Here is a 72,089-nt window from a genome sequence, read left to right as displayed (position 1 = left end):
CAATAAGTCGGGGTCACAGGCAAGGTTCAGAATCCGGGGACAGGCAAGGGTCATACACAGGCAATCAATCTAAGGTTCAACACCACACAATAGCACAGGTGCAGGCAGCAGTACTGGGACAGAACGCTATAACCGGCAGTGAGGCTCAGTCCTCACTGCCTTAAATAGTACAAATGGCCAATCAGAACACGGCCCAGAAAGTACTCCCAGCCTTAGTATAATTCATTTGCAGACACTGCAACCAATGGTATTGCAGAGTGCCAGGAGTAACTCTAAACCTAGTCAGCCTTAATTGGCTGATCGTACACAGCCTTGCACGCACGCGACCGGCTGATTGACAGCTGGCCGGGCGCAGTGGCAGGGAGCCTGAACTGGAAACTGGGACGAAGAAACCGGAAGTGACGCCCCGGTCATCATAGCGACGGCCGGGATGCCCGCAGGATGAAGGTAAGAGTCGCGGCGGTGCCCGCGGATGCCGCGGAAAACAGTAACTAATGCAAATTGCGATTCACCATTTTGAAACAGCTAATCAGAGTAAATTACAGACTTGCTGGTATCCAGTCGATTGCCAAAATTTTTCATGACTAAATTCATTTTGAGCCTAAATTTAGGTCAAATCTGCATGAATAGAATTTCTGTTCATGTATCTGTACTAGGCAGAATTCTAAAATGATTGCCAGGGACACTGTGTTGCCGCCCAGTTGTTATAAGTCTGCATTTCATGGGGCTGTTCAGGCAGACCCTGCTTCACTGTAATCCACATGTTTAGTCACAGCTGCCTACGCTCCCGGAATGTTCAGGAGACTTCTGAATTAAGGGGAGACCTACTGGGCACCAAGAGCAGATGTTTCTCCCAGTGAGAGATTATCTGCCACAACGGGAGTGTGGACATGTTGCAAATCGCTTCATCGGGCCCCTCTGGCAGGGAAGTGAGGACATGAATTATGTTATCACACCCCAGGAACTAGAAGTTTATTGAGGTGGGTGGGGCTTCATTATGTGATTGCTCCTCCAATTTGATAGATCCCATCCCCCCTTTATTTTCTACCTCCGCTCTGCATCACCCAAAGCAAGGTAGGGAAATAGGAAGGTATGTTTACATCCAATTATTGCATTTCATATTCACTTCATACATTCCTTTACAATTAGGTAATTAGCAGCTGGTGACTATGGAGGTAATTCTATAAACGTGAAAGTAATAGATGGTGGAGGGAAAGTAGAGCTTCAACTGGAGATACAAATGTTTTTTCCCCTCCATTTTAAGGACAACTTGGCGCCACTTTAGTAGAAACAAGCACAGCAATGTAATACAATGGCAGCACAAAAATAATATTGTACAGTACTGTCCACACTTCCCACTGGGGATATTTCATCATTAAAGATGGTTGTTTCCATTTCTGCCAACAAGATATTCTTAGCTAATTAGCACTTTTCCTCCGTTATATTACTACAATGTCATATGACTTCCCTGGAGATTTTACATTCCATGTACTCAATTGTATAAATACAGGTTTAGGGCACATGAACAGAACACAGACACTGACAAAGCAAGAAGTCAGCGGAAGATGTTCCCGTGAGTAATTGTCCTGACTGTAGATTCTGGTTTACAGAATGACAGAATGATATAATCACTCACTTTCTCTCTCTCCCTCTCCTTTTTACTTTCTCTCTCCCTCTCACTACCTGTCTTCTTTCTCTCTCCACCTCTCTTCTTTCTCTTTCCATCCTTCTCACTGTCTCTCTCTCTCCCTCTTTATCTCCATCTTTTTCTCTCTCATCTTGTCTCTCACTCTCTCCCTCTTCCTCTCTCTCCCTCTCACTCCCTCTTTCTCTCTCTCTATTCCTCTCTCCATCCTTCTATTTTCTTGTCTCCCTCCCTCTCTTCATCTCTCTCTCTCTTTCTCTCCCCCACACTCTCTCTCCCTCTCACTACCTCTCTTTCTCTATCTTCTTTCTCTCTCCGTCCTTCTCTCTCTCTCTCTCTCCCTCTTTATCTCCATATTTTTCTCTCGCATCTTGTCTCTCACTCTCTCCCTCTTCCTCTCTCTCCCTCTCACTCCCTCTCTTCTCTCTCTTCATTTCTCTCTCTCCATCCTTCTCTCTTTGTGTCTCTCTCACTCTCTTTATCTCTTTCTCTCTCCCTCCCTCTTTCTCTTCTTCTCTCTCTCTCTTTCCATCTCTTTCCCTCCACTTTCTCAATCTCATGCCATCTCTTTCTCTCTCTTCTTGTCTCTCTCTATCTCTCCCTTTCTCACTCTCTCTTCTTGTCTCTCTCCCTGTCTCTTTCACTCTCTCTCCCCCCCTCTCATCTCTGTAGTGATACTCACTTTGTATGTACCTTTTTTTACAATTTAATCTAAATCTTCAATATCTGCTTTATGAATAATTGTCTTGTATTATGGTTTATTGTCATAACTACTGTACTTAAAGTGACAGCTTATAATTTGGGTAGATGGAACCTACCTGGGACCCCACAGATGATTAGGCCCATTAGTTGGCTGCTGAATGCTGCTTATAGCTCAGTGGTGGAGACAATTCTTGGATCAGAAAAGTGGAATGAACTTGGCTAGAAATGGTGAATTGGAGAAGCAGGTGTTTTACATTTAGATGCATTTTGCATTTATTCAAGGTGGATCAAGTTAAATTCTGGGGAACATTGCCTTAATTTGCATATTTTGTATTTATACATTTCTCATTTGTATAGATCTTCAGGACATAGCAGTGATCTCTAGAGATCTGCAGAACATTGCTCTCTTCCATCTACCCTCTGGCAGATACATATATATAAATTTTCAGTCTGGGAGGAATTAAATATGCTAAACATAAATGCAGAACATTACATACCTGTCTTCTAACAATCCCCCCGATTTGGTGGATCTCCAACATCCTCAGAGGTGCGGGGAGACTGTCCTTACTGCTGCTAACAACACGTTTCCTGCATGTAAAACATACTGATTATCAGACACCAAAGACATGTGATATTTAGAGAATACTGCAGAGGACAGATCTGGATGCAGTTTGGGTGGATGCTGGGCAGGTGGTGTTGTATCATAATTTTGCTTTTGAAATGTAGAAAATATGTAATAAGCAGACATTCCAGGACTGGATATTTTATATTAATAATTTATACGTGTTTTTGAGAAATAGCTAAAGACATTGTAAACTGTAATTCTATATGTAATAACACATTGGGAGAAATAATTGTTGTTCAGAGTATTGATTTTGGGGTGCACGAAAGCCTAAAACTATAGGCAAAGAAACCCCTTATGATAAATGTACAATGAGTGAAGAATGTAACAAGTAAGGAACAGAATTATTGCTGTATAGGCAGCAGGATTAGCACGAGAAGATAGAAGATCTCTTCTGTACAGAAACATTTAGAGCTTTGGATTCCACTATAAAAATAGGCAGAATCTTCAGAAGAAAAAAAATATTATGAGAAACTTGATAATAGTGTTATATACAGCCAGGAGGAGTCTAAAACACATATGTACATAATGGGATTGCACAAGGTCCAGGAGAGGAGCAGGGTCAGATATAAGTCGAGCTCTAGAACAACTTGACATGGACTTAAATTAATGGTGCGGGAGAGAGCTCAGTAGTGATGCTAGAAAATATGATTTTTCTTAAATAGTATTAGATACTTGGAACAAATTCCCATCAGATATAGCTCAAAAATACAACAGTAAAGAAATGTAAACTTGCCTGGGTTAAGCACATCTGCCCGGAGAATACACCATTACATATAAAGTGGACCAAATATATATATGAACCAATTAGTCTTGTTTTTGTTTTCAAACCTCATACAATGTTTCTATGTCAAACGTTTAATCAAATGTGATCTCTGCCCAGAACTTGAGAATCTGCTGTTCAGACTTTACTTTACGTTGTTCATTTAGAGGGAACAAAACTACTAATAGGTCTTGTCTGGCACCAACAGTGATCAGCTTCCATAGATCTACTGCAAGTTCAGCAATGAAAATAATTATTTAATTGCTTGTGTTATGTCTCTGCACTATTATATCTTTTAATAAGACCTCTTTAAATCTATGGAGAAAAATTACAGATATGACAGCTGCATTTCCATATTGCATTTCAATAATGAATGAATAGAAATTTGTTCCAAATATTATGAACAAAAAATAGAATTACATCCTATTAAACGGATGTAAATTTTAGTGTCCATTTTACAGATCATATTCGTCACTAAACAACGTACTGTATAACGGATTAGGAACTTGCTTTGTCTTCTGTGGTCTCATCCATATTCCCATTCCCCCAGCAGTGCTCCAGAGAGGATCATCCAGACCAATCAATGGCAAATTATTCTCAGGATTTTTACTTTGAACTCATTGGTTTTCCAGGAGTGTCACAGAAATTCCATATTCTGGTTTCATTAGCAATGTTTATTGTCTACAGCCTATCACTTATAGCTAACGGTGCTGTCATCCTTCTGATACTTGTAAGAGACCACCTACACCAACCCATGTATATCATTATTGGTAACCTGGCTTTATCTGACCTCCTCTTTGACACCTTCACCTTGCCAAAGATCATCGCCAAGTACTGGTTTGAAGCAGGAGAAATGTCCTCTGTGGAATGCTTCTTGCAGATGTATTTTATTCATTATTTGGGCACTATGGATTCCTTCATCCTCATGCTGATGGCTGGTGATCGTTATGTTGCTATCTGTAAACCGCTGAGATATCCTTCTATCATCACCCACAAAGTAACCATTGCTACTTGTCTCTTCTCATGGCTCTTAGCAGCGAGCATTGCATTGGTTAATCCCTTTTTGGTAGCATATCTTCCTTTTCAAAGACAGAATAAAATAATCAGCTGCTTCTGCTCCACATCCTCTCTCCTGCGCTTGGCTCGTGTAGACGTCACTTCTACACGACAATCTCTTTTAGTTGTTGCATTGTGTGTCCTCCTCATTCCATTGTTCTTTATCATTTTATCTTACATAATTATCATTAAATCTATCCACTTATCTGGCCACGCTGATAGCTGGCAGAGGGCGTTTTACACATGTACCACACACCTATTTGTTATTAGCTTATACTTCATCCCTCGAGTGTCTGTGTACATTGTCAATTACACCCAATTGATCCTTAACCCTGATGTAAATGTTCTTATACTCTGTCTATACTCATACTTCCCGCATGTAGCGAATCCCATTATATATTGTCTCAGGACTGAGGAGATCAAATGCTCTATTGGAAACATTTTTAAAAGGAGGATTGGTTTTACAGTATAAGAATGATACAGCAGCTTATATAAATTGTCTATAATGTAACTGTCATTTCTTATTATACTAAGGTCTTGTAAAATCCTAGAAGGCTTTTTATGGATCCTATTAAAAGTAAAAAATATATAGACACACACAGATATATAAGCATAAATGGTAAAGCTGAGAGTAGAAAAAGCTACAAAAGACCAAAGTTACACAACATGTCTACAGTATTTGTGAATTTGCGTCAAGCTGTTGATTTAGATAATATTTAAACGCAAATTTTAGATCATAATTTAAAACTTGAGTCCATAACCTCAAAAAATGTCTTCTACATGTGATATTAGGGTTAGATGCAAAGTCTAAGATGAACCTAAGCTCAATTTCAACATGATATCTATTGTAGGTAGACTCTAGAGTAGAGAAGAGCTGTTCGGATTTCTCCAAATCCGACAGCTCTGAGACTTGGGGTTCCGAGTAGATGCAAAACACTATTCTTTGCACCAAAATCAGATCAGAAAACAGGGCAAAACTTAATTTTCAGGAAAATATGGAACCAAAACGCTTGTTATACAGGAAGTGCATTATTGCACCTTCTTGGTACATGTCTTAGGTAATCATGGAGAATACACACCTGCTAGGCAGATGTCCCAGTGACTCACCGAGGAATTGCTGAGTTAAGTTGTTATAATGAAAGCCTGTTTGTGTACTTCTGTTTTTGGCACTTCCGTTGATGCATTCCAGGGTGAAACGGATACTGCTTGGCGTGCCTCACAAAGAATACAAGGGAGCCATTAGCTCACATATTTTGCAATGATATGATGAATCATGAGCTGCAGCTGAAGACAATTTGGGATTTCATAAGAAGTAAGATAACTACATGTGGTTTGTTTTTTTTAAATCATTCTTTATTTAGTGATAAAAAATGCCTGAGTACAATATTAGCAAAATGGATACAAAGCTGCACAGAAAGCATGAAAGGCATATGAAAAACTATATTATCTGGCATGATACCTTAGAGTATATAGCTAGACAATGACCATAACATTTGCATAATATGTGTTTTTAATATCTGTCTTTTCTGTTGTTCTGTGCGATTGTCTTGACAAAGGTCCAAATGTGGGACCGAAACGTCAACTTATAATGTCAGATATGGAATTGAATTAAAAGAAAATGAAAGCAGAAATGGTGATTGTATCTTTTAGGAAACTGCCATGAATTTTGCGCCTATTCTGTCACTAATTTTAGCCAGTTCGCCGCAGACATTGGCCAAAGTCAGTGAAAATGTACATAGTTGTGAAGAGATCATCAGAAAATAGATTATAAATGATGGTAAATTAATGTGAATGCTGTAAATGGTAATATAGGAGCAAAAACAGCTCAAAATCAAAACATTTTACTGATTTTTTTAAATTAAATCCAGATCCAAAACCAAAACAAAAAAACTTTCATGTTTTTGCGGAAAAACCTGTAACAAAACCAGAACACAAAGACGTTTTACAACCAAAATCGCATCCAAAACTAAAACAAGGGGGTCAGTCCACATACCTATGCTAGAGTGATGGATATTACTGTATTAGTACCACTCACACCAATGAGTGCACCAATAGTAAGAAAAAAGATACACAATTGTTGTGTTATCCCCTGGTCTGCAGCATGAATACAGCTTTGTTTCATTAATTTTGCTTTTCTACGCCACCTTTTTTCATTTACTTTGCATGAATATCATATAACACTGCCTGAAGGACCATCCCTAGCCTTTCCCTAACTACTGTGGATCCTGTGGGGTATATAGGAAGGAAAGAAGAATCGCTGGCCTGGTCACATGATACTTTGCCAGAAGGAAACAAGAATCACTTAGTTATTCTCCTTTCTTCCACTCCCCCTAGTGGCTGGCCAGCCTTCTCTGGCTGCTGACCACAGCCCATTTGGCAGCTGGCATTTTTCTCTTTGAATTCCTCCGTTTGGCTCTTCATGTCCCAGCCATCATTGTTGGTATATAACAGTGGTTCCCAAACTTTTGCAGTTCGCGGCACCCTTACAGTCTCCAAATTTTTTCAAGGCACCCCTCCAAAATAATTATTGAGCAGTCCTGTTTTAGAAGTAGTTGGGTCAAAAAATTGTAATAAGTATTTAGGTCAGGACAGAAATACTTATTTAGTTGTATGCAAAAATGCCCCCTCTGCATCCAGACACTCTGCCCTCAGGCACTCTGCCCCCTCTGCATCCAGACACACTGCCCTCTCTCACACTGCCCCCTCTGCCCTCTGTCACGCTGTCCCCCCTCCTCTGCTCTGTCACGCTGTCCCCCCTCCTCTGCCCTCTCTCACACTGTCCCCCTCCTCTGCCCTCTCTCATGATGTCCCCCTCCACTGCACTCTGTCACGCTGTCTCCCTCCTCTGCCCTCTCTCACGCTGTCCCCCTCCTCTGCCCTCTCACACGCTGTCCCCTCCTCTGCCCTCTCACACGCTGTCCCCTCCTCTGCCCTCTCACACGCTGTCCTCCTCCTCTGCCCTCTCTCACGCTGTGCCCCTCCTCTGCCCTCTCAGATGCTGTCCCCTCCTCTGCCCCTCTCACGCTGTGTCCCCCTCCACTGTCCCTCTCACGCTGTGTCCCCCTCCACTGCCCCTGTCACGCTGTGTTCCCCTCCACTGGCCCTCTTACGCTGTGTCCCCTCCACTGCCCCTCTCACGTTGTGTCCCCTCCACTGTCCCCCTCCTCTGCCCCGCTGTGCCCCTCCTCTGCCCTGCTGTCCCCATCCTCTGCTTTCTGTCCCCATCCTCTGCTCTCTGTCCCCATCCTCTGCCCCGCTGTCTCCATCCTCTGCTCTCTGTCCCCTTCCTCTGCCCTCTGTCCCCATCTTCTGCTCTCTGTCCCCCTCCTCTTCCCCGCTGTCACCATCCTCTGCTCTCTGTCCCCCTCCTCTGCCCCGCTGTCACCATCCTCTGCTCTCTGTCCCCCTCTTCTGCCCCGCTGTCACCATCCTCTGCTCTCTGTCCCCCTCCTCTGCCCCGCTGTCACCATCCTCTGCTCTCTGTCCCCCTCCTCTGCCCCGCTGTCACCATTCTCTGCTCTCTGTCCCCCTCCTCTGCCCCGCTGTCGCGATCCCTCTCACTCCTCTGCCCCGCGCCAGCCATAAAAAAAGAAAGAGCACAGAAACTTACCAATCCACGGGGTGCCGGGACCCAGCAGCCTCCTCTCTCCTGCAGCTTGTTACTGACGTTGATATTCAGTGACAGCTACGGGAGAGAGGAGGCTGCTGGGTCCCGGCACCCCGCGGATTGGTAAGTTTCTGTGCTCTTTCTTTTTTTATGGCTGGCCCGCGGCACCCTAATGACAGCACCGCGGCACCCCTGGGAGCCGCGGCGCACACTTTGGGAACCGCCGGTATATAATATTTTACATATATGTTGAGACGATTTTATACTATTATATTGCTTTGTGTGGTAATCTGTAAGATCCTTTCTGGAATTAAACCCAGGACCCCTGCTCTTCAGTTCCTGCTGCATTGGTAGTTAACTCTTAATAAGTAGCACTTAACTCATGTATCAAACTCCTATTGTCCTAGGTCTCCGTTAAGAAAAAGACAAATAACATTTGCAATTTTCTCATTCAAAAGTAATTAAGAAAAGGCACACAGCAAGGATAATGAGAAAATGAAACATAAATTATAATAAAAGCAGGAGCTGGGCACCTTGGTCATTGTGGACTAATAAAATTTCCATCTATTACAAACATTAATGTAGTCCATCTAGGTAAAAACAAGTATTTCATCTAATACTTCATCTAACAATTTGGACAGTGTAAGCCAAAGATAGCTATTTTAAGGGGCACAAATTAGAAATACCGGTGCTACGTATATGGGTAAATATATCACACTAACATTTCTGAGCCGTAGGACAATTCCATGACAAATTCCAGAATGAAGCTCAATTTGCAACAGGTTGTATGAACACCTAAACAAAATGTCCCCAACCTAACATGGGTTATATAAGCCTGATGTAGTAAGTAGAGTTGTAGTTGTTGATATTAAGCTAATAGAGTAGCTTCATGGTCCAAACAGTAAATTCATTCCTCATCTGTACAGGTCCTAGATCCACTTCCCATTTTGAAAGTGGTGTTGGCAGGAAAGTTTTGTCTGGCTCGTCAATTAGCAGTGAATAAGTGGTAATGATTTACTTTCCAGGGCCGAATGATAGATGTATTTTCATAGGGGCATCTAGCAATAATGGCACTAACATCTTAATTTTGCCCAGAGAACATGTTGGAATACCGAACTCATTACTTAGCTGTTCAAAGAATGTCATATAATTCTTAACATAGAATTGTCCCATTGTAACATTATAGATTGTCTAAGACAATTGAGTGTAGGGAAATATCCACTGCTCCAAAGAGGCATTCAGGTTCATACCTTCCTGCTGCAATATTGAATTACATGTATTCCATATACAAACTACCTGTACTATGAGCAGAAGGCCCTTACTCTGATTTTACCTCCCAATAAGATCTGTAGCTGTGTGCCTCCAACATCTAGCTGATTAATTAGCCTATGTTATATAATATTATCATGAAGACTGACTAACTATGTATGAAAATGAGCAATCTGCGAGGTATAGTAGTCATAGCTTAAGGCTAGAAAGAGCCAACCTGCCAAATTTTCTTGGTTTACTCAAAGCATCTAATTTAATTCTAGCTTGTTTTTCCACCCAGATCAGAGATGATAAATGGTGGTGGCTGATACTCCTAGAAATATATTGAGGTTTAAATATAGGAGAATGTTGAAGAACATATAATAGTTTAGGTTGTACAAACATTTTAATTAAATTAACTCTGCCCTCATAGTCAGGGTCACAATTTTCTGTATTTTAATCTTTAATATATCATGGGGTGAATGTTACAGAGAATATAATACTTAACATTACATGTAACCCAAATACCCAAAAATTTCAATCTAGTGATCCATTGGAGAGAAAGCCCTTGAGGAGCATTTTGAGAAACATGCTCAGAAAATAAATAAAATCTCTCAAAACACTTGCAAGATAAATAATGGCTGATTGAGTCTGTAAGGAATAACAGCATGTCATCGGCGTAGAGTGCAATGACTTCCCTCCCTTCCCCCCCTCTACGAACCCTTTATATGCCTTATATTTAATCAAGCATGCTAAAGGCTCCATTTCTAAAGCATAGAGAGAGGGAGATAGTGGACAGGGTTGACGAGTTCTCCTCTCCAATGGAAATTAGGAATGTATTAGGAATAATGTCCTCTTCCGTTTATAATGATACCCAACTCACAAGGCTTATATTTTAGAATCTCTAAGGACTATTCAAGATATATTTTTTATAATAGTACGGATTACTAATTTAATTTTATGGACTCTCTTTCTGTACATTTTGGTATCAGGATAACAGAAATTATAATTCAATATAGTTATTACTCTACTTAGAAGTGGAGTATGATCACTTAATTGGTGTAGGTTTATACGGCAAGTTTGTAAGAGGAAAATGAAATGTTAGCGCATTATACAACCCAACCAATATCACTTTGTTTTAATTTTTATATAGAATTAATATTATTTTTATTAATTTTTGATCACTTTGCACCCAAACCAGTATGATTAATTTTTCATACTCTTATTATTATTTTTTCACTAGTATTGTTTTTCACAATCACAATTGTGCCCTCTTTATTTTTTATTTTTTTTTTCTTCATGGGCACCTTCATTTCACTCCTTTTTTATATTTTCATCAGGTAATAGTATGTATGTTTATTTGGGGGAATTTTATCCCCCCTTATATTTCTAGTCACCATCCAACTGGATATTGATTTTGGGTTTTATACCCTGTATATACTATTTGTAATTCACAATTATTTTTTGTGCTATACCTAGTCTCTCTATGTGTTTGTCTGTGTATAAGTTATTTTCTTTCCGTCTCTTTAAATAATAAATGAGATGAGCAGGTTTCCAAAATATAATATTTCTATAATTTATTAAAAAGGTATTATACATAGATACAGCCATTCTGGACGAAGCAGACATACGCCCAGGGTCTCAAATGCAAATTGACACCCTATATTTGATTAACTTATTATTTTATAGAATATGAAACTCCTTCTTACTTCAAAACACACCTTCCCAGCTTACATCACTGCTGCCACTTTATCATTAAAATAACATGTTCTATTGTACGGTCATTTATTTGGCCATATCCGGCGATGATTGCGAAATACAATCATATGACCATTATCTAATCTGTTTTGCTTGTGAATTGGGCCGTAATGGAAAATTACTAAAAAGGTGTCTCTTATTATGCAATTCTGTATTGTGCAACACGTTCTCTTAAAAGTACAGACCCTAATCTTAAATATATGAGCTTATATGTATTTCTGTTAGCTTTGTTAAAAGTTACTTCGGCATCTTTCTGTCTGTCTGTGTGTGTATGTTAGGGAAATTAGACTGTAAGCTCCAATGGGGCAGGGACTGATGTGAATGAGTTCTCTATACAGCGCTGCGGAATTAGTGGCGCTATATAAATAACTGATGATGATGATACTTACCTTTTCATGCACAATTAAATGGTTCTGGTTTTTTTTCATTTGGTTTGGCATCTGTATATTCAGATTATATACATAGGATTTATGACTTATAGCATTATTATATACGGTAAACAGATATGTTCTACTCTCGTTTTTTGTTTACATACTGAAGCATCCTTAATGGTAATTGACCAATGGTAAGTATCAGGGGGCGGACCATATTGAATCTCATTGAAAGGTTAGGAGGAGAGCGGTGTCAATCAAATTTGGAAGCGTGGCATTCTTCTCCTCCTGTCGGACAAGGATACGTCATAAAAGTGGGCGTTACTTACCTCATAAATATGCACTTCATGCCTCATTCGGGTTGCCTTGAAAAAGCGAGTAGCGAAACGCGCGTTGACGTCCGCCTCGCTACTGCTATGATCTGTTCCACTGCTGACTTTTATTATTAACATCTTATATTGTGACCTTTTGACTAAAGGGCTATATTCTATTATATATGAGTGATAGGCAGGGTTACCTTTGAATGAAACTATTAAGGAATCCTTAGAATATGCATAGTTTCAGGATTCACTTGCTAGCACTGATGATCGTATAGCAAGGTTACCTCTGAAGTAATTAGTTTCAGACAGCAATCTCTCCATAATAGGGTATTTCCCTTCACACTATATATCCAGCAGCTATGTAACAATAACAATTGTTAATCTACCACAATAGTTCAACCTAATTCAGTTACTAGGTAGTTGTTTACTCTCAATAATAATAAACATTTTGACTATCTGAAAATTTATCTAAAGTGATATTTGTCACAGAGAGATAGATAGACTGAGTACATATATAACTAAGATTTGGAGGGATTGATCATATGCTTTCATCTATATATTTGACCCAAATATAAGGAATCCCTAATAGTAAGGACATTAGATATTTTATTGTTATTTCATCATCATCATTTATTTATATAGCACCACTAATTCTGCAGCGCTGTACAGAGAACTCATTCACATCAGTCCCTGCCCCATTGGGGCTTACAGTCTAAATTTCCTAATACACACACACACACACATAGACAGACAGACAGAGACGAGGGTCAATTATTTATTTTTTTTATATCAGCCAATTAACCTACTAGTATGTTTTTGGAATGTGGGAGAAAACCAGAGCACCCGGAGGAAACCCACGCAAACACAGGGAGAACATACAAACTCCACACAGATAAGGCCATGGTCGGGAATCGAACTCATGACCCCAGTGCTGTGAGGCAGAAGTGCTAACCACTAGGCCACTGTGCTTCCCAGTCTTTAACTTGAGGAGGTTGATTATACTACTCATCTTTGCAAGAATTAAATTAGACAAAGTGTTATTTCTATTAAGACAAGTCAGTCAGTTTATATTGGAGCAGTTTATTATTGATACTAATAAGAAATATCTTTATTAGACAATATAAATAATATTAATAGTATACTAAGTAGTGGGGCATAGCATTTATTGCTATTTTTAATTCACACTTGCACTTTATTACCATATATATGTTTTTAATATTTGGCTAATCGTATGTGTAGCATAAACATCAATTTGTCTTTTAAATGTATCAATAAAGTATGAAATTTTATTATAAATTGGATCGCTGAGTGCCCCTATAAGCACATTTTTCTTTTTTTCTTCTTTTCATTGGTAATATGTACTTTTATGTCTGGGTGCACCATTTGAAACAAACATTATTAAAGACTTAACTGTTTCAATCAAGATAACTTATATATCGAAATAGTGATCACCTGGTGCGGTGGCAACTTTTTTTCTTTTTTTTTCTTCCTATACTGGACCTTTACCAGCCTTTGGGGTTGGTATAATAAGTGCTTCAGATATTGATGGTGGAAAACTGCCTTCTATAATAACCCCTCAAACGTTTCCACAAGTCTTGGAACAATAACTTTTTTATGTCTTTTTTATATATCAATTGGTAGACCATCTAAATCTTCAGCCTTACCCACTGGGGAAGAGACAATTGCTAAATAAATTAGTTCTAATGTCAACAAAGCCTCTAAAACCTTTTTTATCTGTAGGGATAGGGTTGGTAATGATACATTATCTAAGTATGCAATGAGGTCATGTATAAACATTTTTGATATTCCCTTTACTAAGGAAGTCAGAGACCCTGAAGAAAGAAACATACTCCTTAAATATGCTTTGAATTCATCCCACATCAAAGACAATTGTACTTCCTCTTTAATGAAAAGAAGTCCTGACATTGATCTAACATTCATCTAACAAGTTAGAACCCACTACCATGAAAATCATCTTAGTTCAAAGAACTTTTAAATCTGTGGCAAAGAAAGATTTAACCTTAAACATAGGGGAGAAAGATCCGATAGCTCTTGATCCACCTCAGTAATCAATGAGGCCAGTTTTATAGATAAAAGTTTGATGTCTATGCGAGAAAGGAATGATGCATGGAAGGGAAACATGAACACTGCTCAGTGGTAGGATTTCTAACAACCACTAAACCCATAATTACTTCTTCATGAAGTAATTGTGAAAATACGGGACTACCATAGATTCAGGTGTTAGCAGATTCCCACATCAATTTAATAGAACACACAAGACAATGAATACACAAGACATAGTTATACAATGAACAAAGAGCTACAAAGCAAACGACAAATCATGGAAACAATTAAGACGTACATGAAAACAGTAAACATACATGGATACAGATAAGCAGAATATGGATGAAAATAAGGCAGAAAATTCCACAGCGCACAGGAACAATTCAGCATAAGGCAGGGTGGATTGATAATTTTAATAAGGGATACAACTCGGTTTGAATATTCATAAAAATGTAGCAACCTTTGGCATCAATCTGTATTTTATCAAATTTAAAAGGCAGATGTTTACATATTAGGACAGAGACTCCTGTTGACTTTGCAGTAAATGGAGCATGATAAGCTCACACAACCCATGGGCTAGAAAGTGCTAGAGCAGGAATTGGCAACCCTTTTGTATCATCAGTGTACCGGCTAAAGCTTTGATGTTAATCAGGTGGGCCAGTTGTACATGTTTAATACATATATATATATATATATATATATATATATATATATATATATATATATATACAGAGAGAGATAGAGTTTTTACATTAATTAAATCTGATATTGTCATCCTGAGATGACGTATTTTATTTTAAATACGCTACCCCCGGCAATAGTGGTATTATACCTGGTGGTAGCTCACTAAAAACTGTGTTCATACAATTTATAAAAGGAAAATTGTGCTTTTTCCTGCCATCCTCAATTATGTGGTGCTGGATACGGTTTTACACTTGTTCGTCCACGTCGCTCTCATATCCAGAAGAACAGGAGAAAGGAAAGGTGCGAAAAGAGCAGGAATTGGAAGTGTAAGTGAAAGATGAGGGAAAAGATTGTGGGGGCTGAGGGGAGAAAATTGAGGGGGAACAATTGTTATGGGGATACAGAGGAGACATGCACACAAAGAGGGATAGAGAAAGGGAGAAGCATGTGGAGTCAAAACACACAGTTTGGGCTCTTGTGGGCAGGAAATTACTGAGAGAAGATAAGGCCAGGATGGAATGCAGGCGGGAGAGTAACTTACTTGGAGAATGCTGCCTTGATTGTGTACCGCGAGGAAGGCGCTCACATTGCATCTGTCAGGTCTGACCAATAGAAGAAGCTGAAGGGAGGAGTAGAAGCTGGAAGCTAGATGCGGCGATGCCTCTGTAAATGAACACATGCGTGCTGCGGCCCAAACGGAGTACTTGTTCTACTGGGGAGACCAGCAGAGGAAGCACAGAGCTACTGAAACCAGTGTTCTCCCAGATGTATGGACGTGACCTGAAAGGCCGGCATGCCAGTGAAAACGGCTCTGCGTGCCACGTCTGGCATGTGTGCCCGGGGCTGCTGAACCTCTGTGCTAGAGATTTGCTTTGAACCAAGTGTGTCTCTAACAAACAAGTGATATTAGGTTTAAACCATTTAACTGTTGAAGATAAAGATATAGAGATCTCTTAAGTTCTTATTCAACCTAGAAATTAGGAGTCATCCAGGTGCGAATCATATGCAATACAGTATTCACAAAGTAGAATTAACAGTATTGATACGTGAGACGTCTAAGGTTAGACATAATAAATTAACCATTAATTCTAATCGAAAACAAATACCCAATTAAACCCTCCCTGTATAACCAACCCCGAACTAAGATATACCTGTAATCCTATGTAACCTGGAATTAAATAATTAAGTAAAAACAAATAACAAAAAGAATTGGGTTAATTACCTGAACTGGCCATATAGTCATGGGCCCACTACTTCAAAATATTATATTCAAGTATCTAAAATTTCTACACAATACAATAAAAAAACTATTCCATTCCATTCACTTAAATATATTCAAGTATGTATATATATATATACAGAAATGCTCCATGAAACAGAACAGACCAGCACTAGTCATACATTTTTTTTAACAATTTAATGAAAAAAAAATGTGTACATTAAAAAATCATACCTTGCATGTTTTACACACACACACACACACACACACACACACACACACACACACACACACTTATACACTCTAACAAAGACACCTACCACTCTCTCCACACTAACTTGGTCCTTCCAAGCATGCCCAGGGTAATATCTTATCACAATGAGAGGTCATGGCACATCCTGCAGCTGCATACCAAAATAGTTTATTAACCTAGTTTACGGAACTCCTTGTTGCCTCTGTATGGGGCAACAAAATGTAATCATTTACCTGCCAATGGGTTGGTTGCCTGACATTGTCGCCTCCTACCCTGGGAAGATCTATAAATCCTCCATACTTCTTTGACTGTGTTTCTTCATTAGTTTCCATTATTGCCAGTATATAAACCGACAAGCCTCCAATCCACCATTTGCTTTCAAGCTCATAAGACTTATCATTTTGGGTGCCACCTGTCAGCTGACTGGAAACATCCATAAGCCCCCTCGTATCAAGCTGTTATTAACGGACTTTCACACACTCATTGAAAGGTAAATATCATCAGCAGACTGCACAATTCCTTCAAAACTTGGGAACCCTGGTCATCCTTTTTCAAAACATGTCTCCCCTTCGCATAAAGCTCTCTTGTGGATGTGTCTGCCTTATGGTTTCCATCACTCAATGCAAATTGACATTTACAATGTGTTTGCCATATCTTTGTAGAGGGTTCTCCAGGATCTTGTCCCCTCCTTGTCCTATCCTACTTCTTTACTCTTGGTCACACCAAAATCCCTCTCATTTCCTTCCCTGATTGTACCCTAAATAACAAAAAGTAATCAGCTTATTGCGATGTGTCAGACCCTAGTCACACCCTAATTGCATGATTCTGTAGATCTTCAATATGTAATGTTTCTACTTAAATGTTTTTTTTCTGCTGATCTTCTTCTAATTAAAAAAACCCAACAACAACAACAAAAAAAGAACCAGGCAACTTCCCGTCATTCATATATTCAGGATCACATATTCTCTGCTTTTTCATTTGGCTTTTTCAAAACTAAAATAAAAGACTTTTCATCTGCAAGGGTCAGAAGTGTACTTCAAGGTACAAATTCAGTTTATGGCCATTGGAAGATCTCCACAAAACAGATCCAAGCCTAGCTTAGCATTTGGCGGATGCGCCACATAATTGCACAGGGTGGAAACAGTAAGAATGACCTCATAAAACCCAAACTGCTTCAATGTAAGATCACCCCCTTTGACCTTTTGAGTTAAGCTTTTATGTTTTTCTCCTAAAATACTGCTCAGATTAACTTTAAATTTGTGTCTTAAAGTGATAATAAGTATGAAGGCGCATTGAGATAGTAGTTATTCGAGATGTGTGTGGACCCCCGTTTTTTAGTCTTGGTTCTAAAACTTCTTTGTGTTTTGGTTTTGGTTCTGGATTTGCCCAAAAATCCTGAAAAGTTTTGATTTTGGATCTGCGTTTAATTAAAAAATTGCGAAAAATGGATAAAATCATGTGATTTTGATCTGCTTTTGCTCATATATTACTTAATGTTTAGCATCGACATTCATTTACAGCCATTTCCAGTCTATTTTCTAATGATCTCTTCACAACTATCCAAGCTTCACCAATTTTGCCCAATGTCTTCAGCGAGCTGACTGGCTAAAATTAGTGGCAGAGTAGCCACAAAGACAACTCATACAATACAATTGTAATATAATAGGGCAACCATCAAAGACACTGATGCTACAGAAACAGACAGAGGTCGTTGGATGGACAGTGGTATGAATGGTTAGAGTTAGACATTTATAAATGCTACAGAAACAGGCATAGGTCCTATATTTTTTACTGAAGGTTTGTTAATATCAAATTTTGGGCATATTTTTGTGAGAATGTTCTTCATATTTTGTAACTAATGTACATTTTGAGATTAAAATGTAAATGTCGATTCATTCTTTTGGCTACGCTCAATTGTAGTATCTGACCTAGTACGGTTAGTTCAGGAAGCCGATGGTACCTGCGCCGATGGTCCCAGAGGTGAACTGAAAATGCGCTGGTGGTGGGACTGAACCCTCACCTTGCACAAAGTAAGGCACTAGCACAATGCACTAGTTTTCCCTGCATCACTTTTTATTTCTTGGTTCTCGCCTTTTTGCCAGACCAGTAAATATTTTAAATCCCACCGGCCTTTTATTCGGAGTCTACAGGTCTTATTTTTAATTTTCTATTTATTAACACAAGCACTTAAGACACTTAGCACTTTTCTTGCACAAATTTGCAAGGGTCTTTGCACAAGGCACAGAAGATCTCTGTCTCCCCAAGGAGCTTTTTGGCTCTGGGGGATGGGGAGAATTGGGCTCCTTTCCCTTTAAGGATGGGTCCGAAATCCCAAGCCCCCAGCACAGGCTTTTTTTCACTGCACTGGGAAATTCGAAGCAATAAGAAAAAAAACAAACAAAAAGAAAACATACATAAAATATAATTTTAGCATTACAGGGCATCCATCCATCATAGACATTGCAACATCAAGACCTGAATAAGAGGTAATTAAATTGACAACATCATCATTATAAACATTTATATAGATGAACTTCTCATGGAGCATGTTTTTCTTATAAGTGGTTGTTTAATGGAAGCCATTCAGGAACTGTTTTGCTGTATATGTAATGTATGCATTGTGCATGGAAGAGTGTGTGCATGACGGTGTGCTAGGTGAGATTGTCGAAGAAAGTGAGGAGATTGTGGTGGTGCATAAAGGACATAATGAGGTAGAAAATGCTGCTGAACCTGCAATAACTGCTGTAGTGAGTGATCCCAGGCGTCGGATCCCCAGGCCCTGTCTGTACTGCACACAGTTGCTTGAAGGGATGATCTGAGGCTCTGAGGATTAACTGGTACTTAAAACTCATCTCTTCCTCAAAGCCTTCCACTTAACCCTCTCTCCAAGCTCGCTTTCATCAACTCGCTCCACCTCAGAAGAGGGGAGTACTTGCTACCCTCTTCTGACTCCCTTTGTCTGTTTGCCCTCCCTTTAGGATGTAAGCTCTTATGAGCAGGGCCCTCCTCCCTCCTGTCTCTCTACCTTCTCTTCTGCTCCAACTTCAATTTAATTGCTTTACCTGGAGCCTCTGAAGTTATGGTATTACTTGTTTATTGTTCTGTACAGTTTTCCCTGTATTGTCCATGGTTTGTATTGTGTACGGCGCTGCAGAAACCTTGTGGAACTTATAAATAAAAGATAATAATAATAATATTATGTAGAATGTACTAAATAAATGATAACTAGAAACTGATTGATTGCTATAGGCAACATCTCCACTTTTTCAAATCCGCAGTTTAGTAAATATACCCATAATCTCCCGAACATTTACATCAAATATGATGGAATTACAACATTGGCAAATATCATTCCAAAACATATGTGACTACTGTGGTTTTCTTATACTACTGTTATCCATACTTCACAATCCTTGTGTGGTTATTGCCCCTAAATACAGAGTGGCACACTGATATCCTAAAATGTGAAATATGAAGGCATTGTCTTTGAAGTTTAATATTTCTATATTTTGTATTGTCCTAAATGGCTCCTATAGCACATAACTGTTCCTACTTTACACCTTACACCTAGTGGTTAGTTTGTTTTTATCTGCTTTATTAGACAATCTCCTCTAAATAGGAAATGGCATGCAGGTTTAAAGGCAATGCATGGCTGTGATCTGCATATGTTAAGTGATTTTCCTGAAAGATAGACTCGGCTAAAACTAATTACCTGATGACATGGGCTCACAGACCAAACTTTTATCTGAGGGGAAGTCAAGTACATTTCTATTTATCAGTTTAATATTTAAATTAGGCCCTAAGGCGGCCAATGATGTTTTAAAAAATTGGGGGTGAAAAAAATATATGATCTAAATAATGGATGACCAGTCTGCCAACTCCCTAATAACCAATTTCAGTAAAGTGTTGAATGTTTCAAAGAAAGAACATGAGATGGAGGATCCCATAGACAGGCTCATTTCAAATGGTAGATAACAATATACAGTGGAATGTTCCTTTTTGATCTTATCATTCACAGATGTCCCATTAAATAATAGCAGATAATGGATCAACCAACTTACACCTCTCTTTCATCTGGACCTTCCCCTGGGGCAATACTTTCAAGTTTGCCCTACAGGTCTCAAAAAATGGGCCTCTAATCCTCCCTAATAACGCTTCTTTCTCCACATTGTTATCCATGACATTGAAATGTACCCTGACTTATATTTACTTGCTATGTTATCTCCATTTAATTTGAAGGAAATTTGAAAAGCCTCACAGATACTTACCTTAATAAGCCTAGTTTTACCCCATCCAGATATATAACAAGTGATGGACATATTGGCCCATTGTTGCTACATTTACTAGGGCCTTACCCATTTTTTAGTAACTTTGGAGACTTTTTATCCCCACTTTTCTACCCCTCCTGATGCATTTGCTAAGGAGATTATTCATCCCACATTATAAACAGCCATAAAAAAACTGTAGTTTGTACCTCTAGCTCTGCAAGTCATTGATTAATCAAAATACTTCCTTCTTTTGCATTCCCAAGCCAGCCCTGCCCACTAGAGGTTGATAAAAGGTGGGTGCACGCCAATGATATCACTTACCTGAAGAACTGATCCATTCACACTTCATGACCTCAACTAAACTTTACCCTCCCTTAGGATGTAAGCTCGTATGAGCAGGGCCCATCTTCCCTCCTGTCTCCATACCTGTTCTTCCGCTCCATCTCTACTGTATCTGCCTGCCTGGAGTTTCTGAAGTACTGGTACTTTGTTTTTATTGTTCTGTACTGTCTTACCCTGTATAGTCTACTGTTTGTACCATGTACGGCGCTGCGTAAACCTTGTGGCGCCTTACAAATAAACGATAATAATAATAATAATAATAATAAACACCAATATCTCTTTTACTGTAATTAACTTCTGGTCTAACCACCAAATTTTGTGGAAACTTTCTCTCGTAGTATAGCCAGGTCATACTGCCATAAGTCCTGTTAGTTTCTCAAATTAATTAGATCCAAATAGCAAAAAGGAAGCAAAACAATATTATGGCATCTTCTCCACTATTAGGTTAGCTATACGACAAGTCTGAAGCCAATTCCAAAAAGTTCTTGCAATGAGCCTAAACTATCTCTTATCACATTCATGACTCCTATGTATGCACACTTAATAGCTAACATAGTAAACTTTAGTAAAAATGCATAACTAAAAATGCAAACCTTTAGACTGCAGCCCACAACCGCAGAGGAAGGAGTGGAGCACATAGTGTCGAATGTACTGCAGTCATTCCATCTCCTCTGATTGGAAGTCAGCAGCTCCCACTCAGTCTTATTCTCTACTTTATAGGAAAGCAGATTAGAGCCGCATATGAAGACTTACTGGGCCATTGATGGGCTGGAAGTATGAGGCGGCTATGATGTCACAGCACAGACTAGCACAACACTCCCAGGTTGAGGAGTGGAGAAGTGGGCCTGGGAACACTGCATTCATGGAAGAGGCACCAGCCCTGCACACAATCCCCTGCCTGATAACCCATCCCACCCAGGAAGCTTTATTTAGCAGCAGACATCAACATAATTTTAAGCCCCTTTATGCCAGCAAAACAGCTCTGACTCATCAAGGCATGGACTCCACAAGACCTCTGACGGTGTCCTGTGGTAAGTCCTGTAAATTGCGAGGTGGGGTCTCCATGACTCAGACTTAATTTTTCAGCCCATCCCACAGATGATTGACCAGATTGAGATCTGAGGAATTTGGAGGCCAAGTCAACACCTTGAACTCTTTGTCCTGTTCCTCAAACCATTCCTGAACAATTATTGCAGTAATGCAAGGAGCATTATCCTGCTGAAAGAGGCCATTGCCATCAGGGAATACCGTTGCCTGAAGGAGTGTAATTTGTCTGCAATAATGTTTAGGTAGGTGGTACATGTCAAAGTAACATCCACATGAATGCCAGGACCCAAGGTTTCCCAGCGGAACATCACACTGCCTCCACCGACTTGCTTTCTTCCCACACTGCACCCTGGTGCCATCTCTTCACCAGGAAAGCAGCACACATGCACCCGGCTATCCACATAAAATAAAATGTGGTTCGTCAGACCAGGCCAGCATCTTCCATTGCTCCATGGTCCAGTTCTGGTGCTCATGTGCCCACTGTGGGTGCTTTCGGTGGTGGACAAGGATCAGCATGGGCATTCTGACTGGTCTGTGGCTACACATCCCTATACACAGCAAACTGCTCTGTACTGTGGGTTCTGACATCTTTCTGCCATAGTCAGCACTAACATTTTGGCAATTTGTGTTACAGTAACTCTTCTATGCGTTTGGACACCACCTTTATTCCTGTACACAACCAGCCTTTAGTTATAGTGCTCCCCAACATTAATCCCAGGCACTCCTTTTCATGTATTTCTTTTTAGATATTCTAAGATTTTATTGTTATCTGAAACTCGTATACCAGTTGCATGTTACTAAGTTTTAGCTTATTTTTCCTTTATCTATTTAGATGAAGTAACCATAATGAAAAGTCCAAAAAGCCACATTTAGAAGAAATTGTCCCTTTAGAATATAGCACTTGGGATACTAATTAGTGAGCTATTAGACTGATTAAATGTGACAGGTAAAATTCATCAGGGATCGTGTCTGAAGCACCTATGTTTGTATAAATATATCTGGAAGAGCGATGATCATTGCATAATAGGGAACGAAATATGGACACTGTCCCTTACACTCTGATTTTAGATGTAAGTAATTTCAGGTTTGATGCTTATTAGAAACAATGTTTATTGTCATATAGAATTAAGAGCAATTATTAAGACGTCACATATCTATCTATCTATCTATCTATCTATCTATCTATCTCATATCTATCTATCTAGCTATCTACCTCATATCTATCTATCTATCTATCTAGCTATCTATCTCATATCTATCTCATATATATCTATCTCATATCTAGCTATCTACCTCATATCTATCTATCTATCTATCTCATATCTATCTATCTAGCTATCTACCTCATATCTATCTATCTATCTATCTATCTATCTCATATCTATCTATCTAGCTATCTACCTCATATCTATCTATCTATCTATCTAGCTATCTATCTCATATCTATCTATCTATCTATCTATCTATCTATCTATCTATCTATCTATCTATCTATCTCATATATATCTATCTCATATCTATCTATCTATCTATCTATCTATCTATCTATCTATCTATCTCATATCTATCTATCTCATATCCATCTATCTTTCTATCTATCTATCTATCTATCTATCTATCTATCTATCTATCTATCTATCTATCTCATATCTATCTATCTATCTATCTATCTATCTATCTCATATCTATCTCATATCTATCTATCTCATATCTATCTATCTATCTATCTATCTATCTATCTATCTATCTATCTATCTATCTATCTATCTATCTCATATCTATCTCATATCTATCTATCTCATATCTATCTATCTATCTATCTATCTATCTATCTATCTATCTATCTATCTATCTCATATCTATCTCATATCTATCTATCTATCTTGATATGACCAAAGAGAAAGATAGCTGATAATTTAATGTAAAATAAATTCATAGTACAAGACACTTATAGCTTAAAATGTATCTTTCATATCACAAGCAAATGCATGTGATTTATCTGATGTAAATATTAAGGAAGAATATTATAGGAATTATAACTCTAAATCTATGCTGGTCTTGCAGAACTCAACATTCAGGAGAGGTGCCATTATTTCTTCTCTTAACCTTAATACCATTATGTTCTTCCAGAGTTCTGCTGTCCATTCTACTGGGGGTTGATAATACTACAGTAGCTTAGAAGTGTGGCCTAGTGTAAGGGATATGTGTGATATCACCAGGGTGGGGTATGACATCATTATGTGTATGGCCAGATCCAGAAAGAGATGGAATTATGATATAGAGTAAAGTGGTGGAAGACAGCCCATAGTCTTATTAAAGAGATGACAAAACTATGCACGAGCCAGCACAAAACGTATAGCCGCTTTAAAGAGTGCAAAAACTGCCAAATATAACATGCAGCTCCTCAGTGTAGACTGGTGGATGGAAGATTCTAACAAGAATTTGGCTTACTGTATTGATCATTAAATACGTAGCATACATACTATAAATGTCACATATTGCTGACTTCAAAGTATTTAGAAAATAAACAGCACCTTGAAATACTAATTTTAAAAAAATCTAGAAGTTTATGACATCATAAAATATAAAGAAGGAGGTGACTAGGGGCCTGATTCATTAAGGATCTCAAATGAAGAGGATACTCATTTCAGTCTCCTGGGCAAAACCATGTTACAATGGAAGGGGTGCAAATAAGTATTCTGTTTTACACATAAGTTAAATACTGACTGTTTTTTCATGTAACCCACAAATACTTGATAGCTTATTTGTACACTGAAATTTAAAGTTGATATTTGTGTGTTACATGAAAAAACAGGCAGTATTTAACTTATGTGCAAAACAGAACACTTATTTGCACCCCTTCCATTGTAACATGGTTTTGTCCAGGAGACTGAAATGAGAATCCTCTTCATTTGAGATCCTTAATGAATCAGGCCCTAGGTTTGTATATGGTCAGCTATTATCAAGTCCTGGCTATAGTTGACTTGAAACTAGTAGAAGTATGTGTGATTGGGCTGACACATACAGTACAAACTATGGGATTCATTTGGAGATAGTAAATCCAGCTATACAGAGGTGGTTCATCCTAAATCATCTATATCAGGGTGTTGTTATGAATCTGTCCAGTTATTGACTACATGGAAAAATAAGCAACATTTTCCCTGCATGCAAAAGTAAAGAAAATGACATTAGCACCCATTGCATTGTATCATGGTTTGTCCATAGACGCACTCTTTAGCTGGATTTGCATCTAACTCTAAATGGGGCCCTATTTCCATATTTTTAAAACCTTAGGGTAAATGTATGAAAGTCCGTTTTTTTTCAACTCGCTGGAAATCGGCGATTTTCCAGCTAAAATTTAAAGCGGCGTTGGCTTGTAAAGGCAAGTTTACCTTTACAAGCCAGCTCCGTTTTAAATTTTGGAGGGAAACTCGCCGATTTCCAGCGAGTTGAAAAAAACTGACTTTCATACATTTACCCCCTTTAGTGCTAAGTGACCAAATCCTATTTTTGCAAGTTTTACAATACAAAGTGAGATGTCCATAAAACCTATTGAGAATCTTCACCTATCACATCAAATGCGCATGGTCTATAATTGGCATATTTACACAATGTACAATTTTATGGAAATCTATGCAAATTTGTACAGTCGCCAGTAAATGTTATAACTCCAAAAAAACAACGAGTGTAGTGGTTTAGTCCATTTTCTATAACCTCAGAATATTACTGATATAAATATTTTTGCTGAACAGACAGGTTTGTTGACAGTTTTCTAATTTTAGATAGTTATTTTTGTATGTACTGTGGTCTGATGTGCTGCTCTATGTACATTGGAATGATGTGGACTGCTTGCCAAGAAAAACAGCTATTAGCAAACATGCTCTTGACTCCAAATAAATACCAATCTGTAATAGTTCTTGCAGTTTAGAATTTCAGTCTAGACTTTCATAATACATTTGGGCACATTTGCTGTGGAAGGGAATTAAGAGATCAAAATGTATTAATTATTTATTATTATTTGACAATTCGTTTAAAAATCCAAAGAAAAATCTTATTGATAATTTTTACTTTAAGTTTCATGACCATATTAATATTTATCGACACTGCCATACTTGTATATACAGTAACTATATGTATAGTGATTAAAATTATTTGTTGATGTTTGCTCTCTTTATTCTGTCTTGTGTGAATCAGTATTAGATGTACCAGTGCGCTTCGCTGTTGCACTACATTTTGTGCATTTTAAACACAGGGGGTAAATGTATCAAGCTGCGAGTGTCCAGCCGGTTTGAAAAATGGAGATGTTGCCTATAGCAACCAATCAGATTCTAGCTGTCATTTATTGAATGTACTAACTAAATAACTAGATTCTGATTGGTTGCTATAGGCAACATCTCCACTTTTCAAACCCGTCGGAAACTCACAGATTTATACATTTACCCCACGGTGTCCTCCACATAGTTGTGCAAGAATAAAGTGATAGAAAGTCATCGGGAGCACTCACTTGGATGTCTTATTTGGCTATCTTATAGGATAGTTGTAGATGATGTGGGTAGTTAGGGGGTTGCTTCTATAGTAGATGTTTCTATTGTTTAAGGTGTGAGAAAAGATGAACGATTGGGTATGTGCTTATATTTGGTTGACTGCTAGATTTAGTGCTACTGATAGTTGGTTGGGTTGTTTCTTTCTGGAATTGTTATGACGTTTGTGTGATTGGAAACTCCAGAGGTCTTGTCTGTGTGTAAGCCGTGTCAGAAAAGTGGTTTAAGTTTATATTTCCATTTGGTTTCTGATTTCTGTTTGTCTCCTTTATGTTTTAGGATTGTGAGCGTGATCTATGTTTATGTTTTGTGTGAATACTACACTAGTAGATTTACATGTTTTGGTTATATTGCTTTAACATGCTCTGTAGTCACTGCAACTTCTGTACCCTTGTGGGTCTTGTCTCTAACACATAGGTATGATTAACCTAAACTCAAGGCACCAATAAATCTTTGTATACACATTTTTATATTGGTGCAAATATATTACTACTTTTTACCCTTATTTCCATTTCCACTGTACATTTCCGTTTCCTTTTTGTCTCCTTCACATCTGCATGATATTCCTTGCTAATTGAAGTCTTTCATCATTATTTCACTTGATTAAAGACAACGTCGAAATCTCTCCTTAAAACACATCTGTGTATTCATTTGCCCAAATCTTTATCCATAGATCACCACAAGCGGCACATGGATCCACATTCCATAATAATTGGAGATGGTCACTGACCCCCGTGTTTTGGTTTTGTTTTTGGATTAACTTCGTGTTTTGGTTTTAGTTTTGGTTTTGCAAAACCGCCCTTGCGTGTTTTGGTTTTGGTTTTGGTTTTGTTTGGTTTTGTTTTGCAATTTTGATTAAAAATCAATATTTTTGGGCATAAAATAACCTAATTTGGTGCTCCACCTGTTTCTTGGATAAGTAAGGTAATTCTAAAGCTAATAAATTAGGAAGAAAACAGTTTAATCCCTGGTAGGCCGTCCTTAATTCTCCACACAAACCTGGTTGTCTTCCTCTTCATCTATGCCTATTGGCAATGCAGCCATCATCTTTGGGTGTATATTACACCCTGCACTTGTAGTTGAATAGAAAAAAAGCAGCCTGCATAGACTGTGGAATTAGAAAGTAAAAGTAAATGGACCACGGTAGTTTGGTATCTGTCTGCATCAGATCCCCTCTCCACTAGGAGTAAAATAGTAAACTATTCAGCCGTTATATAATCTAGAATATAAATAGAAATTGAGAAAGGCAATTTGGTATCCGTCTGCATCATAATCATCAACATCATCATTAGCGCCCTCGTCGCCTACACAAATCTCCCCCTCATCCTCTTCCTATTCAAAAGTGGCATCCTCAATTGGTGTGTCACCGGCTACACTCGGGCTGTTAAAGCACACATCAGCAGTACTGCTGAAAGGAACCTTCTTTATGGGTACACTGTCACTAACAGAATGCTCATGATTAGACATCCCACTGGTGGATGGACTCTCCCCAGGGATTGGTGTCATTTCTGATGCAGAGCATACATTATCCTCTAATGCCTTACTGTTTTCTTACAGCTCGGCTTTCCCGCGTAACAGTAGTTGTGCACCACTTTTAGACTCCAAATTACTTGGTTTTGCTTTGTCACGAGTGTCCGTACAAGAAAAAGGCTCAGTAACATTTTTTGATCTGTCACTAATAGCGAAAGGCCTCATTCTTTCTTTGCCACTGCGTGTGTAGAATGGCATGATGGCAATTTTTTTTTATCGGCAGTAAACATTTCCTCAGTTACACTTCTTTTGTGCTTAAACACGGTAAATTTTTATTTGGGGTGTGTTTTTTTGACTTATTTCAAAAGACTGTGTAGTTTGACATCGCCTTTCCCAGATGACGTACTGGGAACACTACCATCAGGACTGGTGACAGAACCTGGTTGCTGATTCTGCTCATATGTGGACTGCTTAGAATCCATTATGAGCCCAACGCACTTGTAGTGCTACAAATTGTTTTAGATACTGCTGAGAAATATGACTTTTGACAGCCAGAAAAATTAATGCAAAAGAATGGGGGACACCCCAAAAGCACTTGAGAGTGCTAAAAATAATTTTTCAGACTGCTGACAAACAGGACTTTTGACAGCCAGAAATATTAATGCAAAAGAATGGGGGACACCCAAAAAGCACTTGGGAGTGCTAAAAATTATTTTTCAGATTGCTGACAAACAGGACTGTTGACAGTCAGAAATATTAATGCAAAAGAATGGGGGACACCCCAAAGCACTTGTAGTGCCAAATATTGAAAAAAAAAGACTCCTTTATCCTCCTCTCTTCTCTATCAATTGTTATCAGAATTGGAATCAGAATTGTATTCTCTGTCCCTGCTCTAATCAGCCTGTGACTACACCCTGCTCTCTCCCTCTGTCAAATGGCGATGGATTGCTGTGGAGGTGTGTATTTATAATTTTCAAGTATCGCGAGAACCGAGCCCCGAGATCCGACGACGTCACAATGACGTTCAGCCTCGATTTGGATTCCGAGCGGGCGGGAGAGTACCAAGCCTGCTCGGCTCGGTACTCGGATAGGCTAAGTTCGGGTGGGTTCGGTTCTCGGGGAACCGAGCCCACCCATCTCTAATAATAATATATGTATTTAATTACCTTTATGTATATGCACCTCTGTCCAGGTGCGCACACATCCAAACTCAGCTACCAGTAATATGCCCACATATACCAGCCAATAAAAGATTACTTTTTGGCTTGAAAACCACCCAAAGTGTTCAATACAAAGATTTTTTTATCTTAATTCATTCTCTTTGGAAGAATCGACTGAGGAAGTCATGAACTCGGTGGCAAAACGCGTTTGGTATTATAGCTAAGCAGTGGACCACAGATTGCACAATGTCATCATTTTTTTATTTTATATATAATCTATTATTCCTTCTCATTACTAATTTTCATTCTTATTTTTCTGGCTCCATTATTGTCATATTCTCTTCTATTTTATCTTGTAAGTTGATATTCATCCATTAACAGTGTCCTTACTTCTACTCTTCCACCCCCCCCCCCACACCATCACCCTCCAGTTCATCACTTCTGCACTCCATCTATTCATATTCTACTGACAGTCCTCCCTCCTACTGTGGTATATATGTATTCCCTCTAATTTATTTCACTTGTGTTATATTTATATTTATCTTTTTTTACTTTTACCATAATAATTGACATTGATTGTGTTTTATTCCACATCATTGTATTTAATTATTTTATTCACCTTTGTATTAGTATTTAATATTTCACCTTTACCATCCTACATTTTTTCACTGAACTTTGAAGTCTGAAGCGACGCCACTCTGTACATCCCGATTAAGGACATGGCAATGAGTGGCTCTGTACTGTGGTTGCTGTAATGGTTACGTATCATGGCAATATACTCATATCCGCCCTTGGAGATCAGCACAAATATATTAAAACTCAATGTCTGCATGACATTTGATGGACATGTATAAAAGTAATATATGTTTTACCCAGTTTGTTTATTAGTTTATTATGTTTGTCCCCAATTGTAAAGCGCTACGGAATATGTTGGCGCTATATAAATAAATGATGATGATGATATGCAGGGCCGAATATAAGCATTGGATGATTGAGGGTGGCAATGACTGACGTCTCTCTTTCCCTGCACAGCCTATATGTCATATATATTTCTTTTCAGTAGAAAAGGATCAGTTATCTAAGGAGCTAGAAAAATCAACTGAAGCTGAATAGATGCTTAATGGTGCTGTATTCTACTCTGTGATGGAACTGGAAGAACCAGAGAATGTTCTGTTTTGAAAGGCAGAGCAATGGGTTGGGTGCGTCTTAGGACAACAAAGGTTGTCTTCCTACAGGCTTCAATTATGTAAATCTGTCACTGTATAAATTGCTATATAATGACTTTCATGATTTCTGCAATATAGGCCTGATTCATTAACAAGCGCAAAACGAACGTAAAGTGTGTTTTTTAAAAACCTGCACATACATCGTGCATACGCACGCCCATATTCAACAAGGAGTGGATTTGAAGAAATCTCTGGATACTGGTCTAGGTGGTCCACTTAGCACTAACAGACAATACACTGCAGGATACGTACAATACATATGTGGAATATCAAGTCACAAAAAAATGGACAGGTTTTTTTTCTTAAATGATTGTCACCTGATGCAGACACATGTTCTAGCTGCAGACACAGCCGGCATCACTAGTAATCTGCGCTTACACCTGACCTGTAGCTGCTGATGCAGACACATGTTCTAGCTGTAGACACAGCCGGCATCACTAGTAATCTGCGCTTACACCTGACCTGTAGCTGCTGATGCAGACACATGTTCTAGCTGCAGACACAGCCGGCATCACTAGTAATCTGCGCTTACACCTGACCTGTAGCTGGTGCATGTGCTTGAGCTCGGCACGCCCTTATTGTACATTACATACGCGCATATCCCCAATCCCCTCCCTGGTACACCCTTGAAATCGTAGACTGTAGCAAAGGTCTTTTGCGCTCAAATATGAATTGGATATTGCTGCATTTACTGGTGTATGGTTCAGTTCTGGGCATGGACAACTATTTAGGCTCCTTAATGAATCAGGTCCAATATATTTAATGATTAGGAGATGTCATGATGATATCTTTGAAAAATGGGCAGTACTATGTTGTAAATGCTAAGATGAAAGTATAATGTAATAAGTACACACACAACAAACATTCTGGTGTACATGGGTCATATGGTTCACAAATTAAAAGCCCCAGAATGCTTTGCATACCATCAAGCATTCTAAGGCTCCAAATTTGAAATCTGCTCAAATGGGAAGGGGAGATGTGGGGACCCTTTTAAATTTTATACATAATTGTAAAATTGGAAACAGAAATAATATGCATTCATTCTAATTATACTTTTTTGTTTGCAGACAGTTTTCCAAGCCTAAGTGAGTCAATGGCCAACCGGAACCAGTCATATGTCTTAGAATTTTTCCTTGTTGGATTTCCAGGACTACCAGAAAAATTCTATTCTGTGGTTTCAATAACAATCTTCTTGCTCTATAATTTTTCTCTCTATGCAAATGGCATTGTGGTAGTTTTGATTATATTGAGAGAACATCTTCATCAGCCCATGTATGTCATTGTTGGAAACTTAGCTCTATCTGACTTACTTTTTGACACATTGACCTTGCCAAAAATTGTTGCTAAGTATTGGTTTGGGGATGGATCCTTGTCTTTTTCTGTCTGTTTTATCCAAATGTTCTTTGTACATTATTTGGGATCTCTGGATTCCTTCTTAATCATGGTAATGGCTATTGACCGTTATGTTGCCATTTGTAAACCCCTTAGATATCACTCTATTATAAGCAACAGAGTGGTGACGTTTCTTTGCATATTTTTCTGGCTCTTTGCCGCTGTTATTGGATTAGTTATCACTGCTTTGGGTCTTTGGCTACCATACTGCGGCCCCAACAGAATCAAGAACTGTTTCTGCGCTCTCACTCCTGTGGCCGTTCTATCTTGTGCAGATTCTGCTTCCACCAGGAGAACAGGGTTTATTATTGCTATGATTGCACATCTTTGTCCGTTGTCATTTATAATCTTCTCATATATCATTGTTATCTCAAAGATCCGCTCATCGACACGCTCGGAAAACTGGCAGAAGGCATTTTACACATGTACGACGCATTGGCTCGTCATTGGATTGTATTTCATCCCGCGACTCACAGTTTACACCTATAATCAGATTCAATTAATTCCTAATGCTGATGTCAATGTTTTGCTTATTTGCCTATACACATTTGCCCCACACTTTGTCAGCCCTATTATATATTGTCTTAGAACTGAGGAAATCAAAAGGACTCTGGGAAATGTAATAAAAAGGATAATCAGCAAGTAAATAAAACATGTGGACTAAAGGTGCCTATCTATGCTACAATTTGAATGGCCAAATAGGCTGTTTTAGATCTAATTTGGCACAGAAAGCCATGGAGAACAATCAGATGTCAACTGGGATGGACAGTTAATGTGGTTGGATATTGGCCACTACAGACTGAGTATGCAATTCCATCTAGACTTGCTAATAACTCTATGATTTGAGTGCTAAATGTCATTATCTTTCAGAATTAGCAATACATGTCTATGTACATTGTAAGGATGCGGGGCCCTTTATATCACTCAGACCTACACCATGTGCAGGTTCAACACCATTTTATTAGTATTGCAGGTGTACTTTAAGATCACACAGCAATGCAACAGGTTTTCAAAAATACAATACATAGCAGCGAGTTGAGCAAGATTGTCCTGCAGATTGTAGTCCAATGCCTCTGGGTATGTGATGACAAGTTTGTTGAATAGAGTGGAGTTCCACAAAAATTCTACACAGGAACATCGATGCTCAAAACCACACAGGAGCTGAGAACAATTCCACACAGGAATAGAGATGCGATTCACAAGGCAGAATATCAGGACCTCTTTCATCGGATGTCCTTCACTCAAGCTCTCTAGAGCTATCATTAAACTCGACCAGCAAATACATAACATCCCTTCAATACACACACAATAAAACATATGTTATACTATTAAATAATGAACATTGGTTATTTCATTTAAATATTCTCAATATATAGCAAAATTCATGATACAACTTTAAAACACATGTTTTGTATTAAACCACATTGAATTGCTGGATAACGTGGGCACCAGTAGCACCCAAAAGTTGTAATAGTCCATTAGCCTGATCCTTGGTTTCCTTACATATGTATATAGCCAAAACTAATAAAGTCCAGATGCTTGATGGTCAGACTGAGCACTTGGATTGGCCAGTATGTGGCACCAGAGGAGGGCGAGCAGATTTTAGTCCTGAGGGCAAGACTTGACTCAGCAGCCTATTAGGAACATTTTATAGGGAAAAAATGCTGGTGGCCCAGTGACCCAGCCCAGGGTAGCCCACTATGCGACCGGCCCATATTGCAGAGTCCAACCTTTGTTGTTGCTTAGCATGATAAGTGATCAGCAACAATGTATCATGTAAGACAAGAACATTGTGGGTATTATAGATTCTGAAATGACTTAACTAACCATATTCCGCCAATTGATTCACACTTGAAGGTTTCATTTTAATCGTGTGCACAAAATTATCTGAAGCTTTTATGTTGCAAACCAGCTATTATATATGCAGGAAATTATATTACAGCTCAATAATGTAATGGTTCAAATACCACAAGGAGAAGCTAAACATTATAATGTTGATATTTTTTACCAGTCACACTCACTATACCCTAACTTGGTAATACATTAAGAGGAATCATCCAAAATAATGTTTCATTTTCCTGATATATTCCACAAAATTCATAGATTTCAAAACACAATCTAGCTAATAAAAGTGTCAGAATAGAGCTAGATGAGTTTGTAGCCAATCAGAACATTATCAAATTGACAGAGCTAGCATAAAATACATAGCGGGGAAGGTTTCCCCAAATTACACACACTGTGACATAACCTTTTACCAAACCGAATAACGACACAGACACCAAATTAAAGTTGGAATGAATTACGGATTTATTAATCGGATGAGAACTTTAAACTAAGAGGACTGGAAGGCGGACGAGAGCAGGGCAGTCAGGAACGCAAAACCAATAAAGGTGGAAAGGTCAGACCATAGTACCACCAACCCAGGATCATACCTTATCTATTGGCCGGTGCTAAAATCAAGTCCAACGGCAAGACTATGCCCCCTATTATAACCGCCAATATAAACTATACAATACCGGCCCAAAGGTCCTCATCACAGACGGACCAACCATAGTATGACCACAGAGGGGTAGTGACCTATGACAAGATCAACCGAGCACCATATGCACAGTTACCGACTGCACTGCTCTCCTACACTACAACAACTAATAAAAAAGACCTAGCCCATAAAACTTGTAGGGAGGGCGGGAGGAATCCGGAAGCAGTAAGAACATTATCCTGTCTGCACTGACTTATAATGTATAAGTCCCATCCCCTTCCTGCTCCGATTGGCTGGAACTCCAGGCATCCACAGATAATAGGTTCTTTGGTAAGTCACTCACCCGCATGATTTTAACTACGTTTAGTCTGATGGCCACACTTCTCTAACCTCTAACTGAAAGGGGTGGGGAAATGTTTTCTCTCTTCAGTGTCTCCACCCATGTCTTCTACACAGTTTGGTGGGATTTGGACCGTGACTGAGGGAGCATCTTGTACCCGACCACACTAACCCTCTGAATAATAAAAGACCACACACTGTGTTTACAAAGAATCAACTTGGTGTTTATTGTGGGGAAAGTAAATGGGTAAGGGAGATTTAAATATGGGTAGATTGTTGAGGGGTAATTGGGAGAATGGGTAAGATAATAATCATGGGCAACAATACAGTGAAAAATAATAACGAACAAACAAGATGGCTCCCACACGGTCATTCAATTGCACCCAAACTCTCCCACAACTCATTCACACACAGTGTGAAAATATAAATCAACTATGATTTAATACAATAATCACAGTCCTGCCAATATTAAATAGTTTGTGAGGTAAACTGGTACACTTGTTGAAACGTTGGTAACTTCATCATCATCATAATCATCATTTATTTATATAGCGCCACTGATTCCGCAGTGCTGTACAGAGAACTCACTCACATCAGTCCCTGCCCCATTGGAGCTTACAATCTAAATTCCCTAACATGCACACACAGATAGAGAGAGAGAAAGAGAGACTAGGGTCAATTTTAATGGCAGCCAATTAACCTACTAGTTTGTTTTTGGAGTGTGGGAGAAAACCGGAGCACCCAGAGGAAACCCACACAAACACAGGGAGAACATACAAACTCCACACAGATAAGGCCATGGTCGGGAATTGAACTCATGACCACAGTGCTGTGAGACAGAAGTGCAAACCACTTAGCCACCGTGCTGCCCTAACTTGCATTAGATCTCTGATACTTGGCAATGTCTCTTTATCTCTGACAGGTAACACAGTATATGATATATGTACAGATTTATGTAAAGAGGTCTAACTGGTAAAGTTACAGGTATAGTCAGTGGTCGAAGAGGAAGTTTAGAAATGGCAGTATGGAAAATGTGAATGGAATTTGCCACACCCCAGTTCCCACATAACATTATCATCACAACCACCGTTTATTTGTATAGTGCCACGGATTCTGTAGCAACTGACATAATCATACAGATAAAACATACATGAAAAGAGCAAACACAATAACATAGGCACAGTTAGGCACAATAATAAATGTTTGGATAACATTAACAGAACAAATGGCATGGCATACAGAAACATGAAAGGGGCTACATGGAAGACATTAGTGTGGAAAGACATAAGACATAGGGTAAAGGGCCCTGATCGTGAGAGCCTATATTCTGGAGAGGGAGGGGGAATTAGAGATAATATGGGCAGATGTAACATAAGGCTTAGTGGTCCAGGCGGGTATCAGAAAAGTTGTAGGCTAAGCAGTCCAAGAATGAAGGGGTGATGGAGGTCTAGAGGAGGGGTAATTGGCAGGTGGGATGTGGAAAAAGGGGGGTCAGGGAAGGTGAGGTATGAGAGGAGGGAGAAGAGGATGAGACAGAGTAGAGGATAGAAAAGAGTTCGGGGGATCTGTGGATCTGGGGCACATAAATAAGCATTGCAGGTGGAGACTTTTTGCAGTTCATAAATTAACATTCATGTGGGATGTATTAAACATAGTGGTTGAAATATTAGCATAGCAAACATTGTTGCACATACTGTACAGCCAGAGATGACAAAAATACCACTAATAATGACTTCCTGATAATCTTATGTTACTTAGCTACCCAACAACCAGGGGCCTCAAGGGGGATTGACAGTGTAGTAGCAGGCTTGAGGCAGGATGTGGATTAATTGAATGCAGGGCTTTGCGACAGGAACATGTGGTTGTCTGCTTGACTGTATGCACCTACAATCACATACACAGCGCATCATTCTCCAGGGTTGGGAGTAATAGCAGGCAAGTAGTGCCATTGGAGAGGACCCAAAGAGAACGCACATCTGGAGGGAGATAAGCTTGGTGCCAGGTAAGCCCCATTAACACCAGGGGAGCGGCGGTGCCGAGTGTTGGTGGCCAAGGCCCCTACTGAAGAATGCCTCTGATCAGATTGATAGCAGCAATGTAGTGGGAGGCAGCTCAGACATATCCACAGTGCTTTTCTGATCTAGGGGGAGGAGAGATTGAAGCCACTCACAGATGGGACAAGTGGCGGTATGACATATCACCATGTACCGTCCCACTTCGAGCACTGGTTTTAGCGTTCTTTTTTTAATGCAGCATTAATGGTGTCACAGTGTTTGGTGTGCAATTTCTTATCTCTTTTCCTTTGGATGAAGAAGAAGGTGTCAGCCACTGTTGGGTTTTGGAGTAACTGCAGGCCTGATCTTGCTAGCTGTCCTTTTCTGCTCACACGCAATTTGCTAATAGCAGGAGACTTCCTCATAACAACCTAATTATCAGATAGCCATCCAAATATAAATAACCGATGCTCCTTTTACGCGTTTCGTCTGTAAAGACTTTCTCAAAAGGGTGAATTTATTGCTATGTATGGATATGGCACAGTTTTCTTGATTAAAAGTCTATTTTTCTAAAAAGAATTGCATGTTATGAACGCACTACACTATTGTTTGCTATTTCCCTATTGAGTTTTAGTTCTTGGACAACTAGACACAGAAGGTCCAATCTATGCAAGAACTCTGGGATTTCCAAGGGACACTACTGTTCAGATGAGCGATTTTATTATCTGATTTTGGTACGAGACCATCTTGAAATTTTATGGTCACTTGTTCTTTGTATTGACGGTATCACACTATGTTTGGCGCTCCTCTTTTTGTTTTTATCTAGGTATCACATCCGCAATTGATGTTTAAAGTGAAGCAGCCTACTGTAAGTGATTTTTAAATATAAGCACAATTTTAAACACGTGACCGTTAGATGTTGTACTGAGCACTGTTGTCTTTTGTCACTGTTTTAATATATATATATATATATATATATATATATATATTGTAACAAAAGGAGGCATTTAGCTGGCAATATGCAGAGAAAGCAGGGAAGTAGAGTAAAACATTGGCACAGTTATGTACCTAGGTGGAGATTAAACCAGGTAAAAACATATGTGTAGTTTAAAATTGGTTTACTTACATGATTTAAAAGCTGCTTCCTCTCAGCAAACAGACAGGGTGGGTCTGATAGTCTAAACAGAGCCAGGGATGGGCGTTTCCTTTTAAAGAGAAGGTGGGTGTGTCACCTGTCCATCAAGCTAGGCCTGTGGGAGGAGTGTCAGGTATAAAACCCTGCTTGTTTCATTGTTCAGGGAGATCAACACTGGGCTAGCTGGCTGATCTGGACAGAGAGCTGGACTATGTATAGTAAGCGTTTAGGGTCTCCATAATTGCTGTGCAAGTATACGGTGTCAAAACATTATTACCATCCTGACAATAAAGAACCATAAAAAGGAAGAAGTTGTACGCGTGTGCTTCTGCAGTAGCGGGCTCTTGCCACAAGATATATATTAAATATCAATTATTTAGTATTGCAAAGTAAAAAAAAATAGATTCTGCTGTAAATTTCAATACACAGCAGCTGTATTTATAGTTTAGACTTGTAGAGGTGTCAGATTATATGCCTGACACTCTCGCTCGAGTATACGGTAAGTAATAATGTCTTACGTTAGGTATAAAGTCTGAGGATCCCAAAATACTTGTAAAGACAAACACTGGGCCTGATTCATAAAGGAAAGAAAAGGAAAAAAAAAGGAGTATTTAATGGTTTGGGTGCATTCATTCTTTTAGAGGTGTGAACAATGCTAATTACTACCTGGAGTAACAGAGTGACCGACCTTACCCCATGTAGCAGCATTTCTTTCCTAATGGTAGAGGTATCTCTTAAGATAACTCTGTCCCTTTCTACAGAACACAGGGGGCTTAATGAGCATGATGCTGATGTTATCTATATGTCATGGAACTCTTGGTCACCAGATCTGAAGGATATTAAGTATTTATTAATTATCTATTAAATGTTTCTACTTGAGAGGTTTTCCACCACCATCAACCAGGCGCCAGTTGAGGGACTCTCTTGTGGGAGAATGAAGGATTGTTATAGACATTGATAGGACTCAATGCTCCCAAAATAATAAAAGTGAAATTACCACAATTATTACAGGATTGTTTTGGTAGTATAGGGTTAATGAGTCCCATTATCAGTATCTAATTCATCCGCCAAAGCATATTGATGGATACAATCCATAAAACAAGAAACACAAAAATAAAAAACAAAAATATTTTCTCCAAACAGTTTAAGTAAAGCTTGTAGTCACTGAACCTGGGTCTTTTAGAAGTTTTGCTCTTTGCTGCTTTGCTCCCGTCTTTGGGGAAGAAAACACTCCCTTCCTGATGGCTACCAGACACTGTTACCAGCGCCAGATGCATGAATCCTGGGCCTCCTAGCAAGATTTTAATGTTCTCTTTTAGGGGCTCATCTTCCCTCACTTATTTGGTCTGTGTCATACTGTATTATTTGTTCACAGTTTCAGGGAACATCAGAGTTCTGTTTTCCTCTGAGGAGAATTTAATTTTGGAACCCTAGTATGAATTGATTACACACTGATATCAGGGTGACTTTGGAGGGCCCATTTTGCTGGTGGCAATTAATAGATGACAGTCTGGCCAGGCCCTAGTTGCTTAAAATAAATTAATGCATTTAAATAACTGGTAAAAATAAATATAAATAAAGTAAAAAAATCTCTTTAAAAGTAACAAAAACATCTGGTTGAAGAGACGGAAGGTAAAGTATCTTGTACACACATTAGTGGGATCATTGGCCAATGAAGATACAGGCTTAGTTTTCTGATTGGTCAGTGACTGGACAGTAGTGACAAGCAGTGACTCGCCCTAGTGCAGCCCACTTTGTACTATATAATGGGCATATCTATCACCAATCTGAAGGAAACCTGTGGGGATCAAATAAATATTTTTGCCAGCAGCTTTTCTAGAGTTGCGAGGAACAATTGTTGCATTTGTTTTGCTGGGGCTGGGAGGGATTAGTGAGGTAGGAACCATTTGTATATCCTCTTTCTGACTAAAACCTACAAACTACTATCTTATCAGCCCAAGGGTTGATTAATATGATTAAGGAAACTCTGACATTGAAAATTTCTTTAAATTTATCCTGAATGGCACAGCTTAGCTAGGGAAAAAGCGGGTTCAAATGGGAGAGGTACAAAGTAGGCATAGCTAAGGAGGTAATATTGAAACCTTTAATGGAAGAGGTCCTTATGATTATTATTATTATTATTATTATTATTATTATTATTATTCATTGCTGTACAATGATGAAAAAGCATAATATATAAACTACAAGAACAAAATGAGTAAAATGGTGCATCAATCACAGAACAAAAAAACATCAATAAAGACGAACACAATGATGAAATAGGAGTGGACGAGAATACAAAAGAGAAGACAATACTGCCTGTAAGAGCTTACAATCTAGTGGAAAGAGGGCATTGCTGAGACAGAAGGGCAGGAAAGACACAGCATGGGCGAGGGGAGAAAGATCCTAGGCCAGTGAAAATGGATGGAGGAGTTGAAGGTTTTGGTGGTGAGGTGAGCATTCAAGGACCATTTAAAACTTTGGATGCTGGAGAAGAGGTTGAACAGGTGAAGGAGGGTGTACCATAGGTACTGTGGTCAACGGGGTACCCTGTCTCATGTTTGGTGGAGCTGCCCTAAAATGTAACCCTTTTGGCGAGAAGTATTAGAACTTATTAATAAGATCACACACTTGTCAGTTCCTTTTCATCTCTCCTTCTGCCTTCTGCCTCGTCTACCATGAGGAATCCACAGACTAGTTTGGAAACTTCCTGGACATATTCTATCTTTAGTCAGAAAAAAAAAATTTGAAAAAAACCCTGAACCCCCCACACTTCCTGCCCTAATTGCCAATATTTGGCAAATATATCAAATGGAACACATCACTAACATACTTCACGACAATCCCAACCTATCTTTATCTACATGGTATACTTGGACCGAGTACTTTGATACATAATGTCCTCTCCTATTCTTTGATGTTTATTCACAATGGAGATGAGAGTTCTTTACACATTTTTTCATATATTCTCCCCTCTTAATTCATCCCCCCTGCCTTTTCCTACCCGTTTCTCCCCCACTAACATTTCCCAATTCTCCTCTCCCTCTCTTTCCTCCCGTTGCTCCCTTTATCTCTAACGATTTATACATCTGTCTGTACTATTTTGATTCATATATCCGCAATCTCACACTGAGATACTCTCATACTTTCATTCTCTTAATAAAAAATGGTATAGTGGATTTGCACTTGTTCTGATATGTATATGTTAACATTCCAATCTCAATCCCCTCCACCCTCTATTCTTTCTTGTACACCCCCCTCACACCCTTGATTTCAGTGAAATTTCAATAAAAGTTTATTTCAATTTTTTTTTAAAATACTTGCAGATGCTTGTCAACATTCCCAACACTGTCCTCAGATGTAGGGCAAGGTAGAGATGATAATCCTGATCCCTTAGGGGTGTCTCCTGCCTGGGCCTCCCAGCTGGTGCCCTTCCCTCTTGACTCCATGCCTGGATGACTTGTGCCCACTCAGCTTCAGTCTCATTGTCCCCTGAGCCCATCAGCCATGCGCTCACTATAGGACAGATGGGCTGGTTCTGCTGATACCTTCTGTTGAAAAGAGGATGCTGCTCTCTGGCGGTCTGTTGCACTTTCTTCCTGGCTGTCAATTGAACTGCAGCCTTGGTCATTGCTGCAGGGTAGCTAGAGTGTTGTTGCTAGACACTGGGTACCAAACCTCAAAACAGCTGGATAACAGATTAGCGTGACCTAATGTGTAGGTCAAAAGGAATTACAGCAGGTAGCTTGGTAGCTATGGTTTAAAGCAGGATCTTGAATAAGTGATGTTTATTGATCAGAAAGGGTTCTTACATGAACTGTTACACACTAATTAGAGATACTAGTGATCATCCAGATATTTAGAAGGTATATATCAACTTAAATACAAAACCAGCTATTTTAACACAGTTTAAAGCCCATAACCTGGCAGGAGGTAATCCAGTCTCCTGCCCATTTAATTAATCCAGGCTGATCCATTAGCCTGCATGTGAGACTGACCAGACCCTGGGACAACAGACCCCAGCATGCAGCTGATGGACCACTCTGAACTTCATTATGGGCCTGCTAGGTCGCCCATGAGGCGCTACATCGCGGTGCTGCTGACCTACGTCGATCCTGCCTGCTCTCCTCTGCTGACGTCCACCAATCTCCTGCTGTGGCTCCTCTCTTGTCTCCCACTGATGCCTCCTCCATACTCCTGCTCCCCCTCATCTCATCTGATGCCCTGCTCCTCACTTGAAGCCCCCTAACTCTCCACAACCTTCTCCCTGGATCTGAAACTCCCTGGACTCTGCCTCAGCCCCCTGAAACTGTGACTCTGCCTCACCCCCTCAGCTCCCTGGAACTGAAGCTCCCTGGACTCTGCCTCAGCCCCCTGGAACTGTGACTCTGCCTCACCCCCTCAGCTCCCTGGAACTGTGTCTCTGCCTCTCCCCCTCAGCTTGGATCTCATCTTCGTCCTGCTCCCAAGCAACTCTAGGTTCTTCTTACTACTTTGCTCCACTGAACCGTCCTCCTTACAGTGACCCTGCTTCATCCCCTTGGATCTACACCTTTGCCTGCACCGTAGAGTCGACTGGTACCTGGTCTATTTTACCTGTAACTATCCTTATCTGTGATTATTTTTACCTGCTATTATTTTATGTGCCATTATTTTGTTTTCCTGATTTTATATTTACCTGTAACTACTTTTTACCTATTACTATCCTATTATTTTATATGCCATTATTTTGTTTTCCCGACTCCATATTTACCAGTAATTACTTTTTACCTGTTAATTTTATTACCTGTCTTTATTGTCCTTATTATCTCATTGCACTATTGCTCCATGCCTTCCACGCCCTAATCTCGTTATTGTCTTCCACCTTGTCATTGTCTTCCTGCCATTGTTCTTACCTGTTTTCACTGTCCCCATTTTCTCACTGTTCTGTTACTCTCTCTTCCTACTATGCCTCCCAGCTCTCACTCCATACCCATACTCTCCCCCGCCACACCTCTCTCATTCCTCCCCGCCCTCCCCCGCGCGCTGCTCATCTTGCTAACCTTATCCTCATCTCCTTCCTCTTCTCTCCCCCTTTCTCCTGTGCCCTCTGGAATGCCAGATCCGTCCGCAACAAGCTGACTGCTGTCCACGACCTCTTTCTATCCAGCTCCTTTAACCTTCTTGCCATTACTGAAAACTGGCTCTCCGACTCTGACACTGCCTCCCCCGTTGCCCTCTCCTATGGTGGCCTCTCCTTCACCCACTCCGCCAGGCCTGGTGCCCGCCAAGGCAGTGGAGTGGGCCTCCTCCTTTCCTCCACCTGTACTTTTCGTGTCATTCCCCCTGAACCCTCCCTCTCCTTCTCCTCCTTCGAAGCCCACTCCATCCGCCTCTTCTACCCCATCCACCTCCGCGTCACTGTCATCTACCGCCCCCCTGGCCCCACCTCCCTCTCCCTTGACAACTTTGCTGCCTGGCTTCCTCACCACCTCTCCTTCAAACTGCTCACCCTCAAACTGCTCACCCTCTCTTCCTCCCTTGGTTTCACCCAATGGACCTCCTCCTCTACCCATTGCCTTGGTCACTCTCTTGATCTTGTCTTCTCCTACCTTTGTAATCTCTCTGACTTCTCCATCTCTCCCATTCCTCTATCTGACCACCATCTCCTCTCCTTCTCCCTCTCCTCTTCTCCTGCTCCCCTCCCCATGCCTAAACCTACTCTGTCCATACGCAACCTTGACGCTCTCGACCCTATCTCTCTGTCCTCCTCTCTCGATACCCTGCTTTCTCCCCTTTCCTCCCAGGCCTGCCCCAACCAGGCGGTCTCCCTCTACAATCAAACCCTCACCTCCGCTCTGGATGCAGTCGCCCCTGCCCACTCCGTCCACCCACGCTGCTCCAAACCCCAACCCTGGCACTCCAAATTTACCCGCTTCCTCCAAAAATGCTCCTGTACCGCCGAACGTCACTGGAGAAAATCTCGCTCCCTGGCTGACTTCCTCCACTTTAAATTCATCCTTTCATCCTACAGCTCTGCCCTCTCTCTCGCCAAACAATCTTTCTTTAAATCCCTCATCTCTTCCCAGTCCTCTAACCCCCGCCGCCTCTTCGCCACCTTCAGCACTCTCCTGGCCCCCTCCCCTCCCCCCACCCCCTCCTCCCTGACTGCCTCCGACTTCTCCTCCTTTTTCTCCTCTAAAATTGAGGCCATCCGACTTGAAATCTCCTCCTCCACTCTCCCTTCTACCCCTCCCACTCTTCTGTCCTCCCCCCCTAAACACCTTCCCCTCAACTCCTTCCGCCCCACCACGGGCGAGGAAGTCCACTCTCTCATTTCTTCCTCCCCCCCTACTACCTGTCCCCTGGATCCCATCCCCTCCCACCTTCTTCGCTCCCTTTCCCCCACCACCTGCTCCCACCTCGCTCACCTCTTTAATCTCTCCCTCTCCTGCGGGATCTTCCCCTCCTCCTTCAAACATGCTCTCGTATCCCCCATTCTTAAGAAGCCTAATCTTGACCCCACTTCTCTCTCGAACTTTCGCCCCAAATCTCTTCTCCCCTTTGCCTCCAAAATTCTCGAGAGGCTCGTCTGCAGCCATCTCACCTCCTACCTTTCTGAACACTCCCTTCTTAATCCTCTCCAGTCTGGTTTCCGCCCCCTTCACTCCACTGAAACTGCCCTGACTAAAGTCACCAATGACCTCCTCTCTGCTAAAGCCAGGGGCCACTTCTTCCTTCTCATCCTCCTTGACCTCTCTGCAGCCTTCGACACCGTTGACCACCCCCTCCTCCTCCACACCCTCCAGTCTCTCTGCCTCTCTGGCCCTGTCCTGTCCTGGTTCACCTCTTACCTCGCTGACCGATCCTTCTCTGTCACCACCACAAAGTCTCTCTCCCCCCCGTCCACCCTTCCAGTCGGGGTCCCCCAGGGCTCTGTTCTGGGCCCCTTACTCTTCTCTCTATACACCTCCTCCCTGGGTGAACTCATCAGCTCCTTCGGCTTCAGCTACCACCTTTACGCTGACGACACTCAACTATACCTCTCCTCTTCTGATCTCTCTCCCTCCCTCCTCTCTAGGGTGTCCGTCTGCCTCTCTGCCATCTCCTCCTGGATGTCCTCTCGATTCCTCAAACTCAACCTCGCCAAAACCGAGCTGATAGTTTTTCCTCCCCCCATACCTCATCCCCTGTCGACCTCTCCATCACTGTCGACAACTCCTCTATCTCCTCTGTCCCCCAACTTCGCTGCCTTGGTGTCACCCTCGACTCCTCTCTCTCCTTTGGACCCCATATCCTCTCTCTTGCTAAATCCTGCCGCTTCCAGCTGCGTAACATCGCTCGCATCCGGCCCTTCCTCTCCCAAGATGCCACCAAATGCTTTATTCACTCTCTGATCATCTCCCGCTTGGACTACTGCAACCTCCTCCTTACTGGCCTCCCCCTCTCTCATGTCGCTCCCCTTCGATCTGTACTTAATGCAGCCGCTAGGCTTATCTTCCTTTCTCGCTGCTCCTCTTCTGTCTCCCCCCTCTACCAATCCCTCCACTGGCTCCCCTTCCCCTACAGAACTCTGTTCAAGCTCCTCACTCTTACATACAAGGCCCTCGCCAATGCCACTGCACCCTACATCTCCACACTCCTATCTATTCACGCCTTATCCCGTCCTCTCCGATCTGCCAATGACCGTCGCCTATCTTCCCCCTCATCACCTCCTCCCACGCGCGTATCTAAGACTTTGCCCGCGCTGCCCCCCTACACTGGAACAAGCTCCCTTCCTCCATCAGGACTTCCCCTAACCTGTCCAGTTTCAAATGGGCTTTAAAAACCCACCTTTTTCTTAAAGCCTTCCAGTCTCCCACTTAAATACCTACCTTATCCTCTGCCTCCCCCCCTTCTTTCCCCTTCCCTGCCTCCGTCCCTCTACTCTCCCTCTCTCCCCTGCGTTTCTCCGTCTGTCCACCACTCCCCTTAGATTGTACGCTCCTCTGAGCAGGGCCATCTCTCCTCCTGTTTCCACCACTTCTAACTCTGCTCTCCAGCTACTTTGCCTTCCTCCTCGAGGGCCCTCCTCCCCCCTCTGGGGGTCTCCCTGTCTTCCGCGCCCTCCTTTTGGGCCCCGTCATTTGCGGATACTCCCTCCGCCCTCACTAGCTGTGCATTGAGCTTACTGAGTTACTGTGCTTTATGTTTACTGTACTGTGCTGTCTCACCTTGTATTGTAATTTGTTTTTGTCCCTGTATGGCGCCACGGACACCTTGTGGCGCCCTATAAATAAAAATTAATAATAATAAAATACATCTCCTGGATTCATTTAAATCCAGGAGGCTATCCTGTATGAACCTCCGGCAGCCACTGCAAGCTGACTGCTAGGGGCATCCACTCTCTGGTGGCCCTTTTGGCAACCTTGGATCTGGGCTGCCCTTGCAGCCCACACTAGACAATCGCAGTGCCCATACATTAAATATATTCTTACATCTTATATTTTCACATCTACACTCTCTGACACTCAGCAGTTTGGTTTACTGTTCCGGTATTGCACACAATTAAAATACATTCATCTGTATCAAATAGATTTACAATAAGTTTTATTGAATCGCAAATAATCTTTTACACTCACGGCGCCTAGCACCGATAACTTATCCCCTCCCAGCACCGGAGGACATTTCTTTTTCCTTTTCTCTTTTGTAAATACAATCTGTCTTATTGTTTAGGAGTCCTCTACTTTAAGCTGTTTTATTAACATACATTTTAGCACTGTATTTTTTATATAACTTTAATCAAAATTTATTTTTGCAAATTCCCTTATTTGCAAACACACAGAATTAGCTGAATTTGACCTGAATTCAATCTAAGTTTTATATATTGAGCATGCGCAGGTTTTGATTAATTAATGCTTAACTATGATCACTCAATCTACCATACACCTAAAGACAAAGGTATGGGTTTGTCAACATTCTGAAACTTTTACCATCACAGTTTTGAATGATTTTTCAATAAAAGTCTTCAGATCAATATATTTATGTCCTATACAGGTGACAACAATTGTAATATCCAGTGCAATATGATTGCATCATGATAAATTATGTTGAATGGTAAAGAATGGTAACGTGCGAAATGTCACACTAATGAGTATTGATGTGCATTTGTGCAATCTCCCTTAAGGGTACAGAACTTCTTAATTTTAGATTAATAGGCAATTACATCTAGGAGATGGTCATGAGAGACTATGTCTACTGAGAAAACCTTTGCATAAATAGAGGTGATGAGAATATGAGCCGTATGCATTGGAGGTGTGATCATGACTGGAGAAGTTTTATCCAATCTTGATTTTTACCGGTGAGTTACAGGTGTGACGTAATACAAAATTATTATGTGTCAATATACAACTATTGTAAATAGAGTTATCCAGCAGATGTATTAGTAAATAGCAGTTATGGTGATTCACTTATCACTTATCTTACTTTGTCCTATGTGCTGTATATTTAGTAGATTTAGAGGAAACAAGTTGAAAGCAATATGCGTGAAACCATCTAGAGATTGTTGCATGTAGGACAATTATTGTAGGTGATCGATGATTTTCACATTTGCTCCTCATTGTGGTTACTGACAATTATGAAACATACAATATTTTATATAGATTTTAGTCATTGCAGTAACATCATTTTTATTTCATGATTCAATAACTAAAAGATACAAAATAAATCTTTATGGATCCGAATTGATTGGGATGGAGGAAAATCTAGTTGAATGTTGACCCCCTAACTACCATTTGTGGGGGGAGATTAATTTACTTAGACATGGTTCAGCCTATACTTGATTGTGAATTATTTGAGCAGATGAGTGGTTTGTGGCTGAACATGTGTGTCCAAATAGCTCACTGATTGATGTGCATTGGCTGCACAGAATAACCATATTGAAATGTGCATATAGGCCTTAAAATAGATACTCTGAATAGGCTTTCCATAGAGATATTCCAGAAGTTGAACCCACATTGTGGGATAACTTTTAAGTCATCAATAGTTCTTCCACAGCCTTTCTCAATGTCCTGATGCAACAGTCCACCACCCCACCACTTCTCTGCACTGATATAAGATATAATGACTACTTATACTTTGAGTGAATCATTAAGTGTATCCATGTAAACAGGTTATTCACTATATGTTACATACTTTACTTAATAAACCATTTTTTATTGCATTAATTGGATAAAATTGGCAAATTAAAATTACTTGTTCAAACAACAAATAATGTATTTATCTCTGTGTTTGAGTGTTGTTCCTTTCTTAAGTTATCTAACACTAATTCTACTTTGTTTTTTATACAGTGCTGCTTGTTCTCTGATGAGTCAATGGCCAATCAAACAGATGTTTTCGAGTTTGTACTTCTTGGGTTTCCAGGTCTTTCAGGAAAGTTTCATGTAGTAGTTTCATTAACATTCTTCTTAATCTACATTATATCTCTCTTCTCAAATGGAATTGTAATAGGCTTGATCATTCAAAGAGAGCATCTACACCAACCAATGTATGTAATTATTGGAAACCTGGCTCTTTCTGACCTCATATTCGACACATTGACCTTGCCAAAAATCATTGCCAAATATTGGTTTGGGGATGGTTCCTTGTCCTTCAGTGCATGCTTTTTCCAAATGTTCGTTGTTCACAATTTGGGTTCTCTTGATTCGTTTATTATCATGCTGATGGCTATTGATCGCTTTGTGGCTATTTGTAAACCACTCCATTACTGTTCCATTATCACTAACAAAGTGGTTTCAGTCTTCTGCTTAACATTTTGGCTGCTTGCATCGGCGATTGGATTAGGAATTGCAGTAATGGGGGCTTGTCTTCCATACTGTGGACCAAATAAAGTTAAGAACTGCTTCTGTAGCCTTACACCTGTTTCTGTTTTGTCTTGCGTAGACTCTTTAGCGACCAGACGTACTGTTTTCACTATAGCTATGGTTGTGCATGTTTTCCCTTTATCATATATTATATTTTCATATATAATAATAATCTGGAAGATCCGCTTAATGTCCCATTCTGGAAATTGGCAGAACTTTTTCTACACGGTTACCACACACTGGTTTGTCATCTTCTTGTACTATGTACCCAGATTGGGTGTTTATATTTACAATCAATTTCAGCTAATCTCTAATGCTGATATAAATGTGTTGCTCATTTGCATCTATACATTTGTGCCGCATTTTATCAGCCCTATAATATATTGTCTTAGAACCAAAGAAATAAAACAATCTCTGAGAAAAATCTTTATGGGATTTATCAGTTCAACATTGAGTGAAATAATCAGGGGATAGTAAAATGAAGCTTTATATCATTTCCATGTAAATCTGGCATGGGATGAGCTGGTTGTGATTCGATTCGCAGTCACTTCCCAAGAAATTACCATTTATCATTCTGTTTAACTGTTTCGTTAAGTTGATACGTTTTTAATTATATTGCAAAACAAATATTAATTTTGTGCAAATATTTGTGTTAATATTTGCACAAACAACCCTATTCCTCTGTTTAAGTATTAATTAAATATTTGTTTAAACATTTAATATTCACATTTAAAAAAGGGTGGAACACATAAAAATTAATGTGTGCTTTAGATACATTTTTTTCATGCTCCTTTAACATGTTTCATGTATTGCAATTTTCCCAATAGAAACTAATGTAAATTCAATATAATCTGCATTAAGACATGAGAACCAGGTTGTGCTGATTTATACAATGTTAATTGTAGAGTTAAAAGTTTAGAATACAATGGTGGAAATTACACCATCAACTTTTCCTGACGCACTGAATTTATTAATGTTTGAAAGTTGTAAAAACAGCGGATATTCATCTTTGTGTCAAATGTAGGATACTGCAGAAAAGAGACTCTGATTTCAACGTTTAATGAATGAGAAGTAAAGGGATAGAATGTGGTCAAATTTAATATAATACAGACAGAATAAACAAGCTTATCCTAACATCGAATTTAGGTCCATTAGTTATAAACCACATTGCATGGGTCCTTATCAGATATAACGTTTTAATGTTTCTAAAACGTTTTGAATATTATTATTATTATTATTATTATATATTATGATTGTGTTATTAATTATAATTGTTAATTGTTGATTTTTATATTTATTACATTACATTAAACATTTACATTCAAATCTGGTTTCATTCAGTTGAGTCGATAGAACTGAAGCTTTATGCTCTAATTTTTCGATTTTTTTTACTTGATTTCGGCTCTTAGACTTCAGAGACTGACAAGTTTATACAAAAACATTAAAAGAAAGATTATTGCACAACGATAAAAGAATGGGGATTTTAGTAAGATACTGTAACACGACACTTTAATCTGGTAATATTGATGATGGAAATTAAGGGAGTATTATAATGATGTGCCAGACAATTAGCCCTTGATCCAGCTTAAATACTTTGTTCATTAATTAGGGTATGCTAATTTATTTTTCCATAAATGGAATAAGAGCTATCAACAAGTTACAGGTTGGACCTGATGGCCTTTTTTCAACCTAGAGAAATAACAACTTAGTAACTATGATAGAGCTTCATTCAGCTAACCTCGTCCAGTTTATAGTGTATTCATATTAAAAAAAAATTAAACTAGATGCAGTAAGCAATGATGCCCTTCTTACTGCTGTCCTCACAGAACTATTATACAATTCACAGTTTTGCTTTGCACAGGTTCTATCTAATGCATAAGATAAATGTTATAAGGCTGGCTTAGTCACATGGTTGCAAAGACATTTTTACATTCGCTTATATATTTATAATAACAGAGTTGCTGCAGAATCTATTCTGAAATCTGGCAAAAGATAGTTTCTATGTGTTACACACTGGTTGTTTCTGATTGTATCACCAGAACTTCACACCTCTGTGATATATCCTGTCCTGCCATGTGATTGAGGAAAATATTGCTGCAACATTTCTTATTTGTAGAACAAAGGAATCTGGGAAATATCTTTAAGAGAACAGTTATTTTCTAGATAACAAGTAGATTTACCGGATCACAGAGCCCATTTTCATTTTAATTAAATGTAACTATTTGTCTATCAAAATATACTTGTCCTCCTGTGGATCCATTACATTAGAGCTACATTATTTGAGTAAATGTGTTCCCCTTTCCTCTGTTGCAGCTCTCTCCAGCTTAATTATGGCTGTCTGACTACCTCTCACATAATTTTACTGCACTTTTTCTGCTTACTCCTTTGCTAAGCCCGTTTATTCATTGCTCAATATACATTGATGCCACCTGCACACACAGATGTAATATGTATTCATATTTTTATTTCAAACTTCTATTCAAACTTTTAATTCTACTGCTTGCTGTCTCTTGTATATGTATATGTATAAGTATATGTATAAGTATATGTATAAGTATATGTATAAGTATTTGTATATATATATATGTATAAGTATATGTATATGTATAAGTATAAGTATATGTATAAGTATATGTATATATATATATATATATATATATATATATATATATATATATATGTATAAGTATATGTATATGTATAATTATATGTATAAGTATATGTATATGTATAAGTATATGTATATGTAAATGTATATGTATATGTATAAGTATATGTATAAGTATTTGTATATGTATATGTATAAATATATTTATATGTCTAAGTATATGTATAAGTATAAGTATATGTATATGTATATGTATATGTAAATGTATAAGTATATGTATATGTAAATGTATATGTATATGTATAAGTATATGTTTAAGTATAAGTATATGTATAAGTATATGTGTATGTATAAGTATATGTATATGTATATGTAAATGTATAAGTATATGTATAAGTATAAGTATATGTATATGTATATGTATATGTATAAGTATATGTTTAAGTATAAGTATATGTGTATGTATAAGTATATGTATATGTATATGTATAAGTATATGTATAAGTATATGTATATGTATAAGTATATGTGTATGTATATGTATAAGTATATGTGTATGTATAAGTATATGTATATGTATATGTATATGTATAAGTATAAGTATATGTATATGTATAAGTATATGTGTATGTATATGTATAAGTATATGCCTTTTACTTTGCTTGCATTGATCAGGGCTTCCCACGTAAGAATTCTTTCCACTAATCATTTAATCCCTCACAGACTCAGATCCCCCCAATCCGTTCACCCTGCACTCAGATAAATACCAGAAGGAAGTGTTAACTTTATATGTGGAGCTTGGTCTATGCCCAATGTTACACGGGAGGAGAATTGGAGACTTATAGAGCCAGATGATTCCCCTATGAGAGCCCCTCATTGGCACTTTCATACATTACAAATTGATGCATTGGGGGGGGGGGGTTGAATGAACTTGTAGATGAAAAACCAACATGAAGTTATCTGAGCTGTGGCTGCAGCTGAGGGAAAGAGAAACAGTTTTTTTCCAATAAAAGTTTACAGGAAACCTTTCATTTATCCAAATAAAATATACAGGGTATAAATTTGGATGTGTAGATTCCTATAACTAGTGTTCAGTTATCATTTTAAGAATCTACAATATAATGTAAACTTGTTCACTTGTAATCTCTCGCCTTGATTACTGTAACGTTCTCCTCTCTGGACTAGCTAAATCCCACCTTGCCCCTCTTCAATCTATCCGTAGGGCCACTGCCAGCATGATTTTTCTCTCCTTTAAAGTACTTAATTTTGCACCTTATAAATAAAGGATAATATTAATAATAATAATTATGACAACAAGTCATAAGTGCATATATTTATCTAATACTTCATAACTTTGTTATGCATTTGATCTATTTTGGGCTTTCCTGATGATTTTTCTTAGTGGCCATCACTCCTCATTGACTCAATCAAATGTGTGATGTTGTGCAGCTGGAATTTGTGGTACTTCTACTGGAAATACGAGAATTATTTATTGCACTAATATTGGTCTACTGAAATATTGGAAAACTCATTGAATTATAAATTTTTAGTTATCGCCAACTTTATATCACCTCTTGTATCACAGAAGGCAACATATGTAGTTATCATGTATGTAGTTATCTGTGCATCTGGAGTTTGGAATCACTTGGTATCTGCACACTTGTTTTACTTTCTGTATAATCCACTATTATACTACACTGAACTATGCTGACGCTTTAAAGAGACATAAAGAAAAGAATTATGGAAATGGGGAATGGTAGATACCACTTGAACATGTGCATAAAATGATGACTATTTGTATCTATAATCTATTATTTTACCTTCATATAGATATACCCCTCTCTACAAAAAACAAAACTTCATTTAATATTACATTTTGATTTTCCCTGGAATTCTCATACAACTTACTGTCCCTATGACTCAGTTCAGTTACCTTTTCCCATTACAAGGTTCTGTGACCACCACTGACACAATATTTTGATACATTGTTATTCTAAGAGTAACTGTATTTGTTCACACATTCTTTTATTTATATTATACAAAGCTTTAGACATGTTCCTTAGTTTATTTGCTTCATATCATCAGTTAACTTTAAATACTTAATTTATCCTCACAGAGACACACCCAGTGGCCATATAAAATATTGAATGTTAATATTTGGGAACATTTGTGTTAGAGGGGCAGCACGGTTGGTCAGTGGTTAGCACTTCTGCCTCACAGCACTGGGATCATGAGTTCGATTCCCAACCATGGCCTTATCTGGGTGGAGTTTGTATGTTCTCCCCGTGTTTGCGTGGCTTTCCTCCGGGTGCTCCGGTTTCCACCCACATTCCAAAAACATACTGGTAGGTTAATTGGTTGCTATCAAAATTGACCCTATACTGTGTGTCTGTCTGTGTCTATATGTGTATATTAGGGTTTACACTGTAAGCTCCAATGGGGCAGGGACTGATGTGAGTTCTCTGTACAGCACTGCAGAATTATTGGCGCTATATAAATAAATGATGGTGATGATCTACCATTCCGTTTCATTTAGTCTCAGTTTAAAGACAATTGATAGATGAGGAACTTATCTCAATTTGAATTAATGACTTGCTCCCCTACACGCTCAATAAAAAATCTGATCAGCACACGGACATATTTTTCTTTCATGAGCTAACAAAGTGTCCATGTCAAATTGCCACATTTAAAACATAATTATTTTATTTATCTTTCTATTGTTATGTACAAACAGAACATCTTAGCTATATAGATTTCTGAGATGAAAGGTAAATGGTGGATAGCATAAGTGCTGTATTAATGTATCAGGGGTGCTGAGCTTTACACATCACCCTTTCCATGACATCACTATGAGCATAGTGAGCAGCCTCAGGTCATATGTTGTGTGGCATCAGGCAGAGCTGTCAGGATTTAAACGGAGGAGACTGTGGATTCACAAATGAAATTATTGCTGTGTGTGATGGTCCTGGGCATATTGATGTTGCAGATATCATTTTAACAGATATAAAGATGTGTCTTTTTTCAACTGTCCTTAAATGAAAATGAAAATGATATATCCTTGTGCCCTGCCTTCACCAGTACGACATACAGCAATAAGTAGCACATCTGCTGAGTCGCCTAGATACCACTGTACAGTAGTTTTGCATCTTGCTATCAATTTTGGTTCCAGAAAAATTAGGTTTTAAATACAGTGATGTATGGAGGAGCATAAGACAAAACACTCACAAGACAAATCAGTCTCAGGAAGGTCAATGAATGGCTGATATCTCTATATGGATGGGAACTACAAAAAAGTACATCCCCTCCCAGAGGTTACCAGCTCCATACTGAAAGTAACACAACAATTAGATCTAGGGCGCCTCAATAACCACAGCAGCCTTGAACAAACTATATGGAGTACCACTAAACCAGTAAAACAATTCAAAACATTGGCACTCAGTATTCTAGAAGCCATTGTACAAACTCCTTTATGTTACATACTGAAAGTGCTGGGACTTATTCCAACTCCCCTTAGATGTAGGGGCTGATAAAATTCAAAAGATTTTGACCCCAGTAGTCACAGCTTAGCAACCCCAAAATTGTTATACAAAAGTAAATACTTTATTTGAATAAAAAACACCCCAAAGCCTCATTCACTACTTTATTAAATAGAATATGAATATATTCTACTTCTTGATCTAATGTAGTTGAAATTGAAAAAAATCACGCGGCCAGTAACTCTTGGTACTCATTATTTTGTTTGACGCTTATTCTTCCAGTTTGGACAATGACAGATCAAGGCAGACAAAAGAAGATTTTATTTTACATTTAATAAAGGGATGGATAAAGTCTTATTGTTTGACTTATTCACCTAAAGTTTAATTAAGCATATGTGTGTGTATTATTTATATTGTTTCTTTTGGTATAATGGACAAGAAAGGCCAATCTCATTAATTACCCCAGCTCCATCTGCCCATGGGTCATTGGGAAGAGCCCCTGTACTTTTCAGTACATAGCTAGTAGCCTCTGAGAGGGAGGCATGGTATTTTACGTAGTTAATTTCCCCTAGAGGCACCAGCCCCACATTTATCAGCTTGGGACTGGCTTTCACTATAGCAGAGGGAAATCCACACTCAGGGTCTCCCTCAATTAATGGAAAACAGTCCAATTTGTGTAGCCTTGTGAATGCTCTAATGCTTTGTATACAGATTGAGACTAGCCCTGTGAATATTCTAATGTTCAGATTGATTATTGGTTGCTGTAGCTTTGTGACTGTCCTAATGCTCTTATTGGCTACAGAGTGAGATAACCCTGTGACTGTTTGTAATGTTCCAATCTTCTACAAAACCATTTGGCATTTCTATCAAATAGCACCAAGGTTATAAAGAAAATCTTGTACAAGAAAAGCTTTTAAATAACTTTGTTTTCCATGATCGACATTCATAATGATTATAACCAAATACTACTAATATATGATGAGACCCCTCATATCCTCCTTTCACCAGAAGAATCTGGTAGAATAACTGCTACTAGATAGTTTTTTACCCAGTGGGTGTTTGCTCAATCCTTAGCCTGGGTGTAAAGACTCAGACTCAATGTGTGTTTCCCGAATTATATACTTTTGACCACTGCTTGTGAGTATAGTGGTCAGTAACCAATAACTATATATAAACTAAAAAGTTCTTAGTTTCATAAAGCCTGTCCCATTCTCTAAGCCCATCCTGTGCAATGGTCGACTGAAATAGCAATAATTGAATTTCTATAACAAAGGAACTTTAAGAAAAAGTATAAAAGACTGTATGAACAAAATAAAAACTAGTGTTGTGATAATAATATTCAAATTAAAATCTGAAATTCAGCCTGTCTGTGATAAAACAGTTACTTTTTTGAATAATGAAAAAAGTAGGTTGTATTACAATTCAAATGTCATATAACAATTGGTTAGGATACTATATAAGCAGTCCTTAGTCCATTGAGGTCCCAAGTCTGCGATGGGGGTTTTAAGAAGTGAGAAATGTCTTTGATCAGTATTACTGATTATGAACATCTTGTCCCAGAATGATCTCTTCCACTGCTGCTAACATCTCTCTCCTTAGCATACAGACAATATAATTGCAATAAAAAATGCCACATCAAATAAAATGATAACAATCAAATAAGATATACCAGTGTACATATATTTCACGCTAATATATTGGCTCCATCCAAAAATACCTTTAACAATCAACAAGTGTATATATAGCAAAGTTAATGTAAATGTAGCATTATTGGACATGGGTTTTCTGTTAGGCATAGTGAAAAAGGTTAATCCAATTGCATTTCCCCATAACAAAGTCCGGTAGTATGGCCATGATGTGTCGCCTCACCTGTAATCTATTTATTATACTATCCATACAGGGGAAGTACCAAGGAAGGCAACAGGGTAATGGCCAAGCACCTGGATACTATATATATATATATATATATATATATATATATATATATATATATAGTATCCATGTTGCCTGTTGCCTTCCTCAGTACTTCACCTGTATGGATAGTACAATAAATAGATTCCAGGTGAGGCGGCACTCAAGGATTTAAGACAAATTGTAGTTTGTATCAAAAGGGTGTATTTAATCCATTCTAACGTTTCAGTATAGAACTTTCCTCAGGGACATCATGTGAGAGTCTGACAAGCATATTCAATACATATAGTGCACAAGTGTGAGCCCTTTATACTAAAATTGGAAGAAAAGCAAACCTACTATCAGGTTTGCTATCTTACGTGCCAAAGGATATATCTGCTGAGTATTGCCACAGATTACATTCTGAATACTGAACAAGCTATATTTTATAAAAGGCACATTGCATATACACTTCTTACTCTATTATAGCTTTTTGGAGAAAAGAGTGGATGCTTGAGCAGAATTTATTGCTCATCGCTATATTTAATACTTACAAGTGCAACAATATTTTTGAACCATGTAACGTCAATAATAGTGCACCGATATATGTAATATAAATTTTGGTTGGGTCCAATTCTATAAGATTCTTTAATTATTATTGACCTTTTAGGTACTTCAGTGTTAATCTGCCCTATGGAAACTCACTTATTTTAATATTTTGCTTTTTATGCTGTAATATTTTTTTGGGTATATAATAAAAGTTAGATTTTATATGTGTTTAGTGTTTTAGTCTTTCATGGTGGTATATAGAATTCTGTGACTGTCTCGGAGTTAAAGGTTATAATCTGACATATTCTATAGATCAATTATTCTATAGCTTTGCATCCCTTAGGTAGGAGTGCCCCTTATAAGTAGCATTCTTTCTCTCTTTTCAGTATTTCGGAGTCCATAATATACCACAATAAAGCAAACAATATCCACCTTGCATGCAAAGGTATCTATCCACTATGACAATATGAATCGTGGAGTTCCGAAGTATCTCTTGAGAAGAAGGTAGTCAGCAACATTTTAGAAACTTTCATTTACCTTCTTCGATTGAACAAGTTCACCTGTGCCAGGGTGAATTTTGCAAGCTGTGCCCAGTGGTTAACTGTAGGTGCTGTGATAGACCACTTTGGTAGGCTCATCGAAGTACAAGTGCATCTTTTCACATCTTACGTGAAAGGTAAGACTGAGGCATGTTCCACTTGGACTCCTTAAGAGTTTTCAAGGCAGCTGATGAGATCAACTCGTTCCATCTTGCCTCATAGATCTCCCTGAAGTTTTGTGTGTTTTCAGCCGCAGCAGTGCAGACCTCCATTATGGCTCGGCACTCCAAGTGCTCGCTATCTTTTGCAGGCCGTGCCTGACCTTGAGTGCCATTGAGGGCGTCTTAAATGTACCTGTCTCCTCATCATTGCTAGCTACCAGCTTCACAGCATCTGCTACGTGTAGACAGAGAGTTCATTAAGGTGGTAAAATCTTCCATCTTCTCCAAAGGGGTGGCTCTTTTGGCCTGTAGCAGTATTCTGCCAATTTCTCTAAGCTTCTGATGGATGAACTCAGTGTCGGACTGGGGCATGAAGGGCCCACCGGGGGAATGCAGTGATAGGGGCCCACTACATTGGGGTGTGGCCAACTGGAAGAGTGCGTGTGGCCAGTCAAGGGGGTGTGGTCAGCCCATGGAGGGCAACTTACAGCACTATAGTGTGGTCCTTAAAGAACAAAGTGGACAATGCAAATTAGTGTTTCACATGTATCATGTACAAAAAACTAGAGATATATATATCAATCAATAAAAAATATTCTGGAAAGCTGTATTATTCATTGTGTTGTGTTTGTCAATGTGGAGGGAGCTGAGTAACACTGAATTAGTAATACTAAAGGAGTATTTTAGGAAGGGAGGGAATTTAGTAAGACAGGTATAAAAAAAAGCGCTTAATTTGCTACAGGGTGTTGAAAGCTATAACGTAAAGAACAAAGACACCTGGTAAATAAATATATATAGTATATAGTGTGTGTATATATATATATATATATATATATATATATATGGTAAATAAGTCTTTATTTTTACTTGTGTTCCATCTTATAAGGCTTTAGTGTGTTTAAGCTACACAAGTAAAAATTGCTGTTAAACAAAAAGCTTCCATTCCCTACATTTTTCATATATTTTTTTATTTTATGCTGCAGTATTATTTTGAAGGACACGGCTCTCTACACCTGCGCTGTAGTGTATAACAAAATATGGCACAAATATAGCGCTACCTCCAAGCTGCTCAGTACTTATAAATGGGATTCCACTTAATCCAAAAAACATACATAGGTAGAGAAATTATATGTACATAAAAGCGCTTAGGGTTGTACACATAAAGATGAAAAGATGTCCTCACTTGTATTCTCCCGAATGAACGGGGACCATGTAAAAAACAGAAATATGCAGAATAGTGTAATATGTTCAATATAGTCTACAAATGCACAAGAAAAGGTCCCAGAAGTTTCCCAAGATATAATGGAACAGCTTCCTAACGATGGGTGGTGAAAGTGAAGATGAAAAGCCTCCTCAGTGTTGTGTTTCACACCACCATCTCCATGTGTACTATATGCTTACAAGAAAATTTCTTTGTCAACAGCATTCAACAGTCTAACTTGCTTGTACCTCCAAAGAAATTCTTTAGGTAGAATAAACTCCCACAGATTTTCATGCAAAAAATAAGAGAGATTCTCTCTAGTGCATTAACATTTTAATGTTATACATATGGATAAAATTTAAAAATGTGCATGTAAATACATACATAAAACAGCCACATCAAATGGATTAAATAACTCCTACCAGATATCCCAAATAAGAGTCTTTCTCAAGGCAGGATGATGGTTGCTAACACTTCCCTTCTTTTATACAATTCCGGATTGCCGCCAGACACCATGTGACAGCCAAACCGGAAGTGACGCGATTCGCGCTGTCAGATATTCATAGTGAGGCTCAAAAGATGCCGTAGCTTCATCTGGATAAGTCAAAAGTGTTTATGCAAAATAACGGTTCCTCCGGACTCAACCTATGATATACACGTGTGTTGAAGAACCTTCTCCTATGATATGATTCTCAAGCTATTTCATGCATTGTTCAAAAGTATCTCCCATCCTCCCAGCCACATGGCAAGATTAGCTATTTTGCATGTGTTTGTAAAACCCCCACACAACTCTGGTCAGTTTCAGATAACAGCTTTGAAGACTGAGACAAAGGAGGGTGTTGGGACACTGGGAGGGTCACTTGCTTTTTACTGCTGGACACATACATAGTGGGGAGAACCGACAGGGGTGATGACATCATCACCCCTGGACCCAAGAATCTCCATGTGTGTGTGGTGAATCACCACACACATGCTGTTACTTGGGAGGCTGGGAGTTTACAAGTTTGGACTATAAAAGTCCAGACCCGGGACCCTCTCTGTCTCTCTGGATGCCTGCTGCCCCTTGACAAAGAGCTCTACACTACACTGCAGGAAATACACTAGGGATACATTACACTAGGGATACACTTACACTGCAGAAAACATCTATAGGATTACAACACACTACTATATATATATTACACTAAGCTACAAGAAAGGATTCTATCACTAGGGATACACTACACTGCAGAAAATATACTAGGAACATTATACAAATAGGGATACACTACACTGCAGAAAAGATCTATAGGATCTACTATACTATATATATATATATATATATATATATATATATATATATATATATATATATATATATTACACTAAGCTACAAGAAAGGATTCTATACTACAGGAACATTCCCTACACTGCAGATAAGAATCGGATCGAGGATACAAGGACTTGATAAGTATCATTAATATATATATATCCATAGAGCTATATGTGTATTTGTAATGTGGATTTAACTATTTATATACATATAATTGAGTAGCTATTGTCTGATATCTGTGATAGTTAAATCAATATTATAAATACTGATTCTTATTAAGGATACATATGTAAAGCTAGGATAGTGTAAGGAATAACGGTGGTGAACATAGGGTTAATGTTATATTTATATACTATGTTATGTTGAACAACGTTATGATATATGTGTGAATTGTGAATACAAGCTTTTCTGTGTTAACAGTAAAATACTTTGATTTAAATACATACATATGTTGTGAGTATTGATTATTTATAACAATATATACTGTGAAGTACTGCTGAGATACAGTGAATATTGGATAAATAGTTCTGTAAAACTTGTGTTATTTAGTGTGGTCAAAAGACTGAGTAAGGCAACACTGTGTAAGGAAAAGTGCATAAAAGTGCGAGTGTATCTAAGAATATAATTAAAGGATAGCGTGTGCATGTGAGGCGCTACCACAGGTCCTTTAACATTGGCGAGCTTAGCCCTGGCTGTTTTAATTGCAATATACTAGGATATAGTAGTGAAAATTGTTATATTGTTAATCTAATTCGGTAGAGGAGCGGGGACGAATAGCTTAGGCACAAAGGAGGTGATACTTATGTGTTATTAGCGTACGCTTTCTCTGGAAAGAGGTTTGGACAGATAACATTGTTTTACTTGAGGCCTAGAAGAAATACAATTAATTACAGTGAATCTAGTTTAAAATTTAAAGTTTATTGGATACTCGTTGTTTTATTTATTTCTTTAAGAAGGAACGGTTCGTCGCACTGTGAGCGTTTGTGAGAAACGTGGATTCACTTTTCAAGGTTGCAACAGTCATTTGGAAGGGTCCTGCTGAGAGGGGAAAGACGTTCCTGAACTGATAGGGATCTTTCTGGAAGCAGCATTTTTAAGTCTCAGAGGCTTAAGGGGACCTGTATTACTACAGTGAGAAGTAACACTCAACACAAAACAAAAATGCTTATGTTCCTGGACAGGCGAGTATGAGTTTTATTACCATTGAGAAGTTGTCAGCAAATAGTATGTTTAAACCAGTGATTCCTAATAACTACACATCTGCTGAAACATTATGGGCAACACTTATAGAACAGGTTTATACACATGATACGCTGTGTATTAATAAGAGAACCGTGTTCAACAAAAAAACTAAACGTCTCCAAATGTTAGCTAAATTGGTACATGCTTATGAAGATAGGATTTGGACACCTGAACATGCTGAGATGATACTTAAAAACAAAAAGGGCACTGATGCAAATTCTCATTGCCAGTGCTGCATTGAAAAGGTTAAAAGTGTTTCCATACTTGAAGCACAATTGGAAGACAAAGATATGGCCAATATAGATAGGGGAAGACAGATTTGTATGCTCAATTCCCAAATATTAGAGAAAGAAAAATATTACACAGATGTTGATAAGAATTTGGCAGAACTGTATACAGAAATCAATGTATTCAGGGATAAGGTAGCATCTAATGAAGTTCTAATTGCTGAATTACAAAGTGATTTAATCAATAGAGCACAAATGATAACCAATATGCAAAAAATTATCAATGAGTTATCACCCTTCTCCACAACACATAATACATCCATGGCTAGAAAGCAGGTATGTAGAACAGATAAGAGAAGCAGTGAAACAGGGAGTATAGGACATAATATACATATGATTATACTTACTCCTGTGATAGATCAGTGAAATCCAATAGCCTCAGTGGCTGACCCTGTAGCACGCACATTAACTTATTCCCCAACACCCATGGGGAATGTCTCTAATGGTCGTGTGCAATTTGCGGATGATCAAGTTCTTGGCCTAGGCAGTGGTTGGGAAACTGTACATACCGCTCCTACACCCCAAACAAGTCACGGTAATGGCACAGTATTGCATGTTCCCCATCGAAATTATAGTATGGAGAAGACTCAATTTCTGTTAAAAATCCGTAAGGAAATTCCAAAATATGATCCCATTATAGACCCTTTTACCTCATGTGATATTTTTGAGGGACATTGTCACAAATTTGGTGTCGCCCCAGAACATCGCATGGACTTGTTTAAATTGTGGTTACCCACTCATCTCAATCAGAGGTATGCAGCAACTGGAAAAACTGCTCCCAAAAATGGTCAATTTCACGATGAGGAAGAGAGACTTTCTGTCCTCATGAAATTGGCAACTGGCCATTGGGAAGTTACCCCAGAGATCCTATCTAACTTTAAACCAACCATTCACGATGAGCCATTGTCTCTATGTGGTAGGTTTGAAGCAATGTATAGAAAAGTCACCAAAGATCAAGGTGCAGATGTTCCACAAGGCATGATACGCATGTTTGTGGAAAAGTTTCCTTACATTGACACAGCAATTCGCTTAAGTGCGGCTAAAGAACCAACGCTTGCAGATGCAGCAATGGTTATAGAAGAGTATAGACAAGATTTGATGAAAAATAGGAAGTCACTGAAGATGAGGGAATATGTTGTGGTAAATGGCAGATCACAAGATAACCGTTACACAACATATGGCAATGTGCGCAGACAGACACATATTACACCTACAGCTCCTCCACAGGAGAAATGGGTGAATGTGCAATGTTATGCATGCCTAAACTTTGGCCATGTAAGACGTAACTGTCCACAAGGTGTTCGCAAAGAGTATATAAGGGACTCTGAACACCTGAACAATAACAATGGCTTTAAAAACAAGCCTCACGTTAGAGAGTTAGATAAGCAAACACATACCCAGTCAAAACTGCAGCACCTGAATCAGATGCAAAAATGTGTGTCGCTTGTAAGTACACATACTGGCCAAACAGGACAGTCTCATGTACAGTCACATAACTCAGTGACTCCACAGACACAGAACTCTTTAGAACAGGTAAGCAATTGTGACGTACAGAAAGCACAAGTAGCAGTTCGCACAGCAAATGTCCCTACTGGGAATCTGGTGCAACTAGATTGAAGGTTAGGGACCCCTAAGGATCTGGCACCAATATGCAATATCATATTGGATTCCTCAGGGAGACCCCACATAATGGCCAAAATAAGAAAGGAATTACTGAAAATTCTGCTTGATACTGGGGCAGAAATTTCAATCACTAATGTAGAACATGACTTACTACCAGACAGCCCTCAGTGTGTGGTGACTGGATTTGATCACCAACAAGGGGGGGTAAAAGGCCAAAGAATTGAGGAAGTCACTGTGGAAATCAACAATGATTTCACCTTAAAAATTCCTATGTGGTATTATTCAGGTTCTGATAACATTATCGGAACTAATGTAATGACACAGAATGGCTGGATCTTAGATCTAGCAAACTGTTTACTATGGAAGGGACCACGAAACTCAAAGGTCTGTGTGATAAAGAAACATCACTTAGGACCACCCATACATGAAATTGCTAGAACAGTTAACATGGTTGTACACAAATGGCCAGAGGTCTCGCATAACACAGACCTTGAACCTATTGTATACAAATTCCCAGAGCTGTGGGCTCAAGGGAAGAATGATTGTGGAAAGACGATTGATGTTCAGGTGGACATACAAGGACCAGATTCACCACCTCAACGCCAATATCGTTTCCCCCCTAAAGCTATGGAACCAGTGATAGAAGCTGTGACTGACTTAGAAGCAAGGGGGGTGGTCTTAAAGGGAAATTCCAAGTGCAATAATCCCCTATGGCCTGTCAAGAAGAAGGAGACTAACACCTGGAGACTCACAATTGATCTCAGGGTTTTGAATAAATATACTCCCATGTCAGCACAGGTGGTAGCAGAGACACCAGACATATTGTTTTAAGATAGAAAGGAAACTGCACCAGGTAACCCATATAATTCCTCGGGGTGTATATATTAGTATAGCAACATTGCATTCACTACACCACCTGAGGCTAGGTGCACCCAATCATTGATTTAGTCAGAACATGTTTGGTGGGAGGAAAAAGAAATGATCTAGTGGGGCACTCAAATGGGCAAAAATAATTTTTTATTATTTTTTATTTAAAGTTTAAATATCTGTTAAATACATCTTTATTGATTTAAAATTAAAACATTCCATTAGCGAAATATAAAAGTTGAGAAATAGATACCACCCTAAATAGAAATAACTGATAAAAAGCCAAAAATGAATTTGTCTAACCGCGACACTGCTCCATTATAAACCTTATTATTATTACCTTAGGTGTAAATTACACATTTATAAATCTATGATTATCACCACATCCCATAAAAAGACAGTAATGTGAAATTGATGGACTTTATTCATACATATTGCTAAATAGCAACACCAAAAGGAGAACAGCCTGAAAAATTCAAAGGTACTGCGGCATTCCAAAAATGTATAAAGGGACTATTGTGATCCCTCATATAACCACTGTGCCCTACATATTGTCCTGGTGTGTAACTCAGGGGAATGATTAATTGTCACCTTAGATTGAGGGCTAATTTCCCTAGCAAGCAACAGTATTGAATGTATGGCTGTCCTGCTCTGTTTATGTCTCACTAACGCTCCCTTCTAACTCTGCGGGCAGCGTGTCAGTCTAACTATCTAAATTGTTTTTATCTAGCTAAATAGCAGGGACTGTGGTAAGAGCAGCGAGCGCGGCGTCCGCCGACGCGCGTTTCGTTAAGGCTTTGTCAAAGGCAAGCCGAGGCAATGACTGGATAGGTTATTTATAGGGGAGAGCCCTCCCCTAAAATGACGTCATCGTTAGTAACGTTGTAGCAACAGCTGTTGTCATGTCAACCGCCGGATATAGCTCAGTGTGTATTATCTCCCCACAAGCGGGACAGTGTTTATTGCTTTTTTAACTGGATCATTATTGATATAACAAAAGAAGGTAAGTGAGAAGAGAATTCAGCATTTACTTAATAGAGGCACTTTAAAAATTAGATAAACAATGGGTATATATGGTGTGAAAATTATATAAATTAATCTCTCCCCATAAAGAGCTCTGATCACATTTTGTTAACTTAATATCATAGATCCCCTGAGAACTGGTGACTACATTTATGAGATTGTATTATATTATATGATATAGGTTATATACATTTGGAATATTATATAAATTTATCTTTCCCCATGTACTCTGAATACATCTAATTGATGCTAATAAAGGACTCTTAAGAGCTGGGACCTGCATAGATGTGATTATATTATAAATATTATTTGATTAAGGATATTTTATTGGTATTAGATATAAGGTTAGTATTTGATATCAAATATCATCTAAGCCCAGCCTCATAAGCAATATAGGATATCAATGATATATACAAAACCTGATTGATAATAAGATTATGTATACATTTATTGTATTAGTTTAGTATGAGATATAGCACTAAACAAAATCTATATTGAGTGAAAAAAACCTTGTGCTAGGATAATCTAAATATATTACCCATTGCTAGTGAATATATTGGCTTACATAAAAAGTGAGTGATTTTCAATGAAATCACTGTTATATAGGTATATATTGAAAGTGAACTTTTAGAATCAAAATTATTAACTAAAGTGCCAAAATAACATTATAAGAAAGACGATCTAAATTGATCGATAGTGAAATAAATATATTTAAAGACTCATGGAAGCTCACCTTAATAATAAAGATGAGTTTGTTGCCAGTGACTGACTAAGTGATAAAACTATTATTGTTAAAATTGCTTATCTCAAATGATTTGGTTCAACTGTTCAGAAGGGACCGAACATAATCCTCCAAACAGTGATAGCATACTGGGACTTACGGATTTAAGAAAGCTGAGAGATTGCTATGGTCATTCAAACCATCTGGATTCATACTACCCATTAAAAATATTAATTTTGTTTCTCTCCTTAATAATTCATTCTGAAGGTCTCCTCCTCGGAGGCCCAGATTAACTTGTTCCATGGCAAATGCCAGAAGGACACTGGGATCACTCTGATGACACTTCAAAAAATGTTTAGCCACTGCTGTTAATTGTTTAAAATTAGCCCTATCATTGGGGGCTCTTTTTATGTTCCCAATGTGCTCCAAAACTCTTTTTTTGAAAGGTCTGCTTGTCATTCCCACATATTTTAAATCACACGGACATGAAAGGCAGTAGATGACATTTGTGGAATTACAGTTCAGATATTTGGGAATTTTGTATGTTTTACCAAACCTGTCTTTATATTCCTTCACTTGACACATGTTGGGACAGGCTTTACAAGATCCACATCTGAAAAAGCCACTAGGAATATTTAAATTCTTTTTCCTAGGAGTCAAAAAACTATGTACTAGATGATCTCTAAGATTTTTTGACCGTCTCCATGTTATGGAGATTCTTGGTTCTAATGTCTGTTTTAGATCCGCATCCAATTGTAAAATGGACCAATGTTTTTGTAAAATTTGTGTCACTGCTCTCCATTCTGCGCAGAAAGTGCCCACCATTCTCAATTTAGAGTCCTTGTTGTCTATATTTCTTCTATCCATATGAGAATGAATTAAGGTTTCTCTACTAATTGTGGACACCTTATTCTCAGCTTTTTTAATGGTGCTGCCATCATAACCCCTTCTTGACAGCCTACCTTTCAGTTCGTTCGCTCTCTGTTTGAAGGTCGATTCATCAGAGCAATTCCTTTTAGTTCTTAATAACTCAGCTTTCGGTATTCCTGAAATAACTGGCGGATAATGGGAGCTGGAGGAATATAATAAGCTGTTCGTAGCTGTTTTCTTTCTATACATATCTGTTTTTAGACCTCCATCTTCAGTTCTAGAAATAGTTAAATCAAGGAAATTTATTGATGAATCCTGTATTTCAGAGGTTAATCTTGAATTAAGGTTATTATCATTTAGGGACTTTGTGAAGTCATGAAATAGTCTTTCATCACCATCCCACAACAGGAACACATAATCTATGTATCTCAACCACATTAATATGTGGTCTGTATATTTCTCATTCCGTGGGTGAAAGACTACCTCTTTTTTCCACCAGCCTAGATATAAATTAGCATAGGTGGGAGCACATGCTGTCCCCATCGCTGTTCCTTGTATCTGCAAAAAGAATTTCTCCTCAAAAACAAAGTAATTTTTACTTAGTACGAATTGAAGCAGAATAATTAGAAAATCCGAAAATTCTGTGTTTCTTTCCATACTGAGAAAATATTTAACTGCATGTAGTCCATTAGTATGTACTATGTTTGTATAGAGAGACTCTATGTCATAAGATGCAAGTTTGACAGTAGGGTTGATCGAAATATTATCTATTTTAGACAGTACATCTTTTGTATCCCTAATATATGAGTCCAAGCAAGTGACATGTTTACGCAGATGGTGATCGATAAACCTACTAGCTTTCTCAGTCAAGCTACCGTTACCTGACACTATCGGTCTCCCTGGGGGTGACTGTTCATTCTTATGAATCTTTGGTAACATGTATATCGTAGCAATTCTAGGATTGGTCACTTTAAGGAATTCATAATCCATTTTAGATATTATGTGGTTCTGAAAGGCTTGACCTATGATGTTATTATAGAGAGCTAGAAAGTTAGCAGTAGGGTTAAAGATAATTCGTTTGTAACAGTTTATGTCATTTAATTGACGATAGACTTCCTTTGTATACTGTTGTTTGGGCCATAAAACAACGTTCCCCCCTTTATCAGAGGGTTTGATTAGAATGTCTTCCCATTCTGATATTTCTCTTAGTGCCTTATTTTCTTCACTGCTTAAATTGCCTAATAATAACCTTAATTCAAGATTAACCTCTGAAATACAGGATTCATCAATAAATTTCCTTGATTTAACTATTTCTAGAACTGAAGATGGAGGTCTAAAAACAGATATGTATAGAAAGAAAACAGCTTATTATATTCCTCCAGCTCCCATTATCCGCCAGTTATTTCAGGAATACCGAAAGCTGAGTTATTAAGAACTAAAAGGAATTGCTCTGATGAATCGACCTTCAAACAGAGAGCGAACGAACTGAAAGGCAGGCCGTCAAGACTCCTAGGAAAAAGAATTTAAATATTCCTAGTGGCTTTTTCAGATGTGGATCTTGTAAATCCTGTCCCAACATGTGTCAAGTGAAGGAATATAAAGACAGGTTTGGTAAAACATACAAAATTCCCAAATATCTGAACTGTAATTCCACAAATGTCATCTACTGCCTTTCATGTCCGTGTGATTTAAAATATGTGGGAATGACAAGCAGACCTTTCAAAAAAAGAGTTTTGGAGCACATTGGGAACATAAAAAGAGCCCCCAATGATAGGGCTAATTTTAAACAATTAACAGCAGTGGCTAAACATTTTTTGAAGTGTCATCAGAGTGATCCCAGTGTCCTTCTGGCATTTGCCATGGAACAAGTTAATCTGGGCCTCGGAGGAGGAGACCTTCAGAATGAATTATTAAGGAGAGAAACAAAATTAATATTTTTAATGGGTAGTATGAATCCAGATGGTTTGAATGACCATAGCAATTTCTCAGCTTTCTTAAATCAGTAAGTCCCAGTATGCTATCAATGTTTGGAGGATTATGTTGGGTCCCTTCTGAACAGTTGAACCAAATCATTTGAGATAAGCAATTTTAACAATAATAGTTTTATCACTTAGTCAGTCACTGGCAACAAACTCATCTTTATTATTAAGGTGAGCTTCCATGAGTCTTTAAATATATTTATTTCACTATCGATCAATTTAGATCGTCTTTCTTATAATGTTATTTTGGCACTTTAGTTAATAATTTTGATTCTAAAAGTTCACTTTCAATATATACCTATATAACAGTGATTTCATAGAAAATCACTCACTTTTTATGTAAGCCAATATATTCACTAGCAATGGGTAATATATTTAGATTATCCTAGCACGAGGTTTTTTTCACTCAATATAGATTTTGTTTAGTGCTATATCTCATACTAAACTAATACAATAAATGTATACATAATCTTATTATCAATCAGGTTTTGTATATATCATTGATATCCTATATTGCTTATGAGGCTGGGCTTAGATGATATTTGATATCAAATACTAACCTTATATCTAATACCAATAAAATATCCTTAATCAAATAATATTTATAATATAATCACATCTATGCAGGTCCCAGCTCTTAAGAGTCCTTTATTAGCATCAATTAGATGTATTCAGAGTACATGGGGAAAGATAAATTTATATAATATTCCAAATGTATATAACCTATATCATATAATATAATACAATCTCATAAATGTAGTCACCAGTTCTCAGGGGATCTATGATATTAAGTTAACAAAATGTGATCAGAGCTCCTTATGGGGAGAGATTAATTTATATAATTTTCACACCATATATACCCATTGTTTATCTAATCTTTTAAGTGCCTCTATTAAGTAAATGCTGAATTCTCTTCTCACTTACCTTCTTTTGTTATATCAATAATGATCCAGTTAAAAAAGCAATAAACACTGTCCCGCTTGTGGGGAGATAATACACACTGAGCTATATCCGGCGGTTGACATGACAACAGCTGTTGCTACAACGTTACTAACGATGACGTCATTTTAGGGGAGGGCTCTCCCCTATAAATAACCTATCCAGTCATTGCCTCGGCTTGCCTTTGACAAAGCCTTAGTGAAACGCGCGTCGGCGGACGCCGCGCTCGCTGCTCTTACCACAGTCCCTGCTATTTAGCTAGATAAAAACAATTTAGATAGTTAGACTTACACGCTGCCCGCAGAGTTAGAAGGGAGCGTTAGTGAGACATAAACAGAGCAGGACAGCCATACATTCAATACTGTTGCTTGCTAGGGAAATTAGCCCTCAATCTAAGGTGACAATTAATCATTCCCCTGAGTTACACACCAGGACAATATGTAGGGCACAGTGGTTATATGAGGGATCACAATAGTCCCTTTATACATTTTTGGAATGCCGCAGTACCTTTGAATTTTTCAGGCTGTTCTCCTTTTGGTGTTGCTATTTAGCAATATGTATGAATAAAGTCCATCAATTTCACATTACTGTCTTTTTATGGGATGTGGTGATAATCATAGATTTATAAATGTGTAATTTACACCTAAGGTAATAATAATAAGGTTTATAATGGAGCAGTGTCGCGGTTAGACAAATTCATTTTTGTCTTTTTATCAGTTATTTTTATTTAGGGTGGTATCTATTTCTCAACTTTTATATTTCGCTAATGGAATGTTTTAATTTTAAATCAATAAAGACGTATTTAACAGATATTTAAACTTTAAATAAAAAATAATAAAAAATTATTTTTGCCCATTTGAGTGCCCCACTAGATCATTTCTTTTTCCTCCCACCAAACACACCAGACATATTGGCAAGAATAAACAGCAAAAGTAAGGTATTCTCTACCATTGATGTAGCCAATGGTTTCTTTTCGATACCATTGACAGAAAGCTGCCGTTACAAATTTGCATTCACCGTGCAAGATACTCAATACATGTTTTGTGTATTTCCCCAAGAATTTCACAGTAGCCCCACATACTTCAATCAGGCATTAGCAGAAGTACTGAGTGTATTTTCACACCCATAATGCCTGCTGCAATATGTGGATGATTTACTACTCCATACAGAGACTATGGAGGTACATTTGACTCTCCTAAAGGAAATGCTAGCCCTCCTTGTACATGCAGGGCTCAAACTGAGTCCTCACAAAGCAAACCTGGCTAGGTTAGAGGTCATATTTATGGGAGTCAAGATCGCTCATGGGACAAAAGTTATAATGTCCGCCCGAGTTGAGGCAATGGTCAAATTACCTAGACCAAATACCCTTCAAGATTTGCGAAAATTTCTTGGGGTTACAAACTTCATGAGGGAGTTCATAGAGGATTTTGCTACAAAAGCGAAACCTCTGTATGAATTGCTCAGAGGTGAGGAACCTTCATTGAGAGGATGGGCAGAAGCACAGGAAGAGGCATTTTCTACTCTGAAAAGAGATCTCTCTTCTGCCCCAGTTTTGGCCACTCCACACCCAGAGGGGGAGCTGGCAATTCAGGCTCACGCTGGCCCAGAGTCCATATCAACAGTCTTACTACAAGAAGTAGGATCTGAGACTAGACCACTAGGCTATTTCTCAAGACTTCTTTCTCCTGTGGAAAGAGGTTTTGATGAATGTGCAAAACAACTGGCTGCAATACATTATGCTGTCAAAGTGACAGAACATATTGTGGGCTTTAGACCACTTACGATACAGACTCCACACTCTCCATTAACCCTTCTACTCCGGGACATGTTGCCTGGAGTCTCTCAACAGAGGTTTGGGAGATGGATAATGGATTTGAGTGGACACAATCTCCAAGTAAGTCACAAGGCCAAATATGTATTGTCCCAACTGCTAAACACAGCAGGGACGGAACACGACTGTGGACAAATGTCATATGATGAAACAATGACATTGTTTAGACAAATAACACATCCGGGCGACTGAGTCATTTTTGTTGATGGGTCTCGGTCTCACATGGATGGGAAATATGTGACAGGTTATGCAGTCTTGGATAAGACTACAGGGCTTCAGAGTCTTGTTAAATTACCTGGTCACCTGTCAGCACAAAGGGCAGAATTAGAGGCAGTAAAGGAAGCCTTACTACTCCAACCGTCAGGACCACGTACTATATATAGTGACAGCTCATATGTAGTTCGGTCCCTGACATTACACTTGGATACCTGGCACAGGCGCAGATT

General features: G+C 38.7%; 3 protein-coding genes across 3 annotated transcripts; all 3 read left to right on the top strand.

Moving 5' to 3' along the window:
- The first annotated feature begins 4,315 nt into the window (after positions 1-4,315).
- On the top strand, positions 4,316-5,260 carry LOC142140007 (olfactory receptor 52K2-like). Its single transcript, XM_075197864.1, has one exon. It carries the CDS (start codon positions 4,316-4,318, stop codon positions 5,258-5,260), a length of 945 nt encoding a protein of 314 aa, XP_075053965.1.
- A 25,804-nt stretch (positions 5,261-31,064) lies between these two features.
- On the top strand, positions 31,065-32,404 carry LOC142139291 (putative olfactory receptor 10D4). Its single transcript, XM_075196772.1, has 2 exons — positions 31,065-31,072; positions 31,453-32,404. Exons 1-2 carry the CDS (start codon positions 31,065-31,067, stop codon positions 32,402-32,404), a joined length of 960 nt encoding a protein of 319 aa, XP_075052873.1.
- Positions 32,405-40,125: 7,721 nt separating this feature from the next.
- LOC142139268 (olfactory receptor 6B1-like) lies at positions 40,126-48,999 on the top strand. The gene is made up of 2 exons (XM_075196731.1): positions 40,126-40,212; positions 48,013-48,999. Exons 1-2 carry the CDS (start codon positions 40,126-40,128, stop codon positions 48,997-48,999), a joined length of 1,074 nt encoding a protein of 357 aa, XP_075052832.1.
- Positions 49,000-72,089: the final 23,090 nt, after the last annotated feature.

Source organism: Mixophyes fleayi, chromosome 2 (assembly GCF_038048845.1).
Source record: "Mixophyes fleayi isolate aMixFle1 chromosome 2, aMixFle1.hap1, whole genome shotgun sequence".
Classification (NCBI taxonomy): Eukaryota; Metazoa; Chordata; class Amphibia; order Anura; family Limnodynastidae; genus Mixophyes; species Mixophyes fleayi.
This window is presented reverse-complemented; position numbering and strand designations above follow the sequence as displayed.

Bases quoted from the DNA above. Each gene is read 5' to 3' on its own strand.
- LOC142140007 (XM_075197864.1), top strand. From the start codon at position 4,316: ATGGCAAATTATTCTCAGGATTTTTACTTTGAACTCATTGGTTTTCCA.
- LOC142139268 (XM_075196731.1), top strand. From the start codon at position 40,126: ATGGATGGAGGAGTTGAAGGTTTTGGTGGTGAGGTGAGCATTCAAGGA. The intron at 40,213-48,012 runs GTGAAGGAGGGT...TTTTTTATACAG, and splicing joins CTGGAGAAGAGGTTGAACAG to TGCTGCTTGTTCTCTGATGA.